The sequence below is a fragment of the Protopterus annectens genome, chromosome 4.part0, assembly GCF_019279795.1.
Source record: "Protopterus annectens isolate FY-2018-M chromosome 4.part0, PAN1.0, whole genome shotgun sequence".
Lineage (NCBI taxonomy): Eukaryota > Metazoa > Chordata > Ceratodontiformes > Protopteridae > Protopterus > Protopterus annectens.
The window spans coordinates 1,983,944,883-1,984,016,971 of record NC_056733.1 but is presented as its reverse complement, the minus strand read 5'-3'; positions in this window follow the sequence as shown (position 1 = coordinate 1,984,016,971).

Sequence of the window (72,089 nt, the reverse complement as noted above, 5' to 3'; positions counted from 1 at the left end):
TCCTTCAAGGCCCCTGGGCCAGTGGAAACCACAACCCACACTGCTGAATCCTTTATAAATGCCTTCTACGGGCACCTTCAAGAATGCATGGATCATGCAATCCCTAATAAAACCAAGACCCATTCCCCCAAAGCCAGGCGCCCTGTCTGGTGGACCCCAGCCATTAACAAACTTTACAACAGGAGGAGGAAGCTATTACATGACAGAGCAAAATCCCTAAAAGGGAAGGCATCTCTGATCAGTACTAGCAAAAAACTACGATCACTCATAAAATCATCCAAGGCCAACTTTGAGAGAAAAATCGCAAAAGACACAAAAGACAATCACAAGGCCTTCTTTAGCTATGTTAGAAACCTGGGTAGAAACTCCCAGATATGCTCAGAGTTAGTCCAAAATGACACAAAATACACTGAACCCACAGACATTGCCAACATTCTGGCAGACAGGTTCAGTGCAAATTTCTCCGCCCCCTTCCCCCCAAAAGGAGAAATATCTATCCCAGCAGAGTGTAGCCTCCCTAACATCTCAGATGCCCAGGTGAGAGCCACCCTCTCCAAAGCTAAAAACACAGCATCAATGGGACCGGACGGTGTCCCGGGCTGCGTGCTACATGAACTCCAAGAGGAACTAAACCCGCACATAAGGCTGCTGTTTAATCTTAGCCTTACTACAGGATACATACCCAAAGAGTGGCGTACAGCAACAGTGGTCCCACTCCACAAAGGTGGTGCTTCTACGGACCCTGGAAATTACCACCCCATAAGCTTGAATAGCCTGGTCTGCAAAGCTATGGAAAGGATCATTATGGAACTCATAAACAAAGACATTGGGGACCTACAGACATTGGATCCTACCTGATTTGGCTTTGTCAAGGGCAGATCCTGCCTTTTGAACTTGGTCGACTTTTTTGAAACAGTCACTAAGGCCATTGATGAGGGTAAGGCAGTTCACACAGCCTACCTTGACCTTGCAAAAGCCTTTGACACAATACCTCACTCGGGCATCATAGACAAACTCACCAGCTTAAATGTAAACCCATATGTCACAAGATGGGTTGCAAACTGGCTCAAGGACAGAACCCACAAGGTCAGAATCGCTGGAGCCATGTCAGACTCTAAGCCAGTCACAAGTGGTGTCCCACAGGGCTCAGTCCTGGGACCCCTCTTGTTCAGCATTTATTTTTCCGAGGTGCAAGCAAACATAGGAGGATTGTGGCTGACAAAGTTCGCAGATGACTGCAAACTGGGCGCCATAATTGATACTCCAGCGGACACAAGCATCCTTCAGAGAGGCCTCATAGAAACGGATAATTGGTGCTATGGCCTTAAACTGAACACCAAAAAATGTATAGTCATACCCTTTGGGAAAAACAAGGTACCCACAAATTACCACATAGGTGGTAATCCATTAAGTACGGAAGAGGTAATCAGGGACCTAGGGACCCAAGTTGACAGTAACCTCTCATTTGACACTCACATTGCCAAGGTGGTTAGGAAGACCTTCTATATTGCCCACCTTATCATGAAGGGATTCACATCTAGATCAAGAGAGGTTATTGTGCCCCTGTACTCTTCTCTTATCAGGCCCATGATTGAGTACAATGCCCCATTTGGGATGTATCTTACCCGACAACTGCAGCAGCTGGAAAGACCCCAAAAGTTCCTCACCAAGAGGATAAAGGGTCTCAAACATATGTCATATGCTGCCCGGCTAAAGAAACTCCAGCTCTATTCAGTCACCTACCGCCTACTCAGAGGTGATCTATGCCTGACGTACAAGGCAATGTCCAATCCGGAATTAATGGACATGCTCCACCTCAGAAAATCTAAATCCATCAGAGCCACGAGAGCAAGAGATTTGAACCTCAACACAGAAATAAATAGGACGTGCTGGAGGGACAGATTCATAACCCAGAGGCTCCCTACTCTCTGGAACAGAATCCCAGTCCATGTTAGGCAGAGCCCCTCACTAACTCTCTTCAAGAGAAATCTTGACGAGTGGATGGGAGATCGTAGGTTTACCCTGGGGGTCATCTCTGTGTCACTACTAGACAGAGGCACAGTAAACTAAACCCTAAATGGGCATAGTATTCTCATCCCAAGGGGTGGCGAAAGCCACACACACTCTGGCTAGGCTTATAAATGCCCTAGGGCAGATAACCTAGTATGAACCTATGAACCTATGAATCACATTATTAATTGCAAGGAGATTGTGAGGCTATATTGAATGTCTAAAGATAGCCTAGGATATTTTTCCTCCTTTTAACACCCCTTCACTGCTGGTGTTCAAACATTTTAAAACATAAACAATTACCTTTGTCTCTGCTATAATTAATGCCACCTCATTCAACATGCCTACTACCCCTTCAGTGAAATAATTGTTATTAGTTTCTGGCAGAGCTCTATTCCCAAAGCAGGTAGACTGATTGCTGACACCACAGTGCAGCATAAGTGAGGTGCTGCACTCCTGAGTGTATTGTCCTTCGAATGAGACATTAAACCAAGGCCCCATCTGCTCGAGTTGGTGGTAGCTCAGGTGGATTTAAAGATCCTGTGGTACCTACTGAAAAAAGTAGGGGATGTTACTTTATGCCCTGGCCAAAGTTCCCCTAGTAGTATAAACCTTTCCCCTGAAAAAAGGCTACTAGCCTAGCGGGACTGACACAGTCAACAAACCTAGATATATAGATCAATAGATGTACAGATAGATAGACTGGTTTGTACCATAATCTGGTAGGCTTGTCCCTTCCTATCTGTTCACTCTTTCCTTCCTACTGTAATCTCATCACTATTCCCTGTAGCTGCTTTGTTTACCTTAGTCATGCCTTTCTGTCTAACTTCTTTTCTCTAATGTAAATGGTACTCACTTACATCATCCAAGTTGACAGTGCTGTACCTGTTCTATTAGTATTGCCAATGTCTCCCTGTCATGCCTACCGAATTGCATACTGTATTTGAGCTAGGGCTTCCTAGAGACCTGAGAGGAGGGTACTGTCACACAGTCCTATCACTGGATACTGCATACTTGGTTACACACTAATAAGAGGCTTCCCACTGCTTTATACTAAGGCTACCTGTATTGTTCAGGGCTCCATGTTATGCCCTCTTCTTTTTTTGTTTATGACATCAGTGCCTGTTCTTAAACCTCCCATCTGCAATACATTTTCAGGTGATACTAAAGTAGCATTATCAGTTGTTAATATAAGGAATCAAGGAATTTTACAACAGCAGCTTGGTAAACTGTCACTTGGACCACTGGCAATTAATCATTTTAGCTCAGTTCAATAAAAATATGGGGTCATGCATTTCAGAAAGACTAGCCTGAAATATCAATATGTAATAAATAATTTTAGTATTAATCTATTGTCTGTATATTTAGCAAGGATGTTTTATTTAAACAGCATGTCCTGTCCCAGTATATTTATAAAAATAGCAGCACATTAAGAATCCATTTATTAGAACTATTTCTGCAAGATCTCCAAAATTAACGTTACTGCTGTTTGTTGCCTTCATTTGGCCTGACATAGAGTTAGGGACTTTCTCTCAATACCCCTGTACTGAACTCAGGAAACTCAGACAGATACATGATACATTCTCTAAGAAAATTACCTGTCTATAAACTCCTGACACATGTAGTTAGGATAACAATTAAAGGTATATGGATTGTTTCATAAGCTGAAAAGGGATGACCTGAATAAGGTGCTCAGGTGTTTTCATGGGTAGATTATAGTAGCTAATTTGAGACCTGCATCACTGTTGTGTAAGATTAATACCCATAATTCTATGTAGGTACTTCTAATTGCTCAAAATTAAATATAGGTTTTCAGTAAGGGATGTCAGACACTGGAATGCGTTAGTTTTGGCTAGAAAACAAGCAACATGTCTGCCCAAGTTTAAACTACAGTTGGATAATTTTATTGACTAAGACAGGTTCCAACATTTTTACATGGATCACAAATGTCATAATAACCATCTGTAAGGGGTTTCAGTTTGAATACAGAATATTGAAAATAGATATGAACCAAAAAGAACTAGAACTTGTCAGTCTTTATGGAAAAATTAGTTTCTGGCAAGTACAGATTTTTCTCTCAGTTTGTAAAGCAATTATCTCTTATTTAGAGATTATTTGATTGGAAGTGTGTGTGTATAAATAATGTTGCATACCTAGCTCACATTTATATTCAGTTCATGCATAACTCATTTTATACATGACCCTACTACTATTTTGGGAAAATGTCTCACCAAAAATATGTCTCTTTGCAATATAAATGTTGCACAACACACTAGACTAAACCAAAAGTATATAATTGCTGCTGCTTATGTTATGATGCTCTGAAAACAGTTCTTAGATGAAAGTCTTACTTTATGGATGGCCACGGTGGTGCAACAGTTAGCGTTGTTGCCTCACAGCAAGAGGTTCTCCAGTTCAATCCTTGGCTGGGGTGCCTTCTGTGTGGAGCCTGTATGTCCTCCCTGTGGTCACGTGGGTTTCCTCCGGGTGCTCTGGTTTCCTCCCAAAGACATGCTGTAGGTGGATTGGACATGTGAAATTAGCATGAGTGCATGTGTGTGCCTTCCATGGAAGGTTGGGTGCCGGGCTGGCAGCTCGACACCGTAAAACTCTACTGCCAATCATGAGTGGACAGGTGATCCACTGTGGTGACCCCTAACCATGAAAAGATGAAGATGAAAGTCTTACTTTAACTCTATTAGTGTGCGGGTAGCACCAATCTGTACAACTATTTCATCTGAAAGTGCCGTACTTAATAGCAAAAATTTGGAAACCTAAATGTCTGAATTTCAAGTACAGCTCCTATCTAGCTTTATGACTGAGAATATTTCTTTGTACCTAAATATACTTATATTCCATACAGTTAGTTTACCTGAACTGTCCTTTACCACCTGATATGACTCATAGTCAAAACTGTACATAAAGTTTTATCAGTTGGCTCCATGCTGTCTTTTTTATGTTATAAGGCTATCATTAAACTTAGACCTCTTGTTTCCTACTTCTTTAATTTCTTGATGATACTGTCTCATTTATACTCTTTGACAATTATTTAACAGATTTCTTTAATATGAAGAAGCAAACTCAGTACCGTCCAGAGCATGTAAAAAAAGTAAGGCAGATGATGGAGATAAATATCCATTCATCTGGTTTGCAGAAACTCAGGTCCTTATACTATGAAAATAATGTTTACAGAATTATTATTCAATTGTAGATACTTGCAGTAACTAAAACTTTTAACATTTAAACACTAAGTCATTTATCATAATCAATGACTGGGTGTGGGTAACTCAGGATTTACCCATGGGTGGCATGATTTGATGATAAGGGTGAAATTCAAGTGATTAAACAAAGCCAATCACAGGTAAATCCTGAGTTACCCACACACAGGAGTAGATGATTGCTATTATACAATGACATTATTTAAGAAATAAAAGTTTTACCTTTTCTAAATAATGTCATTGTATAAAATAACTTTAGTATTTTTCTGCCGGGTTGTGGTAAAATGGGGCATGTAACATATGTACTGGGCATGCTCCTTTGCACAGACATTACTTTCCTGGATCTGGCATTTTTTTTTTCCTTCTTGAGAATCTTGTTTGCATTGTCACTTTAGAATTGCTCTGTGTCTGCATTTACCCAGGTTGTGCAGATGTTTGAGCCACACGTTTTGCTATGTTCTTCATAAAACTGTAGTTTTCTGGTACATCTTCATAGAATGAAGTCACTAAATAATAACAGACATGTCTCTAAAATATGTGAGAGGCATGGACGGCCTTAGGCATAGGAGAACTAGGCAACCGCCTAGGGCGCTGTACAGGCCGGCCTCATAAGGGGCGCAAAATCACAAAACAAACCAAAGTTAAAAAGTTAAACTTTCTTCACTTTTTAACATTGCTCCCGATGACCGTTTGTACACAGTAACATTGCGCCCTCCCCCCATGACTAACGACACGAGCACACAGCATAGAACGCCCCCCTCCCTACGTTGTTCTTCCATTCCCTCCCCCCTGCATGATGTATGGTGAGTCTTTTCTTTTTTTAAACCAGCTGCCTAAATCACGAAAGTTGCAGCTGGTTTTCTTCTGCTTTGTCTTTCTTTAGTTAGAATAAGACTGTGCAACTTGCCGTTTTTTTGCTTTCCCAGCTGTATTTAGAAATATGATGTGCACGTGGTCTTGGTTCGTTGGTAATGGCAACCGATTTTGTTTTATTGCTGCAAATGATAGGTATATGTGTTTTTGTGTATGTAACTGTTCGATCATGATCTACCTAACCCCCTTTTTACACTCGCTAAGCTGTTTTATTTATTTTTTTATGCAAAACTCAATAAACAGTTTAACGAGTGTAACAGAAGGGCTAGTTAGATCATGATTGCACAGTTATGCATACAAAACATGTTGCGGTCGATAATTGTGTAATGTAAGGTAAAAAAATGCCCTGAAAATTTGTGTGTTTGGATTAATTGAGTCTTTTGGATGTTTCTCACCAAGCAGAAGTTTGAATATATTATTTTCTTTTGTTTTGTCGATCTCGTTAGCTAGTCATTTATGTTTTTATTCTCGACTCCAGGAAAGGTGCCCGGCTACTTTATGTGCATTTTGCACTACGTCTTGTTTCAGTCTGACTAGTAGTATATGTAAGGGTTAATCCGGGACTATAATCTTTCATAGCTGTTAAGGCAAATAAATTATTTGTGTAGAAAAAAAATGATACCAGGTAATAAGGGAACAAAGTGATTTTAAGTGATTTTAAGTCTTCATTATTTAATAATTACAAATACAAATGTAAGTGGCGCTGTATTATCATAGCTAAGAATTAACTTATTTAGAATGGCGATGGATCTTTTGGAAGATGGTGCTCTGAAGATGTTTTAGAGTAGCAGATTGACAGCATTGGTAATGGCAGAGGATTATTTGAACAGTTGTACGCTATACTATGATTTCATACTTTGTAGATGCAGTCCACTTATGTTCTGCCTTACTTGTAGGCACCAGTTCTATCTGATTTAGTCAAATCGCGAAGATGAAAGTAAAAAAGCCTAAAAGTGTATTTTCCGAGAAATGTAATTCTTTTAAAGTTAAAGAAGACTAAAACAATACTTAAAGCTCTTTTTGAAGGACATCAAACCTCTTGCACATTGTTATGGTGGGGGTTCTGCACCCCCACCCCCATGGATTCCTTGGTGTGTCCCCCAAGCTTAGAAGACCTTTCATCCTGTAGACATTGAAAATTGGAACAAATGCCCCTGAAAAATAGGAACATCTAGCTGAAAATCTGGACATCTCATTGGTATAAAATTTGATTATTAAATAGCACCCAAGTCTTCCCACTTCCAATAGGAATGTGGGTACAACTCAGAAACTTGTTAAAAAAAAAATGTTTTGACAAAACTTATGGAAAAATATAAGCACATTATCAAAGGATGGTGTAAAATCTGTAGACTTTAAGGAAATGTAGTCATTTATTTTTGCTTCAAAAATGGGAATTGTTAGACCATTTTATAAAATTATTGTTCCCGCTAGTATGTTGATCATGTATGGTTTTTCTGTGTACTAGACAGCCATAAGTCATATGTGATGAGAAGGATTCAGAAAATTGTGTGAGGGATAAAATCAAGCCTGAAAACAGGGACATGCCTTCAAAAATGGGAGCAGCCTAAATCAGGCCTAGGAACATTCCTCCAAAATAGGGACAGTTGAGAAGTCTGCTTAGAAATAATAATTTTTGTACAGAACTAAGATGTCTATTTTATCCCAGCATTATGCAATTTCTGAGTTACAATTGCTTAGTCGGATGGTTGTGAGGGCACATAGCTCCTATGTTGGGTGGGTGAGGTTTTATTACTGTGTTATAGATTCAACTTTTGTAGCTCTGGATGTATACAGTAGAACTGTGTAGGTGCATAGATTTGCTAAAGGTGAATGTCTGCTCCTGAGGCATAGAAGGATGAAGCTCTGACTACAGCCCCAGGTGAAGAAAGTTTGATTAGGCACTTAGGAGCCTGACAGGTAAGGATGTACATTCCTTCCTGGTAGAAGGACAGGATAGAGCAGGACCCATACTGTCATGATCCCTCAGAGGAGGGGCAGTGACACAAATTCATGTCTTAGATGTGGGCTTTTGGCTTACCAAGGCACCACCTGGTAGTTGCTTTCATATAGTATGGAGTTATGCCCTAGCAGAGGAAAGGTGCTGTGAGCCTCAGTGGTGTCACTGATAGCTCGTTCTCAAGCCCATGTAATGGGGTTATAGTCATTAAAATGGTCTCATAACCAGGATGATGTGAAGTGCACAACATCAGTAGCTTCCCCAACATGAGAGAATGATCTGGTTCACGTCCAGCAGAGGGAGAATTGATGGTATTCGGATGGGGGAGGGGGCAAAATGACCTACCTAGAAAAAAATAACACTAAGATTTGTTAAACGCATTCAAAGTGTTAGTCTGCTCCAGAAGCTCTGTTGAAGAGAAATTAAAGAGATGTTTTTGAAAAAGATGTGCAAGAGGGAGAGAGCACAGCTTGAAGGATGATGGTTCATGGCACTGTGTGAAAAGCCATTCTTTTAACAGATAATCTGATGGTTGCATTGAATAGCTTTACAAAACAGCCCGTGAGGTAAAATTTAAAAATTCATGAAGTTGTTGACTAGGTATGGGGCTCCGAGAAAGCAAAAAGATTTGCTTGCAGTTGTACAGTTTGGGACATTATACGCAATAGATAAGAGATTAAGCAGAATATATAGGTCCCGTGCTCCTTCTCTGTCTTCACAATTGTATGTTTATTGTTTGTGATTGATGTGATTCTCTTGACCCTTTGGGAACTACGGTATGTTTTCATACTTTGTGCAGGAGTTACTCATGAAACCAAGTCCTGACTTTATGGCTTAGTCAGGAAGCTACTTGACACTTATCTGGCTTTAGCTACTGGACTTTCTGGAAGAGCTTTTAGATCTGCAGACATTTGTGTACTGCATTCCTATTTAATGTATGACTTAATTTTTTTTATATAATTTAGTGCTCTTGAGTATGTCCTTTTGTTTGCATTTAGTTTAGAACCGTTAATTTGAAAGTTAGGTTTTGTTGCAGTGGCAAAGTGTTAAGAGATGCTGTCACACTGCAGCTGTCATTTTCACAGTCTTAACACGAATGCAGAATTGCAGATCCAGTGGGGCAGAACAAGGAATTTCATTCTTAAGTGACCAGGATTCAGTTGACAAGCCTTAGAGCAAGAGGGGTTGCTCTGAGGTAGAAAAAATGTTGGTGCTTTGAAGTCAGCTGTCATTTCTTTGGAGTAGGGACAAATGATGTGCAACACTGCAACAGTGGGCAGTAATTACGGTTTGCAGTCCTTACAAAAGAAAAGCATACCTATCTGATAATGAGCAAAGCTTTATGCACATGCTGATATGCCTGTTGCTTTGAATGTCCATGACAAAAGGGAAAAAATGCTAGAACTATCCTGACATGTTGGCTGCAAACATTTTGAGTCCTCTCTCCAACCCTGCTTTCTTAGTCTAATCCCATTGCTAGAAGACAGTCGTCACTGAGGAGGGGTACCAAATTTAGGACAGTCACATATGCCTATTCTGGGTAACAATTGTGTCGCAGGATCATAGGAACTTACTAGGCTATTGCCCCTGTCCATTAGGAACACAGGTGGAATCCCAGTGGTGTATTTTCTGTTTCCCCATCCAGTTATCCAGGTTGCGCTTAGGAAGGGTTAATGAGGTACTCTACTTGACATGGAGAGGGAGTCTATTCCATAGAAGGGGGGGGGGCTTGGGGACACAAATCTGTCCCGCTAACAAGTCTTATTGATGTCACAGACCAGGTTGAGGTTGCCTGTGCGGGTTACTCGAGTGGAGCTTGACTTGCGGATATGTAGCAGTCCCATCAAGGCGGGGTCTGAGATTGCTTTATATGCCAGACATGGGTCGCCTCTGAGGAGTCTGTGTGAAACTGAGTAGACTAAAAGCCTTGTCCCTCTATCTGTGTAGGGTGGCAGTTTGAGGCCCTATATTCCCCTGGTAATGAACCCCTGTGGTCTCTCTAGCTGCTGTATGTGCTTTGTGAGGTACATGCTGAAAGGGGCATTGTACTTAATAATGGGTCTTGTAACAATACAGGGATGTTATGAACTCCTTGTCTCTGGATGAGATACCTTTACTAATGAGGTGGGTCATGTAGAAAGCTTTCCGTACAACAGAGGCAGTATGGTGGTCAAAAGTCAGTTTGCTATCAACCTGGTTGCCCAAGTCCCTTACGACTGATTGCGTGCTTAGGACCTTGTTATTAATGTGGTAATTTGTGGGGATGTCTCTCCCCAAAGCAGACGATGATGCATTTTTTGGCATTCAGTTCGAGGCCATGTTTTTTGGCACCAGTCATTTGCTTGGGTGAAACCCTCTTACAAGATGTCCACATCACTTGGGGAATTGATGACAGCGCCCAGCTTGCAGTCATCTGCAAACTTGGTCACTGGTTTTGGCCTGCACCTCAGAAACATATATCCCAGATGCTCTACGCTGACCGCCTTAAAAAACTCCAGCTATACTCTGTCGCATATCATCTACTCAGAGGCGATCTCTGCTTAACATACAAGGCCATGTCAAACCCAGAGCTGTTGGACATGCTACCCTTAAAGAAATCCCAATCCCTCAGAGCCACACGCTCCAGGGATCTAAACCTTGTCATTACAATAAACAAAACATGCTGGAGGGATAGGTTCCTGACCCAGAGACTCCCCAGACTCTGGAATAGACTGCCCATACATGTCAAGCAGAGTGCCTCTTTGGTCTTCTTCAAAAGGAACCTTGATGATTGGATGGGAGAAAGGAAATTCACCCTGGGGATCACGTCAGTCACCCTGCTAGACAGGGGTCCAGGGAAGTAAATAGTGTGGGAAAAAATAGCCAGGGAATTGTTATGGCTAGGCTTGTATACATGGCCGGCCTTAGGCATAGGCGAACTAGGCGACTGCCTAGGGCGCCATAGAGGCCAGCCTCGTAAAGGGCGCAATTTGTGTTTATTTATGTATTTTAATTAATTTACTTTTCTTAATAAGAAAAGTAAATTAATTAAAATAAACCATAGGGCGCCGGAATCATAGGGCAAGGAGGGGGCAGCAACCGCCCTCCCACTTTTACAGCTACAGGATGGCCAGGAGGCTTTCAAGAATTAACAAAAAAAAAAACTTCACTCCATGGTAGTGGAGTCTGCTCCTTTTAATAGGAATATGCATGCGTCACATCCACGCACACCAATGTGGATGTAAAGACATTCTAAAGTTTGTGGCTTCCTCTAGGAAGAGGGCTTTTTTTCAGGGGAAGAAATATATTGAGGTCAACCTGAATCTGAGACTCAACTGTCAGAAAGAATGGGACTTCCATTAAAAGTTGGGGAAGATTGCAAAGTCGAGATGAGGCAGACCCATCTCTCAGACCCAAGTTTATAAAGTGTGAGGGAGATAACCAATGGGGCTTCTAATCCTGCAGGGCAGAGACGGTATTTATACTGGGAGTGTTTTATATATAGAAAGCAGAGTTATAAAAAGAGGCTAGAAGGAGAAGTAATGTAGCAGCTGGTAGTCTCAAAGCTGTCATCAGGCACAGCCATAACCTAGAATGTTTCTTTTACATGCCATACGAGCATAAGGCATAAACATAGGGGGTTTACAGAACTGTTTTATGGGCCAAACATTACAAAAGATGGAAAAAGGATACTGCAGAGCTTATGAGTAGTGTAAAAAGGATGTTAAGACAGAAAATAATGCCACAGTTGGATCCAAGAAGTCAAAAGGGCAAGGCTAGCTGTCACGGCAATGGAATGCCAGGTGAAAGTGGCAATAGCGTTCTACCCACCCTGCAACCAAAAACTCAAGAGGATCTTTATAAACAAAAATCTCAGTGTGTATGACATGAAATGTGACTTTAACCTCAAGCTTTGTTTCCTGGGTGTCTCTCATAAAAACTCATTTAGAAAATAAGTGAGACATGAGTTAGAAATTTAGTAAAAACTGTGAAAAAGTAATCAGGCTTTCAAAAGGAAATGCATCAAAAATAAATTAGTTTTATTGGATCTTCATCAAACTAATTCCACATGTGGAAATACTTCAACAGCAAAAAGTAAAATAAGTTTGCAATGCATTGTACTTGTGAAATAAATGGGTAATATCTAAGAGAAATTTGTAAAGTGCAATGCATATATATTTGTTATTTAAAAAATGTACTTCATAAATGTTTGTACTGTTGCAAACTCTGCAGCTTGGAAGCTACTGTACTAGGACACATACTGATTTTCTTGTATGGACTCTGGTTTTTGAACTGCAATTGTGAAAACAGGAACAGCACAAGAATGAAAAGATGGATTACAAAATATGTACAAAAAGGAAGTTATAACAATAAAGATCATTGTTAACAATAAAAGTATATTTCAAATGCATTCAGTATAGGTAAATATGCATATGCATCACATAGTTTTTAATAAAGTGTCTAGCATAAAATTAGAAGGCACAAGAAGAGACTAGGTAATCAGCAAGACAGAATGGATTATCCAGTCCAAGATATTCATTCACTGAGCAACATCCTGTATGAACTGAAGTCATCTTCTTCTTCTGGCTTTTCCTGGTTAGGGGTCGCCACAGCGGATCACCTGTCCACTCATGATTTGGAGTGGAGTTTCATGGTGTTGAGTTGCCAGCCCGGTGCCCAACCTTCCACAGAAGGCACACACACACACTCACACCTAGGGCCAATTTAGAGTGTCCAATCCACCTACAGCATGTCTTTGGGAGGAAACCCATGCGACCACAGGAAGGACATGCAGACTCCGCACAGAAGGCACCCCAGCCAAGGATCGAACTGGAGAACCTCTTGCTGTGAGGTGATAACACTAACCACTGCACCACCATGGCCACCATGAACTGAAGTCATAAACAAAACCAAAGGCAGTATGACAAAACCATTTACTGGTAGGATCTGACATCACCTGATCAGCTTCATAACACAACAAATGCTTGCACTGGGCACATGCAGAATTAATGCCATATATTCTTTTCTAATCTATGGAGAGTCTGATGGGAGCCAAAAAAATCATTAAAATTGCTGATCAAAATTATGAAATTAGCATAACTGGTTATGCTTGAAATAATAAAAAAAAGTTGTGCACTTTCATTAAACCTAATGATAGAGGCTAGTAAGTACTGGATCTGCAGTATCCACCCTGTTGGTTTTGGATTTCTTAAAGTCAAGTATAAGCAAAGTTTACAAAAACATCTTTCTTCCTGGTTGCTACTTTGGTGCAGTTTCTAAAGTCATGGATTCAGAACAAACAAACAGACAGACACCGTGCTGTAATGTCTGTAAGTTTAGTTTCTTATTTACATTTTAAATGGCTCCAAATATACACTGGAGAGGTGGAGTCTTCCCATGGAGCAACAGATAAAAGATATCCTATAAGTTCAGTTATCTGCAAAAGATTTGTAAATAACTTAAAATGCCTCACTAAGTGTACAAGCTAGCTGATGGTAGTATGGTCAGTCCATGGCCATTTCAATGAAATCCAGGTGACGCCATCAGCAGAATGAATGAAGCTTTTGAACTTCCATTAGTTTATGGGAGTGGCTTTGCCACTACACTGCACAATGCAGAGGGATAAACCCTCTGCTTATTTATAATGAGCCCCAAAATTTCATATCTTCACAGAAATGTACAATTTGTAAAGTTCAAAAGATCCATTCAAACAGTTGGTCCACATTGAACAGGGTCTCGTGAAATAGGATGTCAGACAAAGAACTACATACAAAACTAGGCATAAATTGTTAGCACTGCTTTTGTTACTCCAGACATGAACTTTCATCTGATGTAAAACAATTACTCTCAAGCAGGGGCAGCTCGTGCTATGGGACTGCTGGACTGCAGCCCCCCACCTGTAAAAAGAAAAAAATAAATTGCGAGTCCCCCCCACTGTAGAAAAGTTAGAATAAAAAATAAAATAAAAAAAAATTCACCAGTCCCAGAACTCCACGCATGCATGCTTAGTTCCTGACTGCTGTGTTAGGCAGTCCAGAACTCCACACATGCATGCGTGTTTAGTTCCTGAACTCCAAACTGCTTTGTTAGGCAGTCCAGATAGGGAAGGAAGGGAACTCCACCCTGCCAGCCCAGAAGTCTGTGTGGTGACAACCACACAGACCGGAAGAACACTGGACTGCATCACCTGCAGGCTGGAGGCTCCAGCTTTCTCATGTCTCACAGGGAAACCCAGAACAGCCTGCACAGGCTTCTATGGAAGACAGATAGGTGATTGGGCTGCTGTAGAGGATGGATTCAGGCCACCATGGAGGACTTAGCTGCCATGGAGGATCAGATCTGTAGAAGGTAGTGTGCATGTGTGTGTGTGTGTATGTGTATGTGTGTGTGAAATGCCTCAGTTACTACATGGTGGTGGGTAGAGAATAAGGCTTGAACCCTGTAACATGGGCCCAAGTGGCAAGAGCCTGAATTCCCTACCCACCACCATTTGTAAAACATTTGCAGATATTTACATCATATTTGTTCTGTTCAATCTGTTCCTCATAAAATCTGTGGTTTCAGTATTTTTGTTTAACAGAGCCGGTAGTGCAGTGGTAGCATTGTTGCCTGACAGCTGCAGGTTGTCTGGTTTTATTCTTGGCTGGGGTGCCTTCTTTGTGGAGTCTGCGTGTCCTCCCTGTGTTTGTCTGGGTTTGCTCTGGTGTCCACGATGGATATTTGTCCCTATGTGTTTTTGGACTGTATTCCCACATTATTGGCTTTGTCCAGGTTTTTTGTGCTAAGGTTGAGAGCTATGGTGATAACTGAACTCACTGACTATGTTTGGGGGCTGTATTCCCCCATTATTGGCTTTGTTCAAGTGCTTTGTGCTAAGATGTTGACAGCTATATTGAGAACTGAATTCACTAAATGGTAGCCATTTAAGTTTCAGTCTTCCTTTCTTTCATAAAACAGATAATTTGGCATAGTGGTGTGTTGCTCTGACTGTTTTGCACAGGGTCCTGGGTTCAATACTTGACAGTGAAATGTATGGTGATAATACAGCATTTTATTCTAACAACTTTCCAACATTATACAAACAATGTTTAAAATGTGGCCCTGTTGTTTGGTCTTTTGCCCCCCCCCCCCCAAATTTTGGATTTTTCCAGATTTCCTGTACTGCAAAGTTCAGAGATGCAGCTGAGTGTCAAGTAGATTTTACAAGAAGCTGAGAGCTGCAGGAGAACAAATGTTTAGTGCTCCTTATGCCAAGTCTGCTTGCACTGTTAATAGCACAATAGGTAGCATACTTGCTTTTGATGCAGAAGGCTGTGGGCTCTACTCCAATGGGTAGTTTTGTCATAATTGGTTCATACATTTTGTTTCATTACTTACTGGAAAAATGTTCAAAACTACAAATTTAAAACATACTCTAACAAGTGTAAATGTTTCTATGTGCAACTAGCTGTTTTTTGTTTATGAAATGGGCACACTATGTTGTAAAATCTGAAAGCTGTGTTAGTAGTATAATTGCCTTTGGTGCAGAAGGTTGTAGATTCTACTCCCACACCATGTAGATGGCGTGCTGATATTGCATTGCCCATATGATTGTTGATTATTTAGTGCATTATAAGGGGGATAGGGATTCTACACTCCTGAGTATGTCCTTTGTATGAGATGCCTAGTGACTATGAACTTGTTGGTCATTTCCTATTGCAATATTGCCAACTTATCAATTTTTTAATGCAGTATAGGCAATTAATTCTTCAAGGAAAGCAGGCACTGAATTTGCAGATAAAACTTTGATATGTGAAGTTGTTTTGCCAGTAGCAACCGCTTCATTAGGTACGGATTTCTTTAGTGTGGAATTCAGATGATTTTACATCTGCAGAGATTGTGAGTATGGAGTAATATTGGTGGATTATAATGACAGAAGTCTTGAGTGGACTTTTATGGTTGAAAATTTCTGAAATGGGTAGTTATTGGTTCATACATTTTGTTTCATTGCTTATTAAAAGAATGTTTAAAACTACAAAATTAAAACCCTTTCTAATAAGTGGTGCTGTATTATACAAGGAATATAATTCAATGTAATCAGGAAGGTGAATCAAGTACAAATACACGAATGTATGGCACGAAAAATTGTGTGCAAGGACTCTGTTTTGAAAACAGCCCAAAGGTAAACTTAATTCTTCACTGGCCAGATGCATTTTCTATGAGTGTGGGTTTTCATGCCATTTCAATGAATATGAATTTTTCCATTTCAATCGGACCTCTCAACGAATTGGGGACAAATTTTGACAGAATCAGGGACAAGTCAAGAAAAAATCGGTGACAATCAGGGGCACTTAAAATATTAGTGCTATTAACTTGAAACATTGACAGAATCAGAGCATGTGAATTAATACACATTTTCTGAAGTAAAAGAAGTTTATAACTCTTAATTATTGTCATTATTCATTAAGTTTAATTCACCACATTTCCTCCAAAAGTCACTAGTTTTAGGAGGGATTAAGAGGGACAGAGTTAAAATTTGAGTAAAAATCAGGGACGTCCCTGAAAATCAGGGTCAGTTGAGTGGTATTATTCAATGAATGTGAGTTTCAAGGGCAGATAAGTTTACTGCTTATGCCAAGTCTGTTTTCATTGTGAGACTGTATTGTTTAGCAAATGGCTACCTGTGTTTGTGCTATTTTATTTCAATATCTGTAATGACCGTAGAAGCAAATAAGAGAACAGTATGCATGGTAACTGGTGAGAAATAACCAAATAATGGAACACCGGAATGGGGGCTGCTGCTGGGGGGAGGGGGTTGCAGCAGGAGCGGCTGCTCTGGGGGGCAGTCTATTACCCTGCCTAGGACCCTATTTGACTGTGGTCTGGTATTTAAAGTAGAAAATACTATGCAGAAGTAGTTGTAGTTAAAGATACCTTGTAATGTAGTTATTCTTCCTATGCATTTAAATAATTTAAGGAAATGACTGGAGTGGCTTTCTTGGGGAGTGACCCTGTGGGTGTGGCTCAAATAGGGGTCTTTCATGACTGTGGTGTGGGTGGGGCTTAAGGGGCGCCGGAGCACTACTTCACCTAGGGCACCATTTCGGCTAAGGCCGGCCCTGGTGAGCGGTTCCAAGGTATGATGTGGTACTGTTTGTAGAGACACTCCTGCCCAAAACAATCATTTCGATGTATCATATCATTCTGCTCCACAAAGCAGTTTATCTAAGTGGAATTTTTTTAACAGCTCATATTATCTGCTTAGCAGTGTCGAACAAATTAATTTAACAGAACTTCTGGTAGGGAAAATCAATATTCAACAAGCAGGCTGACTGGTCCATCTAAGCAACGTGCAGGTTTTTAAATATTAAATTACCTTCCTTAGTTTTGGTTTCAGCTCCTTTAATTAGTTTTAACTTTTAGAAAGGGTAGAATCAGGTATACCTTTTAAATACTACCCTAGTACACTTTAACAGTTAACAGACAGAGATGCTTTTCATATAGGTGAACTTTCTGAACAAAAGTAAGTGTGAAATATGTTTGGCATTATTGAGTACCCAGTAATGGTCTAAAGAGGTGTTAGTATGGTCAGTCTGGCTGGACTTATTTCTGTTGGGATATGCTGAATTTACAATGTTTATGCTGATTGGGCCATCCAATCAGTGTGCATGTTTTGAATAGGAATAACCATTTATTGCATAAGTCTTGTACTTGTATAATCAAAAAAAATTTCTGTAGGGGGCATGGCTAGCATGAGCTCTGAGTAGCAGCCTTTTACTTCAGCTCTGTCTATTCAAATTACTTTTGACAGGGATTTTTAAAAAATACTATTCTAATAGTGGACATTTTTATATCATTGGATTCTTTATATAGTATACTAGGTTAGTATTAAAATGTTTATTTTGATACCATTAATTTTCCTGTCAAATCAGTGGTAAGAAGTTCTTTCTCATCAGTCAACATGAGCTTCACAAAAACTTCACATACTGACATAACTTTTAAAAAGGATCTGCAATCTTTGTTAACTAATATCCAAGAGTTAACTTCCAAAATAGACAGATTGTATATGAAATTGGATACTTTTAAAGAAAAATCTTCAAAGCAGATGGACATTCTTCATAAGGATATGCAGCAACAAAAATAACTAATTTCAGGGATAGAAACAGCATTAAATGACATGGAAACTCGGATACAGGAAGGTGAGCACAACATAGTATTTCTTTTAAAGCAAAATACATTACTTCAAACAAGAATAGATGACCTTGTAAACAGGTCCCGTCATAATGATGTAAAAATATTTGGCTTACCTGAGAATATAGAAAATAATAACATGGAGACATTTCTGACATCTTGGATACCTGAAGTTTTAGATCTTCTTGAAGCTCAATCCTATGGAATTGAGAGAGCACACAGGTCCCTGGTTTCATCAAACAGTAGTAAAACTAACTCAACAAGATCTGTAATTGTCAAATTTTTATCTTCACATGACAAAGAATTTGTTCTTAAAACTGCTTGGTCTAAAGCTCCAATCAAAATAAAAGACAGTTTGATACACTTTGACAATGACTATTCTCCTTTGGTATTATCTAAAAGAAAAGTTTTTTTTACCACTGATAAGAGAACTAAAGAAAAATCAAATAAAAACACAACTACTATTCCCTGCTAGACCTAAAATGTTTCATCAAAATACTACAAATATATTTGAAGACGTAGATTCTGCCTTCTCTTACATTAAACAAACAAAATACTAGCAAAAGTTGAAGATATGGAATGGATAAATACAAGAACAAAAAGACTTGCTGAAAATAGAACATGGATTAGTACAGAACAAAAGAAAAAACATAAGAAATGACTTTATCTTCACAACATACAAAACTAATAATATCTGAACTAGATACAAAATAAACCCAGAAGTTGGGGAGAAAGAAATTGAGACAACTGGTAAGTTATTATTTAAATAATTTCCTTTTCTTGCTGCATTATACATGTTACAATATATTCTTTAATTTTAATTTTCTTGTTTAAAATGAACATCAAGTAGTACTATTGCATTATTTATTTAATTGAAAGGATGTTTGTTATTTCATAAAGTCACTAGAGTAGTTTGTTGATTTCATCTTTTGGTTATTGTGGAAAGTTATGGTGTTGTGAAGCTTGTTCTTGTAGCAAAACAAAGGCAAATGCTAACTGATGTTGTTCGGCTGTGATATAAGCATGCAATTTCAATGTATGGATGTTTCTTTGATGTCTTATATTTGTGGGATATGCTGCAGCATGCGGTGACTATGGATGGCGGAGGCGTTGTTTACTACATGTTTTGTGGAATATGTAGGGAGAGATGGTTGCGGTTAGCGACATTGTAGTTTATTGGCTTCTGGTCTTGTTTCATGAAATGCTTATCATGTTTCAGGGATCATTGAGATAGTAGATGTTTATGGCTTTTAAATTAAATGCCTTATATAATTAGAAGTGTTTGTGTTTTGTAACAAGTATTGGTTACCCTCACTTATTTCGCAATCGGGTTGTGTTTAGTGGTTTGGTGGTGGTGCGAATGGATATAATATGGGAAGTTTTAGTGACGGATGTTTTGAACGTAAAGTACTGTGGTGACTTGGTTCCGTTTTTTTTTTTTTTTTTTTTTCTGCCTTTTTTTTCAGGATACCAGGGCTGTATGCAAAGGGTAAGGCTCGAGCTGCTCAGAAGCTTCAATTTAAAATGTATACTTACATTTCCCACTGAGATAATCTTGTGTGTTAATCTGACCTAATGAGACTCATAATCAGACAAGGGAAGCCTCTACAAATATAACTGTTTCCTACTGCTCTTGATGCTTGAATCCTGATGTAACAGATTGAACCTTGCACTGGTGAGATTACAACAGTCGCATAGAACCTTCAAACGCATATAATAAAATGAGATCACCTTCACTACTTTTATTATAGATCTGAGAAGAGGAGTTTAAAGCGATTAAATTACTTTTTCTCATACCTTTGAAAATAAAATGTTTTAGCAAAAGAGACTGAGGGAAATATACAGAAAAGTGTGAGTAGTGAACATTAACTTACACCAGAATATGAAAGGCTGATTACCACTATCATTATTATTATTTTTATTAATTTTACTAATGTTCATATAGTAAGTTTCTAAAAGTGTCCTTAAAGGTTTATGTAATCATTTTGATTCTGTTGAGAAGCATGTTTAGATTATCACATTCCTTATTCACACACACACACACACACACACACACACACACACACACACACACACACACACACACACACACACACACACACACTCTGAAATCATCATCCCAAAACTGCAGTCAATGAAAGCTTGAACATTAAAGTTACTTACTTATGTTTAAGAATAATTCAGCAAGATGTGCTTTTGATATTCAATTCTTTTTACTTGACTGCACTTTATTGGTACCCTTTGCAACACAAACATTTCCTCATTAATTGTAGTTTTGTAAAGATTGATTCTTGCTTACAAATAATATGTACAATTTTAATATTATACAAATATAAATATAAATATATCAGTTATTTTAGTTTTATTGCAATAAATACTTCTAAAGAGTTTTCATGTTATGAAGAACATTGGAACTGTTACATTTGATGAATAGTTATAAGAATAGTGATATAAGTTAGTTAAGACACTAAGGTAAATAATATTATAATAGAATATACAAATATTATATATTCACACACTGGTTCACCAAAGTCAATTTACTTATATATTTACAATATATTTCGGAACAAATGGATATTAGATTATTGTTTTATGGATTGAAGTTTATTATTATACTAGAACAAATTGAAACTATCGTTTGACATATATCATTTAATAATATTCCAAATGAATGATTATGGTTATATTTTACTTTTTCTTATACAGTTCAGATGAAATATATTTAATGTATAGATATTTTATTAATGTTTTATCTTGTTTATGTAATTCTTGTGTACTAATAGTATACTAATATGGTGTTTTCATATGAAGCCATATTAATTCTATCTAAGTATATATCTCTTATTAGACGGTTGCTGAATAGAGGTTGTTACTAGTTAGAAGGTTAATTTGAGTGATAGTATGTCACTCAAATTGGGACTTTTATACTCCAGGTGGGTGCTAAGTGGTTATAATGTTTGTGATTGTTATTATCAGAGTTTTATAACATTTATTCTTGTGACATTCTCAAACACTGATAAAGAAATAAATAATATTTTGCTTTCATCTCTATTATACATTAAGCATAATCAATTATACAATATTTCTACATTTAGTAATAATAAATTAATTTGGTTAATAACTTTCTTATATTCTCTATATTCCTTTAAATGAACTCATTAAGAGGTATTTCTCTAAACATAAATGGACTAAACAATCCTAGAAAAAGGGGTAATTTATTTAAATTCATCAAATTACATAAATCTCAATTAATATTTCTACAAGAAACACATTTAATAAATGAAGATATAGTCAGACTAAATAATAAATCATATAAAGTACTAGTAAGTTCAGAACACACTTAAAAAAAAGATGAGTTGCAATATTATGGAACAATTTTTTGCCAAGTCCAAAAATAATTGCCACATTTAGAGATGATAAAGAAATGTTTTGTCTTGTTTCAATTGAATTAAATAATAAGATTTATATGTTAGTAAATATATATTGGATCCCAGGAATAGGAACTAACACTGTGAAACAGCATTTCGACTTTATTATACAATTATCTAAAGTGAACATAATACTGTCAGGAGATGTCAACTGTATTCTGGATACCAAAGATTCAACTTCAAGTAATAAGAGAAAAATCATACCATCAGCTAAAAAATTAAAGGAATTCTCAGATGTATATTTATTAAAAGATATAAGTAATTTTGCAAATCCCAATTCTTTATTATATACTTTTTTCCCACAGACATAATACATTTTCTAAGATAGAGTTTTTTTTTCTAATAACTTAATAGATTCCTTAATAGATACCAAAATAATCACATGCCCAATTTCAGATCATAATCCCATCCTATTTGAAATTACAATTAATAGCAATTACGGTACCCAAATAACAAGTATACTGGCTTATATAACAAAATTAAAGGAATTTGAAGAATTTATAGATTTAGAAACTCGGATCTTTATGGACACTAATAACACTAATGAAGCCAGTAAAATCTATATATGGGATGCTCTTAAGGCTTATCTTTATGGAAGAACTCTTAATTGGTTTTATAAGAAAAGAAAGGTTGAGATGAACAACTACTTGACATACAAAATAAATTAGATATATTAAAACAGAATCAAGAGAGCGATTTAGATAAACATGAAAAAAGAAGGAAATAAATGCACTAAACAATAAGTATCTAGATATATTAAATTATAAAACTATGATTGCTTTGGAAAAACTTAAATTTATACAATTTTCCACTAATCCACGGTCACTCAACATGTTAGCTAATACAAGTAAAAAACTATCCAAATTTAATGATATAAATGAAATATATTCACCTAAGGAAAAACGGATCGTCTCAGACATACAAAATATATTGATGGAATTTAGAAAATTTTTCATTAATATAAATCAGCATACTGAGACAATTGATTCTAATGAAGAAATCAGAACCTTTATTAATAAATATACCCAAAATAAACTATCAAATGAACAAACTAATATTATAGACAAACCCATTACTTTAAAAGATATTGAAACACAAATTACCAAATTAAAAATTAAATAAAGCTCCAGGAAACGATGGCATTATTTCTGAAATTTATAAGATCTTGCCTTTGAATACATTAGAATTATTACATAAGGTTTACAATAGTGCTCAAAATAGAAATATAACTCCACCCTCATAGAAATACATTTATCTCCCCCATCCTGAAATCAAATAAAGATCCCATTCATTGCTCATCATATAGGTCAATTTCTTTGTTAAATGTTAACTATAAAATGTTTATGTCAATATATGCCGATAGGCTTAAAATCTTTTTACCGTCACTAGTAGAAGATGATCAAACTGCTTTCATTATAAACATAAATTCTTATAATAACATCATTAATAAAATCAGTCAAACCTTTAAATAAAAGCCTAACATTAATTAGTCTAGATATAAACTGTGCATTCAATTTGGTTAATTGGGATTACTTATTTATTTTATTACAAAATTTAAATTTTACAAATAATTTTATTAATTTAATAACCCAATTATATAAAGATTGCCAAGCATATATTAAAGTAGGAACAAATATTTCTCAAAATATTCCCATCATTAAGGGTACCAAACAAGGTTGTCCATTACCTCCCTTATCATTTACGTTAATTATGGAGCCCTGGGCCAACTTGATAAGAAATAATGTGGCAATTGAAGGATACAAGATAGTCTCAAATGAATCCTCCAAAATACAAATGTTTGCTGATGATATTCTAATTACATTAGAAGGAAATAACAAATCCATCAGAGCATTATTCTCAGATATGGAGTATTTTCAAAAAAAATAAGGGTTACTCTTTAATAATAACAAAACTCAAATACTAATAATTGGCCATAAAAAATTTGATTTACAGGATGATTATAAAAAATACAGAACACAATTGGAAGAAATATGCTATTTTGGGTATTGTGATTACTAAAAGTATTAAAGATATTGTTCAAGTAAACTATAATAAAAGTCTAAAGATAATAGAAACCCTTACTCAGAAATGGAATAAGATTCCATTCTCAATGGATGAGAAACTTGTAATAATTAAGATGATCTTTCTACCCCAAATTTTGTATATTATTCAATCAATTTCCTTACCCCCTCCTACTTATATTATTAAACAAATTAAATTCTGTGATGCATAAATTTTTATGGTATCCGACCAAATCCAGAATAGCTTGGTCCATCCATGTGAAAATTTGGAATAATGGAAGTATAGCCATCCCAAATTTAAACATTTATGCAATCTCATCAATGGTTAAAACTATTTATCTTCTTATAGATCCCCAATATTCAGCCAAATGGAAAAAAAATTCTAGAAATTTTAGCTTGTAAAGCAATAAATAACAACTGATCCGAGAAAATCGACTTGTTAAATAATACTTTCATATAGGTTTTAAAAGAATACATTACTTTTAATAATACTCAGAATTTTAAATCAAATTATATAACCCTTTTGTTGAGATATTTCAGAAATTTAATGTTTAAATTTAATAATTTTAAAGATTGGTTATTTCTGTTATTTCCAATAGCCTACACACATAGTGTTATATTTTCCTCTGATTACTCAAAAATGTGTTCATTTAAAGATAAAAAATTAATGTTTTGGTTTCACATGATGTCAGATAATGACAAAATCTATTAACATACTTAAAATGAATATGAAGATGTCTCTCATTCTTGGTTGGACTTACATGAAGCAAGGAAATATATTTTAAATAAGTTCAGTACTATGTCTTTTACAACCAAGAATTCAATACCTAAGATTATTCGAGATATGGTTTTATCTATACAGCATAAATTTCCTACCAAAAATATATCATATCACATATATAAACTAATTAAATTTGACATGGAAGCTGTTTCAGATACCAATTGGAATTACTTTACTTTAACTAATAATCATCCTCCTACCAAAGATGATAAAATAAACATTTTACAATCAGCTAGTTTTACCACCTTATCATTGAAATGGAAACTTTTTACTTGGAGATATTTACACAGGTCTTTTATTACCCCATTCTCTCTTAGTAAATTTAATAAAAGTAACACTTGAAAAAGCCCTGCGATTGAGTCAGGGTGAAAGCGCTTGTGATATTTAACTTTTAATAAAGCTCCATTGGACTACCATCCTTGCTTGGTGCCTGGACCATTTTTCTTGGGATTTACTACTTAATTTATAGTCTTTGTGTGTTTTTTCATTATTTGGTTTTAATAAAAATAATGTCAACTGTTGGAGATGTAATATAGAAGTAAATGCAGAATGGGCTCACATGGTATATGATTGTGTAATTTTAAATGAATTTTGGAAAAATGTTAATTCCTTTTAACAAGCTATCTTCACAGATAATTTTACTCTCACCAAGTCACTTGTTATTTTCAATACTCCTGTACCTAATTGCATAAGCAAAGTTAATCAATCTTTAGTCTGGACTATATTATCAGTTGCCAGAAAAATAATTACAAGAAACTGGAAACCCAATACTACTCCCTTGATTCAAGAATTCAAATCTTTACTTCTGGAAGTCTGTAATATGGAATATTTAACAATCAAATCAAGATCTCATCGGAATACTGTTAAGTGCAATATATGGAAAAAGTCTACAATTTATTACAAAAGTAATTATTTAATCAATTTATAATTGTTGAGAATGTCTTTGTATATAGTTTTTTTCTGTTTGTTGTATTATTATTTCATTATCTATTTGAAAATTGTTCATTTCTAATGTACATATTTATTTTTAATTTTAATTCTAATAAAACTGTTTTGAAAAAAAAGGAATATTTCTGTCATCGATCATCTTCCTACAAGTTTTCAGGTTAATAAAGTACAGTAGATGGTATGGCTTTGAATCTGCATGCATTCTTTCTCCCATAAAGCAAACATAAATTTCAGTTTTATTTAAATTAAATCAATCTGCTTTAAAGATGGCATGGTGTACACTTTCTCAAAAGCTGATAACAATGAACATATTCTGCAGAACAGATGTCTTTCTATTCTGCTTCGTTAAACAGTGTTAGTTTGTTTTGGCCAAGGCTGCTTCCATTGCTTAAATGCAGGGCAGTAATTAATGCTGTCTCATCTCCTTACTTTATATCATCTGTGCAATCAATAACAGACCTCACAATGCGGGTTCTTCAGCAACATAGGAATAAAAACAGAATTCATTACAAATCTATGCAAGATTGCTCCAAAAAAATAAAAAAGAAAATTCATTCCTTTCTTAAGTGCTGTAACTCATAAACTGATAAAGTTAGCTGATAGAGTTCATGGTAATAACCAGTTTGCTTATATTCGCCTCAGGGAGATAATGCATTGCACACCTCATTTACATAAATTAGACAACTTTCTATGAAACAAATGTTCCAGGCCAGCCCATGTTCTCTAAAATTAGTGACTTGTTTGAACAAATAACTTATATAATGCTGATTTACCATTTGTTTCTAAACAATTCCTGCAACACGTTGGTGCCTTCTTTTGCAGTCAGCATTTATTCCTTCAGAAATGTGCTCTCTGCTTCACCTCACCTGCCTGTTACACCCCAATGCTCCCAGTACACAGCCTTCTCACAACACCAGTCACACACACACACACACACACACACACACACACACACACACACACACACACACACACACACATGTATGGACCATATACATATAGACATACACACATGCACATGCTGCTGCAATCCCCTTAGATATCCTCCTCACAAACTTCAAATAGCCCCATGGTCCAAATACACATTTCTCCCACAACTCATGTGAGACACTTGCATTATTGTTGTAGAATTATACAGCCTCCTTACAACCGACAAGAACATACAAACCCTGTATTCCCTGTAAACAACCCTATTACACTAACTCTTTTATATCCCTACCTTACCAGTACACATCCCCATCTACATATCTCCCACAACTCAAGTCCAACACACACTTGTGTTACCAGTATACAACCCCTTACAACATCAGCATATCTGGTCTTTCAATCTACACCCATCTAGTTCTTTTGTGATATACTGTACCTCATTCACATAACTGACAGTTTTTCTGATACTAACAGAGTTACTATATTTGTTATGCTGCACATTTTTTGCATATAAATATCACAAGTTTCCTTTGTGCAAGTTCTACAACAGCATCATCTTTGATAATGTTGTATCCCTTTCATCAGTGTGACCAATTTCTTCCTGCAAAGAACTATAGAACTGCCTAGATCATTTGGCCTAGAACCTCCTAGAGGCCAGAAGGAAGGGTACTATTACATCCTTCCATCACTGTATACTGCACCCCTAGTTTCATATCCAAAGATGGGGTTTTCCATTTTTAACACTTTTTGCACTATGACTTACACTTTCTTTAATAATAATCTCAGTTCTTTTTTTGCACTCACTTAAGACTGACTACCAGGACCTCATATTGTACCCCAAGTTTTCTTTTTATGGGTGCATCACCATCCACTTGAAGAGTGAAATTTGTATAGATTCTTGAGATGCTTCACTGGGCCTGTACTCAACCAGGTAGTACCACACCCTTGCCTGATTTAATTTGCAAAGAAAATTGGTCTTTCTGTGACATTTGTGAGACCAGGGGTGACCACATTAAATGGAGTTGGCTTTATTACCATATGCAGTATTCCAAGAGTGGCTTGAGAGCTAAAGCACATAAATCAGTGTGAGCTGACAGCAAAGTAAATACAGTAAGGAAGTGCAGGGCAAAAATATCAGCAGCAAAGACAACAATGAAATATGAGCAGCTATGCAAATCTCCAGAGCACATCAAGATATAAATACTTTAGCACAGCATGAAGGATCTCACCAAATGGTGAAGTATAAACAACCTGAGTGTATAAATGCTTTTATTAGTGAATGTGGTGTAAATGAACACTGTTGCTTTAAGATTTTGTTTAGCTTAGTTGAACATGTTTTTTAAGTGCAGAATGAGAATTTTCTGTATTACTGAGACCACATTTGTTTAATGATACAAATAAAGCTGTATACAAGGAGGACTAAGGAACGCTCCTGCAAAGTTTTGTTTAGCTTTTGTGAATGGGGGGGGGGGGGTTGATGTCCAAAGCAGCAGCTGTGGAAGTCAAACAGCAGAGTAAAACTGAAAAAGACACCAGGATAAAGCTGGGATTTGTTCCTGTTTAAGGACTGTTGAATAACTGAGAGACAATAATTAAGAGAGACTCTACACTAGCAGTCTCTGAAATGTCAGTTTGATTGAATGTACATTCACAATAGCCATGTTTTGAATGTACAATGCATGTTTGTTAATTTTAATTTGTTAATATAGTTTGATTAGTTTTATATAAATGTAAATCTGCCTTTGTCAGAAGTGATAAATCAATAAAGGTGCTTAAAAATGCACACACACACACACACACACATATATATATATATATATATATATATATATATATATATATATATATATATATATATATATATATATATATATGGGGTCTATATTAAAAAAGTGATTTGTCCCAGGGAAAAAAAATCGCTGTTCCAAAAAAGAAAAAAAAATTAAAACATTACATAAAGTGGGGGGGGGTCATCCCACCCCCCCTATGTGGAGGGCTGTGCCCCCCACAACCCCCTACTTAAATGTGCCAACTCCGAGATTGCACTACAGTGATGAAAACAGCAAAATAATGATGGCAGCCAAGCGATTTATTTCCCAGGGAAAATTCACTTATATGCCATTTCTGTATTTTGCCGTTTCGTGCTTTCAAGTTTAATCAAGACGCATTTGAAAGACTGCATCTTCGATCATATAATAGGGAACCATATATATATATATATATATATATATATATATATATATATATATATATATATATATATATATTACAGCTGAATGATGATTTGCTAAATTTGCAGCATATAGGCTGTAGGTTATCTGATGTTATGGGTACACAGGTAACATGAAGAAGTGTGATGATTGCCGAAATATATTTTAGAGATGTTGCAGTACCTAGCACTACACTGACAGTGATTCATAGTGTGGTGAATAGTTTTCTCTTGTGCAGTCATGGAGTTTGTGCATGTACATGTAGAGGATTCTACTGGGGTGAAGTTCCAGTGTTAACACATGTGTGGGAACTAAATTGATAAAATAGTCGCCAACATTCAAGTGGTAAAAGTAGTAAAAAATAAAATAGACATGTTGCAGTCAGAAACCACCCACTTTTAATGGTTTTTATTCAATTAAAAGAGAATGACCTCTGGCTCCATTCATGAGTATTTTTATATTTTTGATATGTGCTTTTGCTAGTATTGTCAAAAGCAGTAGCAAGCAACCAAAACCAGTTTTATATGATTTATTGTAAAAAATGATCACAAGGATGCAATATACAGAATTTTGCCCTTGTTTTAAAATGTCATTTACAATAACTTTACAAGTGCTGGGCTGACGTATTATTCAGTTTATGACTGAGAGGAAGCAGCATTCTCTATTTGTGGGAAGTAACAAACATTTTGAGCATGAAAAAAATAAATACATTTATAATGCTGTCAGATGCACTCACAACCAGTTCAAACTGTAATTATACAATGACTGGCCATTAATATTCTAAAACGTGCACACCGATTGGCCATCCCAACCAGAGTGCCCATTGTAAATCCCAGAATATACCAATGGAAAAAGGTCCAGTCACCTGGACTTCTTTATGTTCGTATATTCTATAACTTTTATTGTTTTATAATAAAAACTACCAGAGAGGAAGCATGGAGGAAATACAAAGAAAATCAGGTACATTATTTAAAACTAAAGACATGTACCTGATTTTCTTTGCATCTCCTCCATTGCCCAAACCTTTTTTTTTAATAAAAAAAAAAAGAAAAAAGAAAACAAAAATGGAGCAACAGAGACTTTCTTTTCTCTGTTGCTCCCTTTTCAAAGCATTGATATATGTATGCGTGGGAACGCAAGTCCCATATGCCTGTGCAGTACATCAAAACAGGGCAGCAAGATACCACCAGCCACTGAAGGACAGTACTGCACTGTTATACAAAGGCATTATTTAAGAAAAGCAAGTATTTTTTTCCTTAACTAATGTCATTGTATAACAGCAATAACCGACTCCGTGGTTGTGGTATTTTGAAATTTACCTATGGTTGGCTTTATTTAATCACTCGGGCTTCACTCTCGTAATCAAACCATGCCAGCCGTGGGTAAATCTTCAATATACCACACCATGCCATCAGTTATTGCTTAATTATATGATGCAAAAAAAATAAATAGAATACCACATCATTTGGTCATTAAAATAAATTACCTGCTTTTACAAAAGTGCATTCACATTTCTGAATACAGCTTCCTGATGCTGTACATTACTGTCTGTTGTACTCTGCTCTGTTGAATGAACACAGCATTCAGCCAAGTAAAGACCAACATCATAGGGTAGGTAAGGACTCGTTTTTTTTTTTTCATAAAATGATCATGAAGAGGAATACAGCATTTTGTTAATCACATAAAGAAATAAAATACTACACTCCTTCCATAAGTGCGTGTTTCTGTGATTAACCTACTGTGGCTTCTAGATGCTGCAGTTTGTGTAAATAACTGAAACTGATTTTACCCAAGCCAAGGTGAAACATTCTTGCATTGTAGTTAATGATTGTAGAAAAGCAGAGCACAGGTTCATATAGGTTCATAGGTTGGTTCATAGGTAGGTACTAGGCTATCGGCCCTAAGGCCTATGCAAGCCTAGCCATAAAAATTCCCTGGAAATTTTTTCCCACAATATTTACTTCTCTGGGCCCCTGTCTAGCAGGGTGACTGACAAGATCCCCGGGGTGAATTTCTTATCTCCCATCCAATCATCAAGGTTTCTATTGAAGAGGGCCAATGAGGAGATCTGCTTGACGTGTATATAGGTTCATAGGTTGGTATTAGATTTTAAAATGATCATGGGAAAGTGGCATACAGCATAATGCTTTTCAAGCACTATCAGAAGTAAAAGCAAACAAGTGAAACCATTGTTACATTAATTAAAGGTAAAAAATAAATAAATATAAATAAATATATCAATATGAGGAAGTAATATGCAGTTTCTGCTTTTGAAATAATTCAGCATCCAGATAGCATGCTTTACTGGGTCATCGTGCTACACTTTGCATGGTTCAATGAATGCAGCATATGACTATGTATGCACTAGCATTATTGGGCAGTCAAAATGACTAGCCTATGCATGCTTCAAAGAAATAAATATCACGGGGAAACATTATACAGCATTTTGCACTTGATTTAAAAAAAGGATTTATACCGCTGCTTTCAATACAAGTGCACATTTGCAGGGTTCACTTGACACAGTCCCCACTGCCATAATTTATTGGCCCAGGATTGAATGAATACAACATTTTCCCACATGCCTGTTAATGAGAAGTATTTGCACATGCTTTATAGGAAAAAAATCACAGAGAATCTGTAAGATATATTTAATATAGCCACTATATGTTTGTTATTTTTCCATGAGAGTGTTCTTCATGCAGCCGAATGAATACAGCATTCAATGATACAAAGATTACCATCAAGATATAATAAAGATGAACTAGTTTTACATGTTTCAAAGGAAAAGCTGATCATGGGAAAGCAACATACTGTGATTTGCTGTTGAGAAATTATAAGACTTTCACAACTACACATTTGCGTGACAGAAGAGTCAAGTCTCTGGTCAATTACTGTGAAGACAGACAAATGACTCAACACAAGGGAAGATGCTTCAGTTAAGCACCATAACAGTGAACATGGTTATAGGGCAAAAGCATGAATATAGTGTCTTATCTTAATGTATTCCTGTAAATCTACACAGCTTTACATAGTTATCCATGCAGTTCTAGCAGCCTGAGAGAAATCAAACACATTTTTTCAGAAATTATGCCCTAAATGTATATGCAAGCAAGGCAAGGGCAGTGCATCACATGAGACCATAGAGAAGAACAGTGCACTTTCCCAATCGCCCCAAAGCACTGTTAAATTGACTTGATCAGAGTTGTCCAGTAGGCAAATGGTGACTGAGGGAGTCAACCCCTAGACTAGAGGAAACAGCTTAACAGCTCATAGCCTTAATCCTCTGCACTACCTACCATCCTCATGAGATGCAGGCCTTCCTGCTCCTGCAGATTATGATGGTAGACTAGGTAGTCTGACTATTTATTTTAGATACCATAGAAGTGAAATGCTTTTCTTTTTATACATGCTAATATTTGATCACTTGTGTGGGGTTTTATGCCTTCAGATATATCAGAAAGAAGATATCTTCCATGAAGTAGGTAACTATTACCATCTTCTGCCTGCCATTTCACATTACCATGCTGCCTATTAAATATTTACTTTTAGTATCTGTAATAGGTTTATTGTCATATGGTTTCCATTTTAATATTAAAAAGTACTAGATCATAGCAAGCCTGCAGCTGATCTGCCAGTAAAGTTTGCCTGTTAACCTATCTGCAGAGCCAGACAGGGATGATGCCAGAATAATAAAGGGCAAAAAGAGTGCTACAATAGGCTAATTGCTGGCAGACAGCTCAACAGGATCTACTGCTACTGCTGACATATCTTAGCAGAGAAGCCCTGTAATGAGGTTAACATACCAACGCAACATGATTCCATGGCCAGGGGCTCCAGTGAGGAAGAATCTGCAGAAAGCAGCCACGCTGCAGTTGCATCAGAAGTATCTGCATATCAGCAGGCCTCTCCTGCAGTAGTGACACATCCACTTGATGCCAGAGGGTAAAAGGTCAAGAGAAATGATGTATATGGGGGCTGTGGACTAAAAGAGATGCAGGCTCTACTTTTTCTGGTACACATGCTGGTGCAGTCGTTTCAACACCTGTACAGGAAGATCAAGGGTCCTACACAGACTTAACAGGATCTCTGCATGTTATGCCATCTATTTATTAATTTAGTTATGCTTTGTTAACCAGCAAAGTGAACTAGTCTGAAGATCAATTTTCAGCTACAGCTTGGGCCACTATTTTAAGGACAATTACAAACAAGGAATAAATTACACGAAAAAAATGACATAAGGCACAGTATAAACAGCAACAGGCAGTTACATCAGTATGACATTATCACAGTGAAACAAAAGCTGCAAAAGAAATTTTACAAAACATTAAGTGCACCTTGCTCTAACAGATAACAAAAGAAAACATTTTAGTAAAGTTATTACTAGTAAATGTACAAAACTTCCTTAGATGTTAAAGTACAGGTAGGCACTATGCCAGGCATTAAGTAAGCAGGTTACAAAATTAGTGTGCAATACAAACTATCACAACAGAAGTGAAATTAGAGGGGTAGTATTTTGTAAGATCTCACTAAAGGTCATCCCATCACATTCTGTTATAAAATCAAAAGACAAAACATGCTTTGGTAAAATGTAAAGCACACCACATGCAAGGGGTAAAACACAATGACATTACTCAGAGTCCTTAGAACATTTACATTTGTTACATTTGTTCTGTTTGAGTATGTTCTCAATATTCCTAATATTTTATGGAATATCATTCCATGCAGCAGATACTATTTTGGAGAATCCTTTTTTGCATATACTCAGGGTGAACATGGTCTGTAAACTGAATGTTATTGTTACTTCTGAGGGTGCAAGTCTGGTTCAATGAATGCAGCATATGACTATGTATGCACTAGCATTATTGGGCAGTCAAAATGACTAGCCTATGCATGCTTCAAAGAAATAAATATCACGGAGAAACATTATACAGCATTTTGCACTTGATTTAAAAAAAGGATTTATACCGCTGCTTTCAATACAAGTGCACATTTGCAGGGTTCACTTGACACAGTCCCCACTAATTTATTGGCCCAGGATTGAATGAATACAACATTTTCCCACATGACTGTTAATGAGAAGTATTTGCACATGCTTTACAGGAAAAAAATCACAGATAATCTGTAAGATATATTTAATATAGCCACTAGATGTGTTTTATTTTTCCATGAGAGTGTTCTTCATGCAGCTGAATGAATACAGCATTCAATGATACAAAGATTACCATCAAGGAATAATAAAGATGAACTAGTTTTACATGTTTCAAAGGAAAAGCTGATCATGGGGAAGCAACATACTGTGATTTGCTGTTGAGAAATTACAAGACTTTCACAACTACACATTTGCGTGATAGAAGAGTCAAGTCTCTGGTCAATTACTGTGAAGACAGACAAATGACTCAACACAAGGGAAGATGCTTCAGTTAAGCACCATAACAGTGAACATGGTTATAGGGCAAAAGCATGAATATAGTGTCTTATCTTAATGTATTCCTGTAAATCTACACAGCTTTACATAGTTATCCATGCAGTTCTAGCAGCCTGAGAGAAATCAAACACATTTTTTCAGAAATTATGCTCTAAATGTATATGCAAGCAAGGCAAGGGCAGTGCATCACATGAGACCATAGAGAAGAACAGTGCACTTTCCCAATCACCCCAAAGCACTGTTAAATTGACTTGATCAGAGTTGTCCAGTAGGCAAATGGTGACTGAGGGAGTCAACCGCTAGACTAGAGGAAACAGCTTAACATAGCCTTAATCCTCTGCACTACCTACCATCCTCATGAGATGCAGGCCTTCCTGCTCCTGCAGATTATGATGGTAGACTATGTAGTCTGACTATTTATTTTAGATACCATAGAAGTGAAATGCTTTTCTTTTTATACATGCTACTATTTGATCACTTGTGTGGGGTTTTATGCCTTCAGATATATCAGAAAGAAGATATCTTCCATGAAGTAGGTAACTATTACCATCTTCTGCCTGACATTTCACATTACCATGCCATGCTGCCTATTAAATATTTACTTTTAATATCTGGGAATAGGTTTATTGTCATATGGTTTCCACTTTAATATTAAAAAGTACTAGATCATAGCAAGCCTGCAGCTGATCTGCCAGTAAAGTTTGCCTGTTAACCTATCTGCAGAGCCAGACAGGGATGATGCCAGAATAATAAAGGGCAAAAAGAGTGCTACAATAGGCTAATTGCTGGCAGACAGCTCTCCAGGATCTACTGCTACTGCTGACGTATCTTAGCAGAGAAGCCCTGGTAATGAGGTTAACATACCAACGCAACATGATTCCATGGCCAGGGGCTCCAGTGAGGAAGAATCTGCAGAAAGCAGCCACGCTGCAGTTGCATCAGAAGTATCTGCATATCAGCAGGCCTCTCCTGCAGTAGTGACACATCCACTTGATGCCAGAGGGTAAAAGGTCAAGAGAAATGATGTATATGGGGACTGTGGACTAAAAGGGATGCAGGCTCTACTTTTTCTGGTACACATGCTGGTGCAGTCGTTTCAACACCTGTACAGGAAGATCAAGGGTCCTACACAGACTTAACAGGATCCCTGCATGTTATGCCATCTATTTATTAATTTGGTTATGCTTTGTTAACCAGCTAAGTGAACTAGTCTGAAGATCAATTTTCAGCTACAGCTTGGGCCACTATTGCAAGGACAATTACAAACAAAGAATAAATTACACGAAAAAAATGACATAAGGCACAGTATAAACAGCAACAGGCAGTTACATCAGTATTACATTATTACAGTGAAACATAAGCTGCAAAAGAAATTTTACAAAACATTAAGTACACCTTGCTCTAACAAATAACAAAAGAAAACATTTTAGTAAAGTTATTACTAGTAAATGTACACAACTTCCTTAGATCTTAAAGTACAGGTAGGCACTATGCCAGGCATTAAGTAAGCAGGTTACAAAATTAGTGTGCAATACACACTATCACAACAGAAGCGAAATTAGAGGGGTAGTATTTTGTAAGATCTCACTAAAGGTCATCCTGTCACATTCTGTTATAAAATCAAAACACAAAACATGCTTTGGTAAAATGTAAAGCACACCGCATGCAAGGGGTAAAACACAATGACATTACTCAGAGTCCTTAGAACATTTACATTTGTTACATTTGTTCTATTTGAGTATGTTCTCAATATTCCTAATATTTTATGGAATATCATTCCATGCAGCAGATACTATTTTGGAGAATCCTTTTTTGCATATACTCAGGGTTTACATGGTCTGTAAACTGAATGTTATTGTTACTTCTGAGGGTGCAAGTCTGGCTTCTGAACTGTAGTTTGTTCAGAAGTGGGGGATAATATCTGTTGTGTATGATTTTAAAGGTGAATGTGTTGAGTATTAGTATAGCTTATGCTGCTATAGCTCTGCTTTTGGAGTAGCACCATGGTGTTCCTTGTTGTTGGCAGGATTGCTGAATCTCAGAGTTTGTTCTCAGCAGTTATTGTGAGAGCAGTACTTTTGGTTGAGGGGAGGAAAATTATGGAAACCACAGGGAGTCAGTATTCCATTCTGGGGCAAAGTAGGTTAACTTCTCCAGCCCAACTGGCCTCAGACGATATTTTGTAAGGTACTTTCATTTGGGTCAGAACTTTGTTAAGTTGCAGTTTAGTATGAGCATGACACAAGAGGTTCTGATACAATGTAAGACCTAGAAATCTCTATAATGAGGCGGGGGAACGGGGGGATCTGCTAGGGTCAGTGATATAAAGTCTATTAACATTCCTTATGTTTTCAGGTGTACCAAACAGCATTACAGTGGTTTGCTGTTAATTTATGGACAACTTATTACTGTGTAGGCTATTCCAAATAGCCTTAAACTCATCCTGTAGCTCTTTGCTCAGCAGAGGTGGGATCTTATTAGACCTAATCAACCCAATATCAACAGCATATAATATACAGTTTATCCTAGTCAACACAATACCAACAGCATATAATATACAGTTTATCCTAGTCATACAACATCAGCAGCATATAATATATAGTTTATCCTAGTCACACAATACCAACAGTATATAATATATAGTTTACTTGTCGTAGAGGCCATGGAAGGTAATTAGTAAACAGTAACAACAGAAAAAGACCAAGTGGACACCCTTGAGGAAACTCACTTGATGCTCTCAGTTTGAGTACTTTTGCTTGTCTCTACCAACCTGTGTAGTCTACTGTTCAGATAATTTTGTAACCATTGTATTACTTCAGAAGGGAAACCAGTATCAGGGAGTCTATTCTGTATAGTAGGATTCCATGGTCTTCTGTTTCAAAAGCTCTCTTAAAGTGTAGAAATACAGCACCATTAAGGTTACTTTGTTCAAAGCTGGTCAAAATTTGATCTGAATGTCTTGCCTTGACATAAGCTGAAATCAAACCCCAACTGCAGGCAACAGGAAGCATCATAGCTCATAAGAACACTTTAAACCTTACAAAAAAAGAAAGAAAGCAAAGCAATAGTGGGGGGATTACTCACTAAGATCCTTGCTAAAAAGCTGAACATTTGGAAATTTGAAATAAATGATGCTAGCTTCTACTAATCAAATTCCTTCATTACATCTGTATGCTCATGCACGAGTACACATTCACATATGTATGTGTTGGCACATACACATTTTCTCTGTTCTCAGCCAAAATTACTCACACTAACTCAAATCCACAGTGCTACACTATACATTACAATGTTCCTGTCCTTCTTCTCTACCTGACTTCCTCTAACCTTAACTCATGCCTCAGCTTTCTTCCTCCACTTATACTGCTTAGATTGGCTGTTATGGCACCTACAACAGCATCTATTTAGCCTCTCAGAATAAACTGCCTTAAACAAATATGGTTCTAAATGTCACATGCATACTGATTAGTTGCTTCCAAAAATTGCATGAAAACCATTGTGATACATTATGGTATTTAACAACTTCTCATAAACTCTTCTGTAACATGTTTTAAAATTATGTGTGTAAAATTTGAATTTGCAACAACTTCTCATATTCTCTGTTATATTATGTTTAATTCTTATAAAATGTTTGTTATATACTATGATTCTTATCATTTGTTATACTTTTCTCAGAGTCTTTGCTGAAATGTTTATTTCTCTTTGGCTAGTCAAACTTTTCTGGTAAATGAATGCAAGTAAACATGTGTGTGTGTGTGTGTGTGTGTGTGTGTGTGTGTGTGTGTGTGTGTGTGTGTGTGTGTGTGTGTGTGTATTTATTTATATATATATATATATATATATATATATATATATATATATATACATATATATATATACACATATACATATATATATATATATATATATATATATATATATATATATATATAAAACATACATACATATATAAACTATAAACATATATATATATATATATATATAATATGCATATATATACATATATATATATATATATATATATATATGCATATATATACATATATATATATATATATATATATATATATATGCATATATATATGTATGTATACATACACATGTAGATAAATGCATATCTGTATCTATATATAATATCTGTCTCTATATCTATACCTGTATCTGTATCTATCTATCTGTAAATAATGCACACACACATATATATATAAATATATATATATATCATCATTATATCATCATCATCCTCATCAGGCCCATTTCTCCATCTTCTGCATGGGGTTGGGGTGTTGTGTCAACTGCTGCCATGTCTCTCAATTCAGTCTCACTGTCCTACCATCTTCGACAGTCATACCTGAATGTTGCAAGTGTTCTCTCACGCAATCCATCCATTTTTTTGATGGACAACCTTGTTTCTTCTTGCTTCTTCCTTTCTCAAATCTACTTCAGCAGACTGTTTTCTGATTTCCTTCATATACATCTGAAGCAGCATAATATATTCCCTTTGACTTTCTTTGCAATCTAGGCTTTTACTCTGATAACCTCATTTCTTCAGCTGTCCCAGAATGTGCATCTTAATACCCATCTCAATCACTTCACATCCATCATCTCTAGCTTCCTCAACTGGTCTGCCCTCTGCCTTCATGTCTAGGTTTCTGTAAAATACAGTAGTATTGGTCACACCACTGTTGCTATACCTTAGTTTTCAGCTTCATTGGCATTTTTGCTATCAACACTATCCCTGAGACTGTCTGCAGCCTCTCTGATTCTAATGTTGACCTCCTCATTCAGACTCCCCTTGTCTTTATCCATCCCTTGCAGATACTTGAAACTATTTACCTGCTCCACTATCTTCCCTTCTATCTCAATTCTCAGCTTCATCTGATTTCTCCAGTTTGCTGCCATTACCACTGTCTTTATCTGAGCTTAGTTCTATCCTATGTACCTTCAGTTTTGCATTCCATTCCCCTATCCTTTGCTGAGGTTCTTGCTCAGAGTATGCCCATAATGCTATATCATCTGCATACAGCAACTGTGTTGATCTATCCCCTCCAACCTGTTTGCTAATATAGTCCATCACCAGTATGAACAGCAGTGAGCTCAGAGCTGAACACTGATGCAAACCCACTACCCCTGGGAACCCCTCAGTGAGTTTGATCACCACCGTTTGACTTGAGTCATTTGGTACATGTACATAGCCTTCACTAATTCTACCAATGTATCTGGGACTTTGAACCATTGCAGGATTGAGCAAATAAGTTTTCTTGGGACCTTGTCATATGCTTTCTCCAAGTCTAGGAATGCCCAGTTGGACTCTTTCCTTACCTCTAACTTCTTCTCAACTATCTGTCTCGCTGCAAACATTGGGTTGGTTGTGCTGCATCCTGATTTGAATCTTAACTGCTCATCTATTATCTTGCTTTCTGCCACTCTGTGTACTTGTGTTATCAATCAGCCTCCCTAGAACTTTCATGCAGTGCAACGAGAGTTTGATACCTCTATACTGCCCATAGCTGTATACTATTTGTTTTGTACGCTAAATTATTTGGTTATCCGGGATTCACCTTTGTCTCCATACTGCTATAAATACTTTCTGGAGCCATTTCTCTGCCTTATCTGCCAAGAGCTTATCTGAGCCTGCTGCTTTCCCTAACTTCATTTTTCTTGGCGCTGTTCCTACATCTTCTAGAATTGGTTCCTCTTCTTCTTTCATTGTAGGCCGTATATGGGGCCGTACAACTTCTGTGAGGTTTTCTAAATTTATAAGTTGCTGGAAATACTCCTTCCAGCATCCTTTGATGCTCTGTGCACTGGTGAGCAGATTGTTGCTAGCATCTCTTATGCAGGGTGTCTGATAACTATATCTTTCTGCCTTTGCTTAGAGTTTCTTTGTACCACCTGCCAAGCCACTTTCAAGAAATGGGTAGAGTGCCTCTGAAGGACTTTCTTTGCAACTGCACTCTTAGTCTCTGTTAGCCAAGCAGCATTCATTCTCTGCCTAATCCATCTTTTCTATCCACCACTTTTTCTTGTGTTCCTTCTTTCATTTGATGACTTCCAGGGCTTCTGCATTCCACCACCAACTCTCTTATGTACCTTGTTTCCACATATGGCTTGGCATGATATTGGTTCTAAAGTCCTCAGACATATTGTTTATTCAATTTTTGGGTGAGTCTGAGGTGGAAACACCCTGCATGTTTTTGTGAGATGGAAGGAACCCCACAGAGAAAGAGAGAGAATATATAAACTCCAGACAGTCATTGTCCAGAGGTCAACTATAACCTTGTACCTTGTCCATGGGAGGCAAAGAAGTTAATACTGTTTTTTATATATATATATATATATCTACATATATATATATATATATATATATATATATATATATATATATATATACCTATATATATATGTGTGTATATATATATATATATATATATATATATATATATATATACATACATGCATATGTATATATATTCAGCAGCACAGGCACTGCCTTGATTATGTGCCAATATTAGAGAAGATGAAAACATTAAGCATCTTACAACTATAGAAAAGTACATAACAAAGGTTATTAAGCACCTTTCAGTGCCATGATGTTTAAGTTTCAGCTTTATATGCTTTGTGCTCAGGTACTTCTTTTTTGTGCATAATAGCACATAATTGTATGCATGTTTTAATGATCAAAGATATGCTTTACATTTTGCAGTTCATGATGCAGAGTCAAGGTTCTGTCTGCATTGCCAGTGACCTGAGCTCAGGGATAAACTTTGGACATTGGTAGAGCTGGTTAGCAGGATAAGATAAAGCAGCTAATGATCAGCTGCTCTATCCTAGGGAAGAGATATTGGGGAAACAGATGCCTGGTTAGCTCCTGGTGAAGACCAGAAGCCTTTCTGGACTTCTCAGGGGAAGCAGAGCATAATAATACACTATTTGACCCCACATAGCTAAGGTCAATGACAGCCACCAAAGGAACGACAGCTCCTGGCTCCACACATGCAACACCCATTCAAATCCCTCATTTCCAAGGCCTAACACTGAGGTCTCACAAAGTCAACTTCTGAAGGCATTGGGACCTTTAAATGAAGGATCATGTCCTGGTTACATGGCTGAAGCAATAGGGGGATCCAGGGCTGGGCTGGATTGATGTAGAGACCAAGGGGAATAGCTAAGTACTATGCAGTGGTTGGAAAGGGAGTATAAAAACATATACTTCTCTTCCAACATCATCTCAAAGGCATTACAATGTGTGCTGCAGCTTTCAGAGCTGTAAAACACTTTGCACTCTTACAGTTCATTTTTTATTATTTGTGTGTTGTAGCACACTAGAGCAGCTAAAGCCCCATGCACTTGAAATAAAGAACTGTGTGACAGCACTAAGTGTGTTACAACTTTCAAAGCTATAAAACACTTAGCACTCATAATTTGTTTTTTTCTTTTTAATCTATCTCTCTCTGTAACTTGTATTACATGGAACAGGCAAAGGTCCTTGTACTGTAAAGAGTTATAATCAAGGTTCTATAATCATGAAGTAGTTAAATGTTCTTGAAATGGATGGTGATATTGACCTCTTGAACCTCTCATCACTTGGTTCTCCATATGAATTTCTTAGGTTCATAGGTTCCTATTTATTTACTAGATTAATGACTACCAGGGCCTTTATAACCCTAGCTGTTCAACACAACCCAATCCTGTCCCTGTGTATCATGGGCATTTATTAGGAAGGGGGTATATTAGCAGGAAATATCTAAATGGGGTGGGGCATATGTTAGTTTGGCATTACTGTCTAACTCTTTCTATCAGAGGCATGAATGCCAGACCCAACGTGAATTTCCACTTTCTCATCCATTGGTCAACTTTGCACTTAAATAGGGTTAGGGATGGACTCTGCTTCACATGGATGGGAGCCTGTTCCAGAGCATGGGGATCCTCGGAGACACATATCTGTCATACCAACATGTCTTATTTATGCTACAAGCAAAGTTTAAATCCTTGAATCTTGTGGTTCTTATGCTGTTCATTTTGCAGATGTTCCAAAGATCCATCAGAGTTGAATCTGCAAATGCCTTGTTTGCCAAGTATAGATCACCTCTCAGTAATATGCAGGAGACAGAGTATATAGTTAGGCCTTGAAGGCAACCCTTATAGGGCAATGTGTTTATACCCTGGATTCTCCTGGTAAGGAACCTTTGTGGGCATTCCAGATGTTGCCTATGTTTGTTCAGGTACATGCAGAAGGTGGCATTATACTCAATGATGGGTCTGATAAAGGCCTAACACTATGACTTCCTTGGACCTGAATGCTATGCCCTTACTTATAAGTTGCGCAACATAGAATGATGTTTTTACTATTTTGGCCATATGTTGGTCAAAGGCCAGATTGCTGTCTACATATGTTCCCAGATCCCTGACTACTGGGCCAACTCTTAGGGGTGTCTTATTGATAGAGTAATTAGCCACAGTGGCATTTTTTCCAAAAAGTACTATAATGCATTTCTTGACACTGATTTTTAATCCATGACTTTGGCACTAGTCATTTGTCTGTGTTAGACCCTCTTGTAAGATGTTTGTGTCATGAGGGGAGTCTATGATAACTCTCAGTTTGCAGTTATCTGTAAACTTGGTCAGGCAAAGGCCCTTGACATTAGTCTTTATCTCCAAGAAGTATATGCCAAATAGGAGCAGTCCTAGCATGGAGCACTGAGATACCCCACTGGTGCCAGTCTCTTAGTGGAGATTATATTACCAATACTGACTTCCTGGGTTCTATCTTTGATGCAGCTGGAAATCCAACAAGTTATGTAAGGGTTTATGCCCAGTTTTGTGAGTTTGTCAACTATACTTGAGTGGGTATTGTATCAAATGCCTTATCCAGGCCCAGGTAGGTGGTATGCGCTGTTCTTCCCTCATCCATTGTCTTGGTGACCTTCTCAAGGAAATCCACCAGGTTTAGTAGGCATGATTTTCCTCTTGCAAAGCCAAACTGGGTTGGGTCCAGAGTCTGAAGGTTGCCTATGTCTTTTTTGATCATTTCCATGATAATTCATTCCTTGGCTTTGCATATTAGACTAATTAAACTAATAGGTCTGTAATTTCTGGTGTTGGTTGATGGTCCACTCTTGTGAAGTGGAATAACCATTGCAGTCCTCCATTGTCATGGTACAAAGCCTATTTTTAGGCTATAGTTGAAAAGTGACTCAAGTGGTCTTGATAGGTCATGTTTCCAGTTACTTAGGAGGCATCTCAGGATATTGCCAGGACCCACTGAAGCTGTGTTTGGTTTTAGTGAGCACCGCCAGGACCTGCTCCCTGTTAATAGTCGGGGGGTATGCTAGTAGGGATTTCATGGAGAGAGGTAGAGGAGAGTGAGGGATGAAGTTTGAGCCAAATTTGTCAACTAGCAAATTTGTTATGCCATTCTGCTCAGTGAGGGTGGCACCACTGACCACCAGTTGGGCACACAGCTATGTGCTTCCTTTGAGGTTTTGGACATAGCTGTAGAAAGCTTTGTTTTTGCCTTTAGCCTGTGAGGTTATCTTGACATCATAATTAGCCTTGTTAGACTTAATTAGTCTTTTTGTTTCTTGTTTAGTTTAATTAGAGACCGCCTATCATTATTGGAGTTGCTCTTCCTGATTTTAGCTATGACTTTTTTCCTTCTGTTATATACTCTGTTAAGGTTAGGATTCCACCAGTGGGGTTTGTTTTTACAATTTGTTTTAGGATTACTTCTGGTAGGTACAACTGGCTCTAAACAGTCATTTACATGGTTGTACAGGGTTCCTGTGAACAATTCAGAGTACATTGCCATGAGCTCTGGGTTGAGAGGGGTACTGAATTTTGATAAACTGTTGTTTGCTTTGGAATAGTTCCTAACTGTTACAAGGTTTGCTGAGGTTGCAGAGTTTATTTTTATTTTGAAGGAGACAGCTTTGTAGTTTGACTTCACCAGTGAGGAAGTAACACTGGGGGGTGGGGGAGTGGGTACAGCACTCTCCCAGTCCCAGTATGTTTAAACCTCTAGTAGCTGTGTAGACTATTTGGTCAAGGGTATTTGTATTAATAAAGTCCAGGAATCATTATGCCTGTGAGTATGAGGTAGTGTATGCTTCCCAGTCTATAGAGGGGTAGTTAAAGTCTCCCATGAAATGAGTATTTGGTTTAATGGTGAATGTATCCAGTAGGTCTAGATATGAGCTAAGGGATTCTAGGGACATAGAAGGTGACCCATTGCTTGCTAAGATATGGTATGGGACTTTGTCTATGGTGATTTCCACATAAATAAATTCCAGGGCACCATCCTGTTTAACAAATGTAGAGTTATGATTGTTGAAAGTGTAGATTAAGACTTCTCCATTGTTTGACCCTGTCTGTGCATCTGCTAGTCTAAATGTGTGGAAGACATTGAAGCCTTGCACTGCCAGAGTACTTTCTGTGACATCCAGTTCCGGAATATATAAACAACTTAGTCATGCTGCGGTGGTGCAGTGGTAGTGTTGTAGCCTCACACCAAGAGGTTCTTCCATTCGATTCTTGGCTGGATCACCTTCTGTGTAGAGTCTGCATGTCCTCCCCACGGTTGAGTGGCATTCGAAAGACATGCATAGAATGGGCGTGCCTTCGTTGAAGGTTGGGCATTGAGCTGGCACCTCGGCACCATATAAATCTACTGCCAATCATTAGCGGACCGGAGTTCCGCTGTGGCGACTCCTAACTGGGAAAAGCCAAAAGAAGAAGTCGTGATCAGATATCTGATCATATTCATTTGCACTACACATGCATACACAAAATCAGAGTTGACCCAAAAAGATAATACTGCAAAACTCCCAAATGAGCCATAAAAAATAAAACACATAACTCCTAATCAGCTTTATACATTTATTAATCTGGAGAAAGCCAACAATCATTAACTAACAGAACAAAAAAAAAAAAAAACAAGAGAGTGAACAAATACTGAACCAGTTAATATATTCTGCATGAGGTACTATTCTCATTCTTCATTCCTGGAAACATTATCTGTCTGTCCAGGACACTATAAGTCAACAATACAGAAATGAAAGGAATCCTCTGAAAATGAATAAATACAAAATTGGATAGCTAGCTGCTTTCTGACTTAAGGAACTGACTGACATACTACACCAAATGACAGATCTTGGTCATGTACCTAGCCAGTTAAGAGTAAATCATGCATACCTCAAACACCTGGTAGGTAATACAGCTAAAATATGCACTGCAGTGTTCCTTATGTTTGTAGCCATTCACACTTGCCTTCCTCTCAGCTGTCACTAGCTCACAACAGGCTCTCAGGTAACACTGATGATAGTGGTGACTGTGTTTCCACCTGACACACAGAATGTATTGTTGTTAGTTTGGCTTTATTAGCATAAACAGACCAGTGTTCACCAATGTCTGCTGGGGCCTTTCATATCCGTATTTGACCCTTCCCATGTTCTGCTTCCACCTATTGGGCACGCAATTACTTCTGGGGCTTGTTAAGTTAGAGGTTCTTATTAAAAGTCTTGGTATGAAAAGCTTGTTAAAGTGAGGCTGTGATATATGAGCCTCTATTACAAGTTTATTTATCTCTCACCATTGAAAAATATTTTTTCCCAAAGAAGCAATATCTTTTTCTGACATTTTACATGAGTTCATCATAACCATGTTTGACAGCAGAAATAACAAGACAGCAAAAACTATAACAGTGTGACCTTAAACTCAAAGTCACAACCATGATCTCATTACACTAGACATTTTCATCTTTTGCATTCAAAATGTAAGAATTCATTGACTGTTCATAAGGTCCCAGATTAAGGCATTTTTTTAAACCTGATAAGCATGCCTTGAAAGCACATTCATTCTTTCATTCATTTTCTAGTACTCACTTATTCTGTTTAGATTTACAGGGTATTTTCATATGTGTAACTCAGAATTTAGGTTTCATCAGACATTAAGCACTGCTAAAATCCAATATTTTTACATGAGGTTTGAAAAGCATGTTGATATTACAGAGCATAGACAGAACAAAATATTTAGTTTTATGATCATGAAATAAAATCTTTCAACATTCTTTTATATTTACATGCAGATTTTTAATATCTTGGCATGAGCCCTTTTTGTATACCTGTCTTACATCTTCTCATCTATCAGAAAAGGTCTTATAGTGCAATGACATTTTGGCCATTGTACTGTAAATGTCACATGTCAGAATGAAAAACAGTCCCTTGTAACAAATTCACAGCTCAGGAAGCTATCTTTATATACCAGTAAATTTCCACATGGTCTGTATTTTACAAGTCTGGTACCAAGTAAACTTTATGGCTTAACCACAGATGATATGTGGTTACTAGAATTACAAGATTATACCTGGATGATGCAGGGTGTACAGTTATTTGTGCCACTCCAAGTTAACAAGTTGCTAGCACTGGTACTTTATGAGTAGTGAACTTCCAAGGTGCTACTAATGTATTGCTCAAATGTAAAACAGATAGAAAACTATCATAGAGATATCATGTGACTGAATTATGTACCATCATTCAGAAGGGTAGGTCTAATCTGGTAAATAACTGCTCTTCACAGGTTCACAGGTTGGTGCTAGGCTATCGGCCCTAGGGCCTATACAAGCCTAGCCATAACAATTCCCTGGCTATTTCTTCCCACAGTATTTACTTCCCTTAGTTAAAGTAGTGAAATTAGAAAGCAAGTCAGAGAGTTTTTAATACCATTAACATATTTCTGAGCATATTGCTTTCTAGATGTAAGGAAAAAGTTGCAAAAACACTGGTTATGTAAGTAGTAGTACTACTACTGCAGTTGAAAAACAAGTAATGTCTGCTCTGAAGGACAGTGTCATAAGGGGATCATGCGTGACTCAGCACACAAAGTGCAAAGCAAAGGGTACACATACAAAGACATCATTATTGGTGGTAGGCCTGTCACACCGTTGGACTCGACTCTGCATCTGTGAGTAACCATACGCAAACATTATTACTGGTTACAGTCCTGCCACAGAGGTGAGATGGACCTTATGTCTGTGGGTAACCATACACAAACATTATTACTAGTTGTAGTCCTGCCCAGAGGTGGGATGGCTACTGGTTGTAGTCCTGCCACAATGAGGGGATGAGGCCTGTATCTGTGAGCATTCATACTAAGACATTATTGCTGGTTGTGTTCCTACCACAAACGTGGGATGGAGCCTGTGCCTGTGGTTACACATACACAGACATTATTACTGGTTGTAGTCTTGCCCAGAGGTGGGATGGAGCCTGTGCCTGTAGGTACCCATACACAGACATTATTACTGGATGTAGTCTTGCCACAGAGGTGGGATGGAGCTTGTGCCTGTGGGTACCAATACACAGACATTATTACTGGTTGCAGTCCTGCCACAGAGAGGGGATGGAGCATGTGTGTGTGTGTACCCATACACAGACATTTATACTGGTTGTAGTCTTGCCACAGAGAGGGGATGGGGCCTGTGTATGTGGGTACCCATACACAGTAATTATTACTGGTTGTAGTCCTGCCACAGAGAGGGGATGGGTCTGTGTCTGTGGGTACCCATACACAAACAATATTACTGGCTGTAGTCCTGCCACAGAGAGAGGATGGGACCTGTATCTGTGGGCATTCATACTAAAACATTATTACTGGTTTTATTCCTGCCACAGATGTGGGATGGAGCCTGTGCCTGTGGTTATCCATACACAGACATTATTACTAGTTGTAGTCCTGCCACAGAGGTGGGATGGGGTTTTTATCTGTGAGTAACAGTACACACATTATAATACTGGTTGTAGTCCTGCCAGGAGGTGAGATGGAGCCTGTGTCTGTGGGTATCATATACAGACTGTTAGAAAAATATGTATTAGTGTATGTATTAGTAATATGCTTAGTGCATTTAAGTTTTGAAAAGGGTTAACACATTTATTCTATTTCACACTGCATAAATCTGTACAAACTGCAGAAGCTTTCCAATCTTGTATTGTCATGAAATATGCGCAGTTATAATCTTTGCTTATACTCTGGAAGTTTACAGGGAAGCAGATAATTTCTGCTTGTGTCAGGAAAATAATAAATAGATGTATCACTTGTATTAATGTTATGAGATTTGGACAAGGAGTTCCGCTTATGCTGTGAGAAAATACACAGCTGCAGAAGCTATTGATAATAAGAACAAAGACTGCTTAAAAATATGAACTGCAATCAGCGTTGTGTCTAAGCTAGAAAAGTACCTTGAAATGTAACACATGTATTAGAACGACACAATAGAAGCTTGTAGCGGGCTAAAGCCCCCAAGGTCTGGTTGTTTTTCTCAAATGTTTTTCATAAATCCAGTCATGTCAGCAGAAAATCTGAGTAACATCTGCTGTAGAACAATCCAGAAAGTTGTGTTTAATTACGTCAACTATAGAAAGCAACGTTTTGTAGAACAGTATAAGAAGAGCATACTTCCTGTTAGTAGTTAGGCAAAATCCTGTATTTGCATGTTTTTGTCTCCTTGCAGCAAGTAATTAAATGCCATATCTAACCTTGCGTGAATTGGTCTTTGAAGTTTTTTCCTTTGACACAGACATTATTACTTGTTGTAGTCCTGCCACGGAGAGGAGATGGGGCCTGTATCCATGGCATTCATACACAGAGATTATTACTAGTTGTAGTCCTGTTGAGAGGTGGAAAGGAGTCTGGGTCTCTGGGTGCCCATACACAGACATTATTACTGGTTGTAGTCCTGCCACAGAGAGGTAATGGGGCCTGTGCATGTGTGTACCCATGCACAGACATTATTACTGGTTGTAGTCCTGCCACAGAGAGGGGATGGGGCCTGTGTATGTGGGTAGCCATTCACAGTCATTATTACTGGTTGTAGTCCTGCAACAGAGAGGGGATGAGGCCTGTGTCTGTGGGTACCCATACACAGACATTATTACTGGTTGTAGTCCTGCCCAGAGGTGGGATGGAGCCTGTGTCTGTGGGTATCCATACACAAATATTATTACTTGCAGTAGTCCTGCCACAGAGAGGAGATGGGGCCTGTATCTGTGGCATCCATACACAGACATTATTACTAGTTGTAGTCCTGCCCAGAGGTGGGATGGAGCCTGCATCTCTGGGTGCCCATACGCAGACATTATTACTAGTTGTAGCCCTGCCACAAAGAGGGGAATGGGGCCTGTATTTGTGGGCATTCATACTAAGACATTATTGCTGGCTGTATTCCTGCCACAGAGGTGGGATGGAGACTGTGTCTGTGGGTACTGATACACAGACATTATTACTAGTTGCAGTGCTTTTACAGAGGTGAGATTGGAGCCTGTGTCTGCAGACCACACAACATGAGGCCATTCATTTGAAGATTAAAGCAGCAACCATCACGTGTTTGCTGCCTTCTATACAATACAAATACCACTAGAGGATGCCAATGACCACCAGCTTCTTCACATAGGTTTGCCTTCAAGCTCCCAGTTGTAGTGTAGGCATGTGTAGAGTCAAGTATGTTCTAACAAATGACAATTGCAGGGCAAGCAGAAAGAAGGAAGTGGTCTTGAAAGACTATGAACATATGTCAGCTATGCTTAAACAGTGGGTAGTACAAATCTGTCAGTGCTTTCACCATTATGGCAAAAAGGGCTTGTTAATATCTATACACTTTCTAGACATCAACATTTGCTTCATTTACTTGTAGGGTAACTTGTGTAAGACAAGAAAGGCAAAAATGTACAATAACGTCAGAGACTCAGCAAACAAATAATTTTCAGTGTATCATTTGACTGCCTGGAGGCTTTGCACACTGAGCCACTATTTAGGTGGATTAAATCTGATGTATCCATTTTTAGAAAAAAGGAAGTAAATCAATGTGTGACAAGTACTTAAAGCTCCAGATTCGATAAATATATTTTAGAAAAACACAATTTTCACCCAGTGAGTAATTCCTCTCTGTTTATGATGTTTATAAAACCCATACACAGCCTTTGCTATACTATGTAAAACAGCATTACTATGTTATTTAGCTGGATCTACTAGCAGTTAAGGATTACATAAAAAACTTAAAGGAAAACAATGGGATATCAAATCAAATATCTCTACCTGATGTCTCCCTAAAATCCTGTTATGTGATACAGCCTCAAAAAAACATAACCGCAGCTTTAAAAAAAAATCCACTATTCTCTTTTACTGCTTGGGCTTCATACTTTTCCGTACTGTTTGACTTTCAGTTTTAAAACCAAGATGAAAACTGTCTAGTCGTCTCTTAAATAATGATGTCACATCTGCCATAGCTCTTGCTGAAGATCCTGGGAGGTTTCCTCCCCCAAAGTGACGTAAACACTGCCTTATGTGCATGCTGTACAGAATCCCTGTGATCCTCCCACATTGTGATGTCAACACTGCCTTTCCCAGCACACTGTTAACCTAATAAATGGACTAGGTGCTGTGTGGAACTCCTTTTCTGTGTTAGCAAATCTGGTCGACTCTATTCATGTGAAGCACTTCTTCTTCACCAGCGTTTTCTACTTCATAAGTAAGGTAAGTCTTATTACTTCTTAATAGTGTATCCTAAATGTAATTTGTCCCTGTTTCTATGCCTCCCTAGCCCTGATATTGTGTCCTCCCAAGTTTTTAATTGCACATTAGTGGAGTTAATCTTTTCTGTTTGTAAGGGTGCCACGCTTCCCTTTCACAGCTGCATTTTTAGCTTAGCCTACTTATTTTCATTTTGATCCAGGGTTTATATTTCCCCAGTTATGTTTAATGCTTGATGAGTTATGGCGGATACCATTTGCTAACAGAAGGGAATAAGAGAAAGTGGAATGTGTGTGTGTGTGTGTGGTGGGGGGGGGGGGGGCTGCTTACAAGCCAAAGCAGAGTACTCTCCAGGGGAAAATGAATATTGGCTCAAACAGGTAGACACATACTCAAAGTTAACTGTAGCTGTTTGCAGACAGTTCAGACCCAGACTGCGCTTTTCCATTTGTGCCTTTGTCCCACTTCTATGTATGGCTTTGTCCTAATTTCTTGCGCTGAGGTTCATAGGTATTTCAGGATCAATTTATCCTTGCTTTTGAACCAGATTTCTCTGCTTGGTTAGTACACTGCTGTAAAATGTAAAAATCTAAATCATTGTAGAAGTAAAGCAGTGTGTGTGTCTGCGTGTTATGTATGCACTACCATAATTTTTTTAAAATATTGACTCAAAAAAGCATGTGGGTGCTGTCATGCAAGTCTAAAATATTTCAAGTTTATAGTGCATCATTTGTTAGCTATTTAAACAGGAAGGGAAAATAAGTGGCAGACTGCTTTGCAAAGCAGGGATTAATGCCAGTGCTATGTAGCTTGGTTTTAAATTTGACAGGAGTAGTGCAACAAAAAAAGTCTCCCAGTGTAAGGAGGAAAAGGCTGACAAGCAAACAGTACATTACTCTGGTCACCTGCTGTGACGAGCTGTCAATCACGTGCAGATAATGGGTCAAATTACCCTTGGCTCTTTGACAGCTAGGGAAGGTAGGTGTGAAGTGGGAGGGGAGATTCCTTGAAGAACTAGATTTCAGCCTTCACAAAAGAAAGCAATTTAGCATTTCTAAGATGAAAGGGCTAGAAAATGCACCTTTCAGTTCTGTTCTGTAGCATTTGCACTGCTTGTGTTTTAAGTGGTCATTGAAAAAGGATAACATTTTAACCAAAAGTATGGGATTTTAAGACTGCAGTGAATGCCTGTTAAGTCAATGAAGTGACAGCAGCTTAAGGCAAAACGTGGCAGATCTGATGCAATTTTTTGGAGACTAAGTATCCCAGAATGCATTATTTGAGGCAGTGTAAACAGACTGAATTTTTTCAATATGCCAGACCCCATGTGGTCAGAGTCAGAAATTGCATCTAAAAATATCTAAAAAGCTCAAAATAGTCTCAGAGTGCTATTAAAATGTAGGAAACATCAAACCATGATGAAATTAATATGTTTTTTGAGTCTGAGGGCGCGGTTGTCCTTTAAGCCTGCATGGAGCATGCAGCCTGAAAACTGGTACAGGGAAAATTGCATGGCAGTGTGAGGGGTGCTTAAAGCTCAAACAGGTTACTAAACAAGGGATACTGCTCTGAACTAGTGAATTGTGTGACTGCTTCTGTGTTTGTTTTATCCAGGTATCATCTAAACCTAAACAGTCTGTTTTATATCTATAGCACTATATATACTGCACATATATATTAGCCAAATTTATATTTATAGGTTCATAGGTTCATAGGTAGGTACTAGGCTATTGGCCCTAGGGCCTATACAAGCCTAGCCAAAAAGGTACCCTGGCTTACGCCACCTAAGTAAATAATTTTTTTGTGCCCCTGTCAAGCAGAACCACAGAAGTGATCCCCGGGGTGAATTTCCTATTACCCATCCAATCATCAAGAGTTTCTTGAAGAATGCTAATGAGGAGCTCTGTTTGACAGATAGGTAGCCTGTTCCAGAGTATAAGAAGTCTCTGGGACAGGAATCTATCCCTCCAGCATGTTCTGTTTATTGTGGTGACAAGGTTTAGGTCCCTAGAGCGTGTAGCTCGGCGGGATTGGGATTTCTTTAAGTGTAGCATGTCCAACAGCTCTGGGTTTGTCATAGCTTTATATGTTAGGCAGAGATCGCCTCTGAGTAGGCGATATGCGATGGAGTAAAGCTGGAGTTTTTAGAGTAGTTGGTCTGCGTAGGGCATCTGTTTGAGGCCAGTAATCCTCTTTGTGAGGTATTTCTGCGGCCCTTCCAGTTGTTGTAGATGTCTTGTGAGGTACATACCAAAAGGGGTGTTGTACTCTATAATGGGTCTAATGAATGATGAGTAGAGGGGAGCAATGACCTCTTTTTTTCTGGATGAGAAAGCTTTTGTGATGAGGAGTGCCATGTAGAAGGATTTCCTGACCACTGTGGCAATGTGATTATCAAAGGAGAGACTACTGTCCACCTGTGTCCCAAGGTCTCTTATCACACTTTTGGTGTTAAGTAGAATACCGCCTATGTGGTTGTTCATGGGTACAGAGTTTTTTACCAAAGGGAATGACAATGCACTTTTTGGCATTGAGCTTGAGACCATGGCTTTAACACCAGGCAGTTGTCTCAGTGAGGCCCTTTTGTAGGATGTCCACATCTTTAGGAGTTTTGATGATGGCTCCTAGTTTACAGTCATCTGCAAATTTAGTTAGCCAAAGACCTTCTGTGTTAGCCTGTACTTCAGAGCAGTAGATACCAAACAGGAGAGGACCCAGGATTGAACCCTGTGGTACTCCACTTGTCACTGGTCTGAAGTCTGATTTGGAGTCTGCTACTTTCACAGTGTGGGTTCTCTCAGTAAGCCAGTTGGCAACCCATCTTGTGACATAGGGATTTATACCTAGTTTAGTGAGTTTATCTATAATTCCAGAGTGGGGGATGATGTTTAATGCCTTGGCGAGATCTAGATAGGCTGTGTGAACCACCTTACCCTCATCTATGGCTTTGGTGACTGCTTCAAAGAAGTCTATTAGGTTTAGGAGACATGATCTGTCTTTTACAAACCTGAACTGTGTGTGGTCCAGAGTTTGGAGATCTCCAGTGTCTTTGTTTATGAGTTCCATGATGATACGTTCCATGGCCTTGCAGACCAGGCTCGTCAGGCTAATAGGGCAGTAGTTCCCAGGGTCTGTTGTGCCTCCCCCCCCCTTAGTGAAGTGGGATAACCGTCATGGTGCGCCATTCAATGGGCACAAAGCCTGAGGTGAGGCTATGATTTAATGGTACTTAGGTGGGGTGTCAGTTCATTCTGTAGTTCATGTAGAAGGCAGCCTGGGATGTTGTCAGGTCCCATGGATGCTGTGTTCTTGACTTTGGAGAGTGAGGTTTTTACCTGTGCAACCGTGATTACAGGAACTTTGCATTCTTCCAGTATAAAGATGGGCCCTTTAGGGGATGAGAGAGGGGTAAAGTTAGCACTAAACCTATCTGCCAGGATGTTGGCAATATCAGTTGGTTCTGTATATTTAGTGTCATTGTGCTGTAACTCAGAGCAGATCTGAGTGTTGCCATTGAGATTCGTGACATAGCTATAGAATGCTTTGTGGTTGTCTTTAGAATCAGTGGCAATTTTGTTTTCATAACTAGTCTTGGAGGATTTTATGAGGGATCTCAGCTTCTTACTGAGGCTGACCAGCGAGTTCCTCCAATCGTGGGATTTTACTCTTTTTTGCAATAGTTTCTTTCTTCTGTTGTAGAGTTTGTTTATGGCAGAAGACCACCAGATTGGTTTCCTTTTTCTAGAGGATAGCATCTTGGTTCTGTTAGGGATAGCACAATCCATGCACTCGTGTAAATGCTTATAAAGCGCATTTGTGTAGGATTCAGCAGTTGTACCTCTATTGTCCATCTGCATGGGTGTCGTGAAGTTTGCTACTTCTGTCTTAAGAAGAGTGAAGTTGGCTTTGGAGAAATTTTTTTCAGTTTTCCTAATGGGGGGTGGGAGCAGGATGTGGGTGTCTAGGGTGATTAGCTTGTGGTCAGATCTGACCAACGAGGCGCTGACCTCTGGTGTGGAACACCGGTCACCCATGTTGGTGATGACCAGGTCTAGGATATTGCTGCCCCTGGTGGGGGTGTGGATAAGTTGATCCAAGGTGTTGGAATTGATGAATTCCAGAAAATTGCAGCACTAATTTCTTTTTTTTTTTTTTTTACCAACATAAAGCCTCCACTTGCTCACGATTTATGAGCAATCAGAAAACAATTGCATTTTATCACTTGATACTTGAAAACATGCTTTTAAACAATGAAAATAATAAAAGCTTTGGAGGTAATTGTATTAGCAGAGATACATGAGAACTCTTTTTTTGTGGAAGGAAAACATTTCTGCTGGCTAGAACTCTCCCCTGGGATTTTCATGCTTTAATCTGAGTCTATTCTTGGTCCCATGTATACAGAAAGAAATTAACATATAACAGTAAATTCTCAAGGCAAGCAGACTGGCTTACAAATCTCAACAGACCTTTGTTTTGTAGGCATTACATTTTAAAATAAGGAGCAATGAGCATCATTAAACTGGTGGGTATATTTGTTTTCAGCTGAGGACTTCAAGTGGATTTAAAAGAATTCTTTTTTGTTTTCAGTGCTAAGAGACTGGCTTGCTTTTCTGTAGAACAGTAAGATCATCTTTTTTCCAGTCATTCAGCTTATTTTAACTAAAGCACGTTCTGTTCGGCTTGGATATTTTTCTTTACATAAATGGTTATAAGATAAGAGCTAGGCTAGAAGCTATAAAAGACCCCTAAGCTTTTATTCAGTAATAATGCAATAAACTGAGTAAGAGCTTTTGTCAAATATCTTATACAGACTTCATCAGACACTGAAGACTACTAAATTTCTCATTAAATATCCTTAAAATGTTACAAAAGATATTAATGAAAAGGTCCATTTTACGAGAATAATAAATGTGCAAGTGAGTGGTATGAATAAACCACCATGGTAGGACTAGCCACCCAGCAGTGTAAACCTTGGCTCGAGATGATTGTCACTACTGAAGTGAGACCCCAACACCATGTGCAAAATGGGGAAAATAAGGGGTTAAGGATGGATGGAATAATAAAATACTATTAGAACCATGCTTAAATACAGCATAGCCTTTGTGAGGGGTGGTCAGATTTCTACAGCCTGGCCTTCTGAAAATCCAGACTCTCACTTTTAACTGGCTACACTCTGTATCAAGTTGAAGGTGAACCACACTGTTTTGTGATTTCATCTTCACAAATGGCTGCCTAGTTAAAGTGGCAGAATAGCAAAAATGTTGTTTAAGATGAGTAAGAGAAAAACTAACTGATGCCAATGTTTACCACCTAAAACCTACAGAATGAAAGTTTACAACTTATGGTCAACAACTAACTGTAGTGAATATCAAATTTTATGTCCAAACTCAAACTGTTGGCTTGTTTGAGTGTGAGTACAATAATACCAGTGAAGAGAAGGGTGTGATTAGATGCATGTAATGCAGATGGAGGTCGGGAAGTGTTGACTGCCTTTTCCTGGGAGGAAGGGTAGAAATGCATTCCTACTGCTCTGACTATAAGAGTCTGTAGTCAGAGGATGAATTGACTGGCCCAACCAGAGTACCGTATGCATGTCAGAACATGTTTTGTGAATACTGAGTTCCTGGCAAGTCTGTGTGCAACAGGGGTTTTCAGTAATCACTACTATAAGAACAACACTGATTATGGAAGTACAGAGGCATCCAAGATTCTAATCATCCAGTCCAGCCATTACACACTGAAAGAGGAAATCACATGCAAGTAAATGACTGGGGCTGCAGCTTACAGTTTATTTTTAATTAGTCAAAATTCATAGTATAACAAACACCACAACAAGCATACTGTAACAGTGTTTGCACTGCTGATTGTTAGCCATTGGTATCCAGCCATTCAGCCCACTTTAATGAAATACAACATTTATCCTAGTTTTTCTACAATCACAAGATGCTCTTTCTGCTTCCATATCAGCAGTGCCCCTGCTATTGTGAATTCATCCTGGGTACCAGCATGTAATGGAATGTTTTATTTGTGTACAATACTCTCATGTTATGCCGAAAGGGTATAGGGAGCACAGATTTTGTATTGTTTTGCACAAAACATGGCATGACATAGCCAATTATGTACATGGGACATGTTCTTCTACATTGTATTGCAAAGTGTGAGTGTGTGTGTGTGTGTGTGTGTGTGTGTGTGTGTGTGTGTGTGTGTGTGTGTGTGTGTGTGTGTGTGTGTGTGTGTGTGTGTGTGTGTGTGTGTGTGTGTGTGCGTGTGTGTGTTGTTTGTGTGTGTGTGTATGTGTGTGTGTGTGTGTGTGTGTGTGTGTGTGTGTGTGTGTGTGTGTGTGTGTGTGTACGACTCACTGTTGTATCACTTGTACTCTGGCCACATGTTATTCTTGCACATTTAAATGCTGTCCTTGTGATATATGTCAGTTTGCTCTTTATCTTATCAATGATAGCTGTGTGATCCACTTATGTATCAGTAGGTATCTGTAAAGCTACCCCTATTGACTTTGTCCCAACTGTCTTATCCCAAATGTCTCACAACTGTGTAGCCTTGTCCCAACTATCTCACAATCTGTATAGGCTTTTCCCAACTGTCTTACAACCTGCATAGGCTTGGCCATTAACCAATATACAGTAGTGTCAGCAACTCAACTGGATGCATACTCAACTTAAATCCTAGAGTGAACAAAAAGCTGAGTTCTGTCCTACACAAGGCAGTTGGACTCATGCTCAGTCATGGCATTGAAGCACACTGAGGGCACTGTAATTCTGAGGTGCTGTCCTTTGAATGCAGTATTAAAGCTCTGTATCACCTGTCGGTACTGGTGGCAGTTCAGGTAGATTTTAAAAGTCTTGTGGCTCCTGTCAGCACTGAGTGCATAATAGTCTTATTAAAAGTGAGTACATATAAACAAATATTATGTCTAGCAGTCATAGATTTAAAATATACGGCAAACATTATGTACAGTCTGCCAATGACACGTTTTAAAATATAATCAGGAGTGTGTCTCACATAAATTAAAATGTTTCTGAGTTTTTTGTAATAATTTCTACATGTACATATGATGGTCTGCTTAATATAAGAGTTACACCTTGCCAATCACAAAGCAAAGCTAATGATAGAACCACTTATGAGAGCATTACTGGCATCAGTCATCCAGTCCTGCTTAAGAAAACACTACAATAAACTCATTGCCTGCAGAACAAGCATACACAAGTGGTGAAACAACTGGAATTAAATTTAGACTAGTGATCAGGACAAAAGATAGGGCCTACAAGTGGTAGGAAGGGGGGGGGATGGGAGGTGGAGAATGGAAAGTACAACAAAGTAAGCAGAAGAGCAACAAAAGAGGTGAGGACAGCAAGTGTACACAGTGAAAGGGAGTTTGCATGAAGGTACAAGAGGGGAAACAAAGTTTTTCTGTGCATATCACTAAGAAAAGGCAGGATGGAGCAAACTCATCCAGGCTAAGCAAAGATATAGTGGAAATCACAGAAGGCTGGGAAAAAAACAAACATTCTCTGTGAATGTTTTACTCCAGCCTTTACAAAAGAAGAGGAAAATACCATGCTTGAATGGAGGTAAGGCAGAGGTGGAATCGGGGATAAGCAATAAGTAGCTACCAAGACAGAGAATGAAAGACATGAGACATAGATGGCTTCCTTAACTCATTAGCTATAACAGGACTGATTGTGTTGTAGTTTTAATGCCACCTGTAGTGCTACTTGTGGGAACTGGCTTGTCCCATTCAAGCCAAAATTGCCTGAAAGGCAGACCACATACAGCTTTTTTGATCCCGTGTAACTTATTTGTGGTAGTGAATTTTTAATATTCAGTGTCACAATTAAACACATTAAAAGTGAGAAAATTTCTTTAGCTACTCAAGAAATACAAAGAAGAAAATCTGCTTCTCTTGTTCAGTTGAAAGATTTTTCACAGATAATTTTCCTTTTACACTCAGTTCTAAATAATTCCTGCTTAATAGCCAGCAATCAAGACTATAACACATTATAAACTGACTGCTTTTAGGTGTTGATGAGTTAAGGGGGGCATATAACAGGCACCAAATATATTATTTTTCAAGGTCCTCATGAATTAGGCCAATGTACTGGCAGATTCCTTGACAAAAATATTCAGCAGATCACTAACCATTGTGGAAGCTTAAGAGGACTGGCAGCCATTGTACCTTTATACAATGTGGTGGGAGAAGAAGGAAAACATCCAGCTAACTACAATATATACTAGCATGCTCTTCTGCATATGGCAGAGAATTGGCTGCATATGAAAAAATCCTGGATTTATGTTAATTCACATTATTTATTTGAATATATGCTTACTTTTCATGGCTGAGGCCACCTGGATTTTACTAATTCCATTTATTTTCATCATTCAGTTCGTATTGTTATTACTGAATGTTAATTGTGTGATCCATGTTTCATTAAACCATGAGACTAGTTTTTTTGTCTTTTGGCATTACTGACTCATATGTTTTTTAATCCTTAACAGTTTGGTACAAATTTGTTTATTGCCTTTCACAATAATTGTAGCTTTGTTACATTTTTTTACTTGTAATAATCAGTGTTTGTTATGCTGTTTTATTATACTTTATTGTATCAAATGTTGAGGGGACTCAACTGATCTCTTTAATTTTCCTATGGAGATGTCCATATTAATGTGTTGCTTTAATTAAAAATAAATTTTTCATGAGTTTTCAAAAACAGGAACTTCTACAGATACTTTCTTGAAACTATTGTGAGTTACAGATGGTTATGAGAATTTGCTCCTGTGTAGATTTACTTATTAAAAATTGTTATGCTTGGAGCTTTTTGACATTTTCCTGCTTGGATTTAATTTTGGTGTGTCCTCAGTGACTACTCCATTACAATCTGCTGCTATTTAATATTTTCTCAGAGCACTTATTTTTAAATAATACTGCATTATCTGCAATTATGCTTTAAAAGGCCACTGAAATAATTATATTGATTTCACATTGATGTATATTTAAGTGCATAGGAAAAATCAATATAAAAATCTGAAGTTAGAAGTCTGAATTTGATGTCTTGTTAGCTTAATATCAGTGGCAGAGAAAGCCACAGATAGAATGTATGAAACAAAGGTTGCTTGCTTTAATAAAATACTTCAGTCTCAAGGATGTCAACTGACATGGGATAATGACGAGGAAGCTAACAGACAAATGTGATCCAAATACCAAATACTTCATCTGTACCCCAGTAACTTTAGTCTGACGTACCACCAGTTGGGGTGAGTGCAACGGATTGCAATGAAGCAGAAAAAGGGTCTGGAAATGTGGATCACACCTGTTTGTGTCTCAACAGGTACCATTCTCACCTTTGGTGTTGGAGGATAAGAAAGCTGTGGGTTCAGATCCCTGTCCAGGTGGTTGGATTAGCTGTTACTAACACTTGATTGTAAAATGTGTTATCTGTCAGTTAGTATAGAAAGTTATGGATATGTTCTCTTAACGAACTGCTTCCTGTAATCCAGTGCTTGATTCTCTCAGTCTTCCCTTACCTACTGTGTGACTGTGAGCAAATCATTTAAACAGACAGTGTTCTGGGGCAATTGGGCAGCTGGGTTAGGCTACTCAATGGTCCTTTTGACAGCATTCCTAGTAACCACCTATGAACATAGATTGGACCACCAGAAGAGTGACAGGGCAGTTATGACAGCCAAGAGAATGCCAGAGGTTATACACAAGGTATAGACTCCAGGAACAGATTTCCAGCATTCCCACTATACCGGATATTGGTCAGAGCACATCTTAAATACTAAAATGTCTTCCAGTCACTAAAACATCAGCTTATCTCCTAGGTAGTGCTATTCATAAAATAATAAACAGTGACTATTGCATACACTTGAGATAGAAACTACCCATCCAAAACCAGGTTTACTCCCTAAGAAGTATCCAGGAGAAAGCTTATCAGATCAAGCAGACCTTCATGTAAAACAGCTACTGGAGGACATGCCCTCTTCTGATAAGGCCCAGCATTATGAACCAGACTTACACCTAAATTGAGGAGCCTGGAATCTCTCACTGAGTTCAAAAAGATCTTCTCTAAACACTTGCATAAGAAAACTGAATATAAGTGTTTTAGGGACAATGGTTAACTACGGCACTTGCTATCAAACTGCATACTACTACCAGCAGGACTGTTACCAAGTAATTCTGAATTCTAACAGCATGCTACCTCAATCATAACAGGCTTTTCCTGCTTGTTATCCTAAATATTGTCTTGCTTGTTCTTTGAAATGTTGAAATTCAAAATGGTCTTTATGCATATACTATAAATATTGTAAACAACTTTTGTTTTATTATTAACTCTGTGTCTACATTTCTCTGTATGTAAGAATATGCAACAAGTAAAAGGATCTGCATATACTTGATCCAAGACCCTTTAAAAAGTATTTGATTTTGGATTTGTTCTTATTTGTTCTCTGCTTTTTGAATATTCATGTTATTTACCTTTGTTTCTGTACTTTCAGGTCACATCTGAAATGGTCTTTGGACCACCTGCCTACCCAGTTACCAAACAGTAAGTAAGTAAACAGATAAATAAATATGCTTGTACATCTACAATATAAACACAAAACAGCATACACAATTAGCTGCTATTTGACAATCATATATTATCTTGGCAGGAACATTTGTATTTCATTTGCAGATATAAAGAACATGTTAGTTGAAGCACAGTAGTCCTTGAGCCCCCTAACATCTTGGAGAGGTACATTCTAAGCTTCTGGAGCAGTCTTAATAAATGCCTTCTCAAAAAGGGCATTCATAAAGAGAGATCTGATAACAGTAGGGCCTTGTTCATTTGAGTGAATAGAAGGAGCAAACGACTGGCTTCTGATGGAGTTTTGAGGGGACAGTGACTACCGTATGAGGCTGATATTTATAGTCAATTGCAAATATCACACTGTGCTCTTGCACCAGAATTGAAAACATAAAGTTAGGTAGTAATTCATAGAACAATATAATGCTATAGGGTCATAAAGTAAAAGCTGTGGAAAAGGGAGAAACAAATGACTGTATGATGACATGCAAATGAAGTATCATCATTTAATAAAATGCATAATGACATATAAAAGAGGATTGGTTGAAAGCTCAGTAGCCATTTTTTTTTCAGTGCTGGTATAAATTTGGAGCATTTGTGCAGAGCTGTTCACCACTCACCAGTTGTCAGCAGTACCCTGTAGAAAAGCAAGCACATAGAAATCAAATTTTCCCTATAGAGATGGCCATTAAACTATACCCTATAAAGCAGTAAGTAGAGAACAAAAACATGCATGTCAACAAGCTTAGAGCAGCTAGTTTGTATGTTGAGTGGCAATACCATTAAAGGAAAACTCCACCCTCTCCTACAGTTTAACTCAATCCTTTGGTTTCTTTTCTCCCTACAATATGGTTCCAGCATTGTGTAGGTACCAGAAACCTGCATGTATTTTTTAAAACTTGTATTTCCTTGTATTGGAATCAAAGGGAGGGAAAACCACCCTACTTTTTTTAACCTTTATTTCTCACATACTTTGCAGAGGAATTCATCTCTGCCTGCATGACATATCATAGACACAGTTAAACTTAAATCTGTAGCTTACCCTGTCAGGTACTGCTGTCAGTCTTAGATGGGCAATTAATCCTGCTGATGTCAGGAAGACAGCAGCTGATATGAAAAAGTAAGAAAGCTGTGGAACTGTTTTCCACTGGTTTTATTGCAGGGAGGAGGAGAACTTAACACTCCCTTTTCATATCAGAACAAAGCAATTAGATCAGTCAGGGGTTTAAAGGTGGCTGTCACCTCCTCTGACAAATTTACATAAGCAGCAACACAGTTTTTAAATGCTAAGCTTTACATGTTTGTTATTTATAATAGTTTATGTGTTAAGGTAACATAAATGTAGTATCAAAGATTTCAGTGACATTTAGAGAAAAGTCAGAAAATGTTTTTTCTTGTAAAGTATCAACACATTTACCATTTTCAAGCCCCCCTCCCAAACATGCACACATGCACAGGACAGAACTGTAGAAAGAGAGACAAGTAGCAACCCTATCAACTCTTCATAAAAAGGTCTTTTATGCTTTTTTGTGAAATCCTCCCAGAATGGGGTATATATCTGGTACACGCAGATCCATGGTAAGAAAATCCCACTGACTTTGAGTCAATCCTTACATTGTTAGAGTGCATGAGCATTTTCTTTTCCACAAAGGAAATTAGAGTTGCCACCTGTTGCGATGCAGAAAACCGGACTGAAGCCACACCCCCTGCACTACTGGTAACTCCTCTCAGACCCAACCCATCTCTACCCACATCCACACCCATTTTATGATGTAAATAGTATGTCATTAGGGCAGAATGTCCCTTTTAGTATATTTTTATGCACATACTCTATGTGTGTTGCTCACTTTTGTTGCTGTTGTAGAGTATCTCAGACAGTTTAGTTTTTAACAAACTCTGACATTCTGCCCACACTTCTAACAGAATACCAGAGTTTGTATATCATTTTCTGGACTACCGGAGCATCATTCTGATTTCTGGATAGTCTGGAAAAATACTGGATAGGTGGCAAGCCTAAAGGAAATGTGACTATCGATGGCAACCGTAGTATACAGCTGAATTTACTTTAATGTATGTTTATTATGTGCTCTTACTTTAAAAACATTAAGAAAATAAACTCAAAAGTACTTAATTATGTTTAAATTTGCAGACACACACGCACACACACACACACACACACACACACACACACACACACACACACACACACACAAATACATAGGCAAACATACATTTTTATACACTCACGCACGCATACTAAATACACACACACACACACACACACACACACACACACACACACACACACACACACACGTGTGTGTGTGTGTGTGTGTGTGTGTGTGTATGTGAAAATCAAATCTTAACGAGTGTGTACATAGAATTCATTATTTATAATAAACTTAACATAGTAGAATTAATCTCCAAACAAACAGCAGCAGGGTCACCACAACAAAAATCATAAAGTAATTTATTAGTAACAGGATAAGCGCTTTCAGAAAACAATTTCCTTCATCAGATCCTACCATTAACTGACATGCATAAAATTATATATACTACTTTTAAAATTTCATAAGCCAATCAGCAGAATTCAAATAGCCCATGCAATTTCCTGGTGAATCTCAGAACAGCAGATGTCATTTCCTGATATGTCAAACCAAAAATAAACTCCTTGGATCAATAGCTCAGTAGCAAAACGTGACCAAATAACCAACATTTTTTTTATATAAAAATGCAAGTTTATTAATACTTGTAAGCGCTTTCGAAGGGGTCCCTGCCCCAACTTTTTCAGACAAGTAATTTTTCAGAAAACCACATCTTATATACTGACCAAGTAATTAATAAATCAATTAATCCAACCAATTACATGTTTAAAGGGAATGCAACTACTTAAATTCAAGCTAAAAAATATAGGGTTCCATTAATTAATTATATATTTATATACATCAAATGTGAACCATATTTTTCTCAACAATTAATACTGTCATAAAAATGTATATGCATATTTTTATAAAACTATACAAACTTATTAATTTTACATACCAATTACTAAATTATTAACATGACATAACATGACTTAAAATGATGTAAATTATGATATCTGACAGCCTAGATAAACTTTTTAAAGTATATATATATATATATATATATATATATATATATATATATCCAAACTTCATAACTTGTATAAATACAAAAATATAAAAATATTAAAATATTATTTCCTGATACGTTATAACACATTCTCAATACAAATAAAAATATGCATATATGAAAACACATTCTAAAATATATATAAAATGTAAAAAGGATATAAAGGACATAACTATAACACATAAAAATTTTGTAAATGTGTTTGACATAACCAGAGCACAGACTTCGAGCTTTCAGCACAAGTTTTATAGGAATAAAAGCATTTAAACCTGGAAGAACATGTGCACATAGTTCTGCTATACAATCTGTTTCCCTTACCTCAGTGGCATTTTGCAAATCTCCACCCATAATGTTACTGTTGATGGTATTTTATTTATTTGTTTTATTTATTTATTTACATTTGTTTACTGGGAAATTCCGACTGGACGCAGGTCCTTTTTCAGTGGATGCCCGGGGAGAAAAGCTCCACATCATTGTACATGATAAATAGAGATACAAAGTTGCAGCAATAGTAAACAGCATTACAGGTTGTTGGCTTTAATACAATAACAAGATATTAATTATCAGCAGTATATACAGTAAATGTTGCAAGTTAAAAAGGGAGACCCTCTCATTATAATGACAAAGTCCAAACCAATGTCATTGGGAATAATGGTAAATATCCTCACAATGTCCAATGTTACCAAATTGTAGGAAGTACCAACAGTCAAGGTGTTCTCAAATGCATGCAGTTGTTCAAGAAAATGTGCTGTGTCTTTGAGTACAGTAGAAGTAGAATCGACCAAAGGTCTCAATTGCCATTCGACCCAAATAGACAAGGGTTTAGTGACCCAACCATCACCAGCTACTGTGTGTCTTGTGGGGGGGTGGAATTTTTATGAATCTTAGGTAGACCTGTAATACTAGGCAGCTTTGGCTGTATCACATGAAAATATTCATAAAGCTCAGTAGAAATAATGTTAGACATGAAAAGATTGCGCATGTCTTTGTTCATATCACTTAGGAGCTTATTCTGCTCAGATCTGTTCAAGATGGTATATGCTGCATCTGCATTTAAAATCAAGAGCATATCAGAAATATATTTCTGAGTATCAAAAACCACCATACCCCCTCCTTTGTCTGCTGGTCTCATGCTAATGTTATGTATTAAATCATTTAAGGCTTCGTGCTCATGTAAAGACAAGTTAAAGTGTCCAGCTCTGTGTGAATTAGTAAGTACTTCCTCAATCTCTCTCTCACATACAGCCAAAAAAGTTTTTTTTTTTACTTCTGTAACAGAACTACTTCTATGTTTCCCTGACTAAGCCTCATTTGTGTGTCTGTCAGAGCTTGTTCTATGCTAGACCCTTTCCTTTAGTAGAATTTAATATTTTGTAGCCTAGTCTGCCCCAGGAAAGTACCTTTCATAGTCTTCTGTGTGCCCCAGTACAATACACTCTTGTAGCTCAGAAATGAAAGGACCGGATAACATGGATATGCTGTTTCCTAACTACACAGCAGCAAGTTTGGTGGGTATGTTCATAGTTCATAGGTTAGTACTAAGCTAACTGCCCTTGCAAGCCATTTTAAGCTTAGCCAATTATCTCTTGTGAGACTCAAACCCTGCACCTTGTGTTTGTAAGGCAAACACCTTAACCATTAGGCCACTCTCCCAACTGTGTATTATGAGACAACGTAGCAATTGTCTCATGTTTACTGACAAACAATCCTTAAAGTGACAGATAGAGTATGTAAGTGGTGTACATACCCTATGTCACCGGAATCTAAACTCTTACACAGAAGCATAGCTAGGGTGGGTCGAGAGGGGAAATAGCCCTGGGTCCCAGTCACTCTTTAGTGCAATACTGACTTTTAAAAGCCTGTATTGCATTTGCAGTCCAACCTGAGTACTGCAGCTCTCTCTGTGTGGTCTAAACTGTAACAGCTGTTTGTTACAGTTTAAAAGAATTAGCTATTTTTTAAATATGAATGTGTGATGTAGGGCTCCATGTAGGCAGGGTATAAACTACAGCAACTGTTTGCTGCATTTGAAGCAAGCAGTTTGCTGCAGTTTTAAAGAAGGAGTGTATATTATTTATTTATTTATTTTTTTATCTAAAACATGAGTGCTGTAGTGCACCACGTAACTATTTACTATGTTTATAGCAAGCAGTTTCCAACAGTTTAAAAGAAGGTGCTTTTTCTTTTAATTAAAACCTGAGTGCTGTAGCTCTCTATGCAGGTAGTTATAAACTGTGGCAACTGTCTGCTACATTTGTAGCAAGCATTTTGCTATAATTCGAAAGAATATATATTTTTAATAAACTGTGGTGGGAAAGGATGGTTGAGGAAGGGCACAGAAACAGAAACTGAATGGCTGGGGTGGGGAGCATGTCATGCCTCTGGCCACCTGGTTGGTGTACAAGTAGAGGAACAGCATTTTTTTCATCTTCAGTATAAGAGCTTGTTGGTGGAGTGTTACTTGAACCATTGTATGGATCTAACTAAACAAAAAAAACAACCCCCCCCCCCCAAAAAAAAGCATTTCATTGTATTAAGCCGGTTTCACTTGAAAAGCTGAGGGAGTGGGGTGCTGGTTTGTGATATCAGTACAGGGCTCAGATGGAGCCAGCTACATCTCTGCTCTCACATACAAGCACACATCAGGTTTTTGAAACCATGCACACAACACCCATCACACATTGCACATACCACACACACACACACACACACACACACACACACACACACACACACACACACACACACACACACACACACACACACACACACACACACACACACACACACACACACACACACACACACACACACACACACACACATAAACCAACATATGCTGATTCACTTAAATGTAATATTTCTATACAATAAAGACTTCCATGATTACCCATAGGCAAGGAGTATGCTCAGCAAACCCAAAAGCACTCAAGAAAAAAAAAACATATATAGCCACACTCAGTAGAGCCACAAATAAAAAGCCCATAAAGCAAGGAGACACACTTCCCAGGAATCTCGTCATAGGCAACTCCACTGTAAGACATACTGATGCCCCAATAACCAGGCTAAAGAAGGAGAAGATAATGGTTAGTTGCCAGGATCTGCCAAATTACACACACACACACTGATGCCATTACTCCACAGGTGCCAGTATGATTCCATCATAGTCTGTGTAGGTTTAAATGACCTGAGACATACCTCTGTTGTCTAAATGAAGAGCAACATTAAGGAGCTCTCAGACTATGTGTCTTAGGCTAGTATGAACCTAGCACTGAGCAGCATATTACCTTCATGGAGGATGATGTCACAATATGAAGAAAAGATGACTGATTTAAACAATTGGCTGAGTTTCTGTTGTCATTCTAAGGGGATCCTGTAGTTGTCAGCATGGGAGGATATGGTTAACAGACCACATTGCTTTGTCAGAGATGGTCTACACCTATCCCTTCTAGGCTTTCAAATACTAGCTAAAACTTCATTCACTCAAATAGAGCCATTTTAGGAAATGCCAAACTGACAAACCTACCAACATAGCAAAATCAGCTCAACTGAACCTAAAGGTATTACTGCTCAATGCCAGGAGCCCTAAACAAAAGACTACACTCCCTAAAAGTCCTCCTTACCCTAAAAGAATATAGCCATCTGTATAGTAACTGAGACATGGTTTAAAGACACAGACAGTACCTCAGCAGAACAAGGTTTGAGTGCCTTCTTCACTTTTAGACAAGTAGCTGCACAGACAAGGGTTAGAGGTGGAGGTGCCTTGATATAAATCAATAACAAGCATACCTCTAGGTTGGTGAAACAGAGTGAAGCACTGGAGTTTCTCCATGTGCAGATCATCAAAGATAAAATCCTGTACAACATCCTAGCTAGCTATAGGTCACCCTGCATGTCCCAAGAAACTCATAGTGCATACTTAGACTTACTGGAGATGTTTATTATCCAACCAAACACCCTACTTATAGGAGACTTTAATTGCCTCTCTATATACTGGGAATCCTACATGGCTTCAAATCTGCAGGCGCAGAGATCAATGGATTTCATAAATACATATGCCAAAAACAGGCTCAAACATACTGGACCTCATAATCACAAATATGAGATAACACTGCACTTCCCCCAATGTCATACCTGGTAAGGTCCAACCATAAATCTGTTTTCTTCAAAATCAAAATCATTTCAGTAACCCCAGTAAGCCCAGAAACTATTCAAAGGCAGACTGTCTTTTATTAAGTAATAGTTTGTCAAAATGTAATGCCCCTCCAAACCCAGACAACATAGCAGCCTATGCAGAATTGTTCACAGAAATCATGTACAACCATGTTACTGACTTCATAGAGACTGCTGTACCTACCAGAAGTAATCCCAAAACTAACTCCAAAAACAATCTGTTTTAGTGACATCCCAAATTAAACAGGATATACAACAAAATAAAAAAATTATGGCTAAAATGAGGAAGCATGACACCCATAAAGATAAAAACAATCTCATTAAATTAACTGGCAGTTAAGGGAGCTAATTAAATCCAATAGAGGCAATTTTGAGATTAAGATATCCTCTCAGACAAAAGACAGCCATAAGGCCTTCTTCATCTATGTCAGAAAACTTAAATATAGCAAACAGCATTGCGTTGAACTGGTGGTTATTGGTGCCACATTCACTAAGCCTGGTGATGTAGCAAATCTGCAGGTGGACAATTTCAGTTCCAACTTTACCCCCTTACTCACTCCCAGCCACCACCCAAGAATTATCCTCAAACATTAATAACAAAACCATAGTCTGAGGAAAATCCAACACCAACAATAAAAAACTTGTGCAGCTAAAGCCAGCAAGGAAAATCACACATTATTAAAGCCCACTCAGTTTATTAACTGCTTTCGTCATTATTATACATTTGTATTCTGATGAAGTCTTACTGACAAAAGCTGCTAATAAACTGAGTGGACGCTAGTACTGTGTGATTATCCTTGCTGGATTTAGCTGCACAAGGATTTTGTTGTTGTGTGTGTATTTCCTCAAACATATTGTAAAACAAACAACTTCAGAACGTCTAGATCCAAAGACCTACATTTTGCTTGCTACATGAACAGGACATGTTGGAGACACAGATAAGTATTCCCAGTATCTGGAGTAGTCTCCCCATTAATGCAAAACAAAGTCCCTCGCTAACCCTAATTAAGCATAACTTGAATCACTTTATGGGAAATCAGAAATTCAGCCCTGCTTTGGCACGTATATCTCTGATGGACAGAGGCAGCTAATAAATCATATCATAACCAAAAATCACCACCTACATAAATATCTAAAACATAAAACTTCTTGGGTCACATTTGGGTTACACAGCTGGGCTTGTAAAGGCCCTAGTGATAATTAGCCGTGTATATACCTATAAAGTTATGAATAGAGACAAGACTGACAGAGGAGGTACTGAAACTCTGTGAGAGGGATGCATGGTGGATTTAGACACATTCATCAAAAGGGAGACAATGGTGATGGGTAGAATTGGACAACAGTGAGTGGAGGCCATGGACACAAAAGGGAGGGATATACCTGGATGAGTTTAGAGTGGTAGATCTTTCAGACAGCCCTGTCTGTATCATCCCTAGGGGCATCAGAAAGTATCATGCCTACCCTTCACAAAGTGTCATGACAGAGATGGTGCTGTCAGGGCCAGACAAGGATGCTTGTTTGCTTAAAGCTGTAGTGAGTTAGGCCTTCTGCCCTTGCTCTGCTTTTTTACAAAAACTGCTGTGCAGCTACAAAAGATAACTGCTTATTTTCAACTGTTTTCTTCACTTCTGATTAAAACAATATTTGCTGCATATCTGTTTAAACTGTGCAACTGTTTTTTAGGCTTAGTGAATTCACTCCTTACCTCTGTTCTGATCGTTGTCTCCTTTTTGTTTCTCTGTTCTGTTCATTTTACTTGTTGCTGTACTTGAGAAACACTAGCATAGAGCTGAATATCTATTATTGTTTGTGACCTTTGGAACTTGTAGTACAATCTTATGTCTAGAGAGGCCTAGCTGTTTCTTCTTGGGAGGGGGATTCAGTCTGGTCTGATCTGGCTATAGTTACTACTACAGGGATCTTTTTTTTGAATGGATAACTTGGCTGGTTCCTGCCTCTCTGCCTTAAATACCCAGTGTTTAAACCAGTTTGTACATGTTTGCTCAAAGCTGCAGTGAGTTAGGCCTTCTGCCCATGCTCTGCTGTTTTACAAATACTGATGTGCGACTACAAAAGATAAGTGCTTATTTTTCAACTGTTTTCTGCACTTCTGACTAACTAAAACAATATTTGCTGCATAACTGTTTAAACTGTGCAACTGTTTTAAGCTTAGTGAGGTCAATCCTTACCTCTGTTCTGATATTGTATCCCACCCACCTGCCCAAGTGCTGTGGTATTAAAGCTTTGTAGCTTTTTTGTTGCCCACCCCTACTATAAATCTGATGTTGGGCACTCCCTCCAGTCCCATTACATCAGCTCATTCTATGGAGTACAGTGAGAGTAGTTGTGAAGGCCCATCCCTTTAGCTTTTTAACCTTGAATTATCTTCTGTCTCCTCACTTTCTACTTAAAAAAAATAAATAAATAAATAAATAATAATAAAAATATATATATATATATATATATATATATATATATATATATATATGTATATATATATATATATATATATATATATATATGGATCTAGGACATTTCACCGAAAGCACATTTCACCAAAACTCAAATGGCTGAACACAAATCACCGAAAGCACAATTCACCGAAAACACAATTCACCAAAATACATTTTGCCGAAAGTTATATATGGCCTTGTCCCCACTGTAGTTCGACCCTGGAGTTAGTATATATAGTTGGAGGGTGTGGGGAGCATAGCCCAATTTTAAGTATATATCATGTTTGGATAAGAGTAATATGTTACAATTGCAAGTATACATGTATATAGTTCTATACATTAAAAATATGTGGGGGGCTATGCCCCCCAAACCCCCCTACTATATATAATAACTCCAGGGTTGCACTACAGTGGGGACAAGGCCATATACAACTTTAGGCAAAATGTGTTTCGGTGAATTGTGTTTTCCGTGAATTGAGCTTTCAGTGAAAAGGGCACACTAATTTGACTTTCGGTGAAGTGTGCTTTCGGTGAAATGTCCTAGATCCATATATATATATATATTTATGTATATGTATATATATATATATATATATATATATATATATATGTATATATTGTGCCTCTTCCTACTTCATTTTGCTGCTTGTGCTTAGGTGTTCAACTTCATTTAGTTAGCTGCATTTGTTACTGCTTGTTGGTAGCCTTATTAAATTGATGACAGTATTCTACTGCATTGATGCTTTGCTTGAGCTTTTTTTACTGTTGTGATTGAAAATTTATCACATTTGCACTGTTTAAAGCAATTTACTGATTAACTGCATTTCATTACAGTTTAACTGTATTTCATTGCTATTTACTGCAATTCATTACTGATTAACTGTATTTTATTGCATTGCATTACTGCTTACCTGTATGTTTTCATACTGTGAGTTCTGTTTATTTTTCTGTAAGTGGTTAATCTGTGCTTCTTTGTGAGTTTTACTGTGTTCTTAACCCTTAAATTGAGTAGCATGATCTGGATACAGGTTTGCTGCATCCAGAGCTGCAGCTGCACAGTTTTCAATCCATTTTGAGGTATTGCAGCTACAAAATTTCTCTTAGAAGCACTTGTGTGATCACTAAGTAGTACTATTCTTAGACCTTCCACACTTTACTATCTTAGTTCTCTCTGTGCTCTCTCCCTCAGTTTCTGACAAATATAGATGGACAATTTCCTATGTTTTCTCCTGCCAGTCTGGTTGATATGGGCATCCTGAGAC